This window comes from Pelodiscus sinensis, chromosome 5, assembly GCF_052426305.1.
Source record: "Pelodiscus sinensis isolate ZL-2025 chromosome 5, ASM5242630v1, whole genome shotgun sequence".
In the NCBI taxonomy this organism is placed as follows: Eukaryota; Metazoa; Chordata; order Testudines; family Trionychidae; genus Pelodiscus; species Pelodiscus sinensis.
The window spans coordinates 48,932,654-49,004,742 of record NC_143056.1 but is presented as its reverse complement, the minus strand read 5'-3'; the positions used below and the strand labels follow the sequence as shown (position 1 = coordinate 49,004,742).

The 72,089-nt window shown below is 45.7% G+C and overlaps 1 protein-coding gene across 4 annotated transcripts; it reads right to left on the bottom strand.

Annotated features, from left to right (window-relative positions):
• Window positions 1-22,658: 22,658 nt before the first annotated feature.
• On the bottom strand, window positions 22,659-64,990 carry EGLN3 (egl-9 family hypoxia inducible factor 3). 4 transcript variants are annotated; one of them, XM_006117668.4, is made up of 5 exons: window positions 64,275-64,982; window positions 31,477-31,596; window positions 26,686-26,822; window positions 25,345-25,418; window positions 22,659-24,918 (listed from the first exon to the last, which is right to left on the bottom strand). In XM_006117668.4, exons 1-5 carry the CDS (start codon window positions 64,890-64,892, stop codon window positions 24,881-24,883), a joined length of 987 nt encoding a protein of 328 aa, XP_006117730.3. In that variant the 5' UTR covers window positions 64,893-64,982; the 3' UTR covers window positions 22,659-24,880. The 4 variants fall into 4 exon arrangements, with proteins under 4 accessions (XP_006117730.3, XP_075783062.2, XP_075783061.2 ...); XM_075926947.2 differs by lacking the exon at window positions 64,275-64,982 and adding an exon at window positions 62,113-63,418; XM_075926946.2 differs by lacking the exon at window positions 25,345-25,418 and having other exon boundaries at window positions 64,275-64,990.
• Window positions 64,991-72,089: the final 7,099 nt, after the last annotated feature.

The following is a 72,089-nucleotide window of genomic DNA, read 5'->3' as shown; positions in this document are numbered from 1 at the left end:
ATCATGTATTTTGTTGTAAAATGGAATCAAATGTCCTTATGCATATGTGTCTGCAGATACACATGCAAATACCAGGATTATACACCTGAATGAGATCTTTGAAACGAGTATATGTCAGTGGCACAGGATGCCCAATCAGCATAGCACAGAGCAGCCCAGGCCCCCAGAGTGATCTGCCAGCCTCAGTCTCCCAAGTACCTCGGACTACAGGTGCATGCCGCTGCACCCGATGTAGTACACTTAAACCTCTTTAATTTGTCAACCCTCAGAAACCCTGGAAGGCCAGGGAAGGCTCTGTGGGGTGTGGGTATGAGGGGGACAAGGGTGGGGCACTTACTTGACACCTTACTCCTGGGGGCTACACATGGCCCCACATCCCACGCCACTCCCAGACTTTACAGGAGATAAATTGTCAAGCATAACACATAGTCTCTTAGCATAACGTAAGGTCTGTCTTCTAAAGACAATAGGGATGTGTTATGTACAAGGTCTCTGGTATGCTTTTAAGTGCCCCTTGTGCAGCAGGTACACCTCAGAGATCTTAGGGAAGCAGCTGGACTTGGTTTGGTGGCAAGCATGGTAAGAGATAGGCAGGAGGAGGGGGCCAGATATGGCAGCAAGGCAGAGTAGGGGCTCACACAGGACCATGTGTTTGGCACTCCCTCCCCTCCCATTTGCCAGGACAGTGCAACTTTCTTTTCCTGCAGGAGCATGCAGGCAGGAGGGGCAAGAGTTTCTAGGCTGGGTGGAAGGGCAGGGGCTCACATGGACACCAATGATCATCAGTGTGGGAGGAGGGCTGGGCATGGTGGCAAGGCAAGGGCTAAAGCCATGTTTCACTGGGGATGAGGTTTACTGCTGAGGCATAAGTTAATAGCTTCCCCTGCTTCATCCAGGTTGCCATGCATGATAACAGTCTTCTCCAAATCACACCGAGTGATAAGGAGCCGGATGCTGACTACAGCGTAAGGTCCAGGTTTCCGCAACATTCAATGATACCAGATCACCAGAAGTGCCCTCCCCACCATCAGGGCCCACTGCGAGACATCCAGAGAGAAGGGGATTGTTGCCTTGTTAAAACCAGAAGTACTGAAATTGACTTTAATGGTCCTTAAAGTCAAGGGAACAGGCCTGGTGGTGTGAACTCATTGTTTAGAAAATTGACCTAATAAGGTTAAGTTTGACCTAAACTCCTATTGTAGACCAGGCCTTAGGCAAGATTGGATTAACACTTATTGAAACTAGGCAGGAGCGTGGGGCCCAAATTCATAGGGGAGCAAAATGGTTTTTTAACCCTTTCAGGGAAAAATGTCACTCACTTTAGTGGCATTGTGACCTGCTGCACCAGGTTGCACATGTGACACCACTCACATTTACCCTGGCTGCCCCTCTGTCATAACAGCAGGTGACCAGACCACATTTGAGTGGCATTGCAACCTCAGCTCCTAGTAATGATGTCATTCACATGAGTGAATGAAGGTCTTTCGTATACAAAGCCACATCGGTAGAGTAGACAGTTGCTAGGAAAGCAACTGACGCTGACTTTTCCTTTCCTGGCAGAGCCATGGAGAGAAGGAGGCACTGGGTAAAGAAACTATTTTCTTCTCCAATAACAAATGAACAGGCTAGGATGGCATTTAATGCAGTGGCACGTTATAGGAGAAAACATTACTTTTGTCTTTTGCCCTCTCTCCTCTTCTTCCATCTATCCTCCTTCACATTAGAAGGTGGGGGCCCAGAAGTGGTTAATCAGGCCCTGGACTTAGGGAAAAGTGCCTAAGTCCCAAATCCTCAAAGCTATTTAGGGTCCTAATTTCAGTGGAAGTTAGTCCCAGATCCTCAAAGGTATCAAGGCTTCTAAGTGACTTACTTAGAAAGCTCAATTCTACTTAAAAAAGTGATTTAAGAACTTAGGAGCCTATGTCATTGAAGGCCAATGGAACTTATCCTGCATGAGTTAGGAGTCTATGTCTATACTGTGATTTAAAAAATCACCACCGCACCAAATCTCAGAGCCAGGGTCCATTGGCTTGGGCGCAGGTGTGCAGGGTTGCAGAGCTAAAAGTAGCTGAGTAGATGTTTGGGTGCTGGCTGAAGCTCAGGTTGAAACCATAAGTGGGGACAGGGTCTTACATCACAGTCTCCAGCCTGAGCCTACTAATCACCTCTGCAATGAGCTCCAGTCAGCTGACCTGGGCTACTCACAGCACTGTCACGGGGCTGTTGTTGCAGTGTGACATACTCATAAATACTTCTGAAAATTTCATCCTGACACAAATGCTTAAAGTTAAGTGCTTTGCTGAACCAGGGCCTGTGAAAAGATCAAACATATTCAGTCTGTGGCCCTAGAGTTCTGAAAAGGCCATCCTTCCAGGAACCGCTGAGACAGCAACTAATCGGAATCTCCTCTTTCCTATTACGTGGAAGCCAGGGGCTCTGTGCAGAAGGTCATGCAGCTGTATGACTTTGGCTAAGACATGCCATCCGTGTTGGGGAGGAAGTGGTGCACATTCTCTCCACATCCAAACACCAAGCATGGGTCTGTTACACTGTGAAGGGCTTTTTGCAATGGCCCTGGCAGAAAGGGGGACGATGCCCCAGACCCCTTCTGTACATGCCCATATGCACAAGGTCCCCTTCACATGCAGATCACTGGCTCACCACGTGAAGCCAAAAAGAGCAGTTTAAAGTGGCTATCAATTGAGACCAGAACAGATGCTGGTTTAGTCACTGCTCTAAAAAAAAGAAAAATGTGAAGAGAAAACATGTAACTATAAAAAGGAAGCCAAAGTATGCTAGCATGTTAGAGACTACTCTATGAATTAAGAGCTAGTGCCTAACCTATCTTTTACCACTTGGTGGCAACACTTTCATGTTTGATTTATTGAATCTACTCTTCATTGTTTTTCTTCTAATAGTAGAAAGGACAAGTGTAGACCCCAGACCAGACTTTTATACAAGTAATTATTGTAGAGCGAAAAAATAAAACTTTAAAATGCCCTTTTCTGACCACTAGGACTTTTCAATTCATCAAGCCCTCTACACGGCAAGCATATGCTGCCTGGAGTCTAGAATATTTTTAATCAGAATGTTCTTAGATGCTACAGAGGCATCATTAAAAGTTTTATTATGCTACGATCTCATCATGAATAATGATACCAAATAATTTCCTCTGTATCATTTATGTGACTGGAGCCTTAAAAGTGACTATACTGTATGCAACGTGGTCTGTATATAATCTGCTACTTTGGAAATTTTAGAGAATAGAGAGATAATTGAGTAGGACTTTCGTTTGTATTTTTCAGCTTTGCTTTTAAGATTTGGGGTGAATTTTAATGGTGCCCAAAAGACCAAATTGTTAGCCCTGAAGACTGAAATCTTTTATGTATCTTCAGAACAGCTGTACAAACTTCCTCATGTTGACCTCTGCATACAGCTTAATCCTGCTCTGCAGAGACCATTGCTAGGGTTAAGGAGGATTAGTCAGTGACCAGCCTCTTCATCTCTTGACCTCTCTGTCAAAACTGCCAAGTAATGCAAGCTGTGGTATAGGGATGGTCCTATTACAGGTAAACCCTTCTTTACTAGCCACGTCTATACTAGGAAACTATTTCAAAATTACTAAATTTGACATAAGAACTCCTGATTTAACAAATTCAAACAAGCATGTCCTCACTATGAGGAAGCATTGAAATTAGTCCAAGGCAAGCTGCATTAATGTGTATGTGCTATCTCACACTTAAAGCCCCAGGAAGCACGCAGGGGAACTGCAAGAGGTCTGCAGTTTGAATTAGAGGCACTGGAGCATCCACACTACCGGTATTTCAAAATTACTGTATAGGAGATGATAGCGTTACTCCTCATGGAAAGCAGGACTACAGCGTTTGAATTCCATGGCCCATTAGTTTGAAATAACAGGCTTGGTACTTGCACACACTGCTTAGAAATTTGAACTTGGGGGAATAAGGTCTTAGTGTAGACCAGGGCTAGGGAATGGACCGAGACCACTAAGCTCAGTTTGCTTGCGCTAGGCATACACGACTTTGTGGAATAATTCTGGCTTCTATGACAACCCCAGTATGTAGCTCCAGCCCGGGAAACTCTTGACCAAATACACCTCAGGCCACTAGTGTCTTCTGAGCCTCCACTCTCCATTTGTTAAACTTTTGAATAGTTTATTTTCATTGCACTTGTAGTCCAATTCATGACTTTGATGAATGAAAGACAAACTTGCACATTAGGATCTGTATTTATTCATACCTTATGTACAAAAAATAATTTTCTCTGAACTCTTTAATTTAAGAATAACTGAACTGTACTGACATCGAGAAATTGAACTATGCACCAACATTAGGTGGGCCAATCTTAAATAGTATTACAGTAGATAATAGCATCAGAATGTTAGCCCTAGTTCTTTAGTTCAAAAGGTCACTTTTCTCACCTTTACCCTTGTGACTTCATCAGGCTTCATTGTATACATTAGAGAGCTCCAAAGGTTGGCCAATGGCATTTTCAAGCAGTAAAAGATCAAGTGATGTCAGTCTCTTGTCAGCCATTGTTGATCAAAGATATGTTTTAATGAGCCTGAACTTTGAAAAACTATGCTTGCCACTTGCAGGTATGATCAGTGGCATGAGCAGTAGCCTCAAAGCTATGCACACATTAAGGAAAGTATCCTTCAGTTCTGCAACATAAATAACCTGAGAACCTGGAGTGGAGTGCTTCTCGTGCAAAATGTGGTGAATATTGTCTTGATCCCTGATGTCTGAACATTTCTCATTTGTCGGCATCCCATGAAGATCCATACAATTGTGCAAGAGTATTTCCCCATCCATTGGCAGCTTACTAAGGTCATACAACTTTCCCTTTTCCCTGTCTTTTTATGGTGCTTCCTTTGTCCAAACTTATCTTCAGTGGACACTCAAGCAGTGTCAATGAGCAAGCAAAAAAAACTCTTGAATTTTTCTTCAAAGTTTTCCATCATCTCATCTCTGCTCCTGTAGCTAACCAGTCTCTTCTGCCAATGTATATGGGTTTCCCTGAAGACAAACTCAACTCCCAAGTTTGCTGCCATTTCTTTGGCAGCGATGATGGCATCTGCAAATCTGGCCACAATGAAATCAAGGCAGCTTCTCATCAAAGTTGTAGCAGTGTTATGCTTCTAAAAAGCACATGTGGGGATCTTTTTCAGGAAGAAAAGACAATATGCTGCATTTATTGCAAATACAGTATAGAAATCAGTATGTGCATTCATTTTCACACACACATGCATCCTGCAGCTGCTGTCATATTACAAGGCTTATGGGTGCTCATGCCAGCCAAGTAGCCATTGGCACGAGGAAGAAGCTGGGTTCTATTAGTTGCAATCTGATGTTCTAAAGTTGTCTTCACAAGACTAATGCAAAGCTTTATGGGTACATACCCCACTTTTATAGTTGTAAGTCCCAACTGTAATCTGTGGGTTTTGCAGTGTCATCATGGAGTCGTCTAATTGTTAATTGGTGTTTGCCTTAAGGCCGCTTCTATTGTCATGTGCCATCAGTACTTAGATGAATAGCCTAGCAGTGTCTGTAGCTTGTACACAGGTGTATGACTTTGTTTTGGGGTTGTCAGTTCTGCCCCTCTTCAGCCATCCTGGATTTGACATAAGCCTGAGCTCATACCTCCTTCTTAACTGATCTGCTGCTGATCTCTGTCTCTTGTCTTCACACATTCCTCACTTACAGGAAGGACAGTTCATTTCAGAGAAAGCAATTTCTCTTACAAAAGAAAAGGCAGGATTTCTTACAGACTTACAGAGTTAAAAACAATTTATGCTATACACATTTTCTTACTAACCTATAAACAATTTTTACTATTTTATAATACTTAATATAAAATATATTTTAATACCTAGCAGGTGCTATCAAACAAAGGTTATAATTCAAAATCTATATAACTACATAAAACAAAGCTATAAAATAAAGCCTATATAACTATTACTATGTATCAGGCCTACAGCTGTCAATTCTGTTGCCTTACTTCATAATGCCTTGATTACTTGAGTGTTTACTTGAAACAGCTTATCATGCCCAAGCCACAGTTGAGAGCAGAAATTTGAAGTCAGTGATCTTTACGCCTCCTGTTGGATTCAGGCTTCTCCTTTACTTGACAGTGCCGGTTCCAGCAAGGCATGGTAAATGAAAACATCAGTCGCATGATATCTCATTGGAATCACTGACACTGCTGAGCCTTTGTCGACTGCTCCCTTATGCCTCGTGAAACGAGGTTTACAGGAGCGGTCGACAAAGTCTTCCCTTGACTCGCGTGCTGTGCCAATGATCAGCTGAGCCAGCACAGCGCGGCGGCCATTTTTATTTTACTGAAGCCAGGGATATTTAAATCCCCGCTTCATTGACTATGTCGGGTAGCCTATTTTTGATACCTCTTTCAGCAGAGGAATGTAATCTAGACGTACCCTCAGTGTCTTCATAGTTAGATCTATAAAATGGTCCATGAGGATCTTCCATCTGATAGTTGATTCTGAAAACGGACCATATGTCCTTTGCATTACTCCGAAGAGAGATACTGAACCTAAAAAAGATGCTGCTGCATCTGACAGAACCATGCTGCACAAATAAAGCTCTTGGATTCAATGCAAAGATCCTTACTTGGATGCCACTGTTTCTTCCCTTCATGTTCGTGCTGTTGTAGCTTTGGCCACAGCAGTCCTAAAGCTTTAGTTTAGTCTAATTCAGAACACTCATAAACGTTTCTCAGAGGGGTAGCCATGTTAGTCTGTAACTTTAAAAACAGTAATCTACAGAACCGTTCTGTTAAGCCTTTTCTAGTAGAGTAGCCCACAGACCAGAAACAGATAAAGTGTTCCTTTACTTAGATGCAGTCATACTCATAATCAACAAACCATACAGTAAATGATATCTTTTTACTGTGACTAATGGCAGGAGTGGAGGCGTAGGTGTAGTACTCTGCAGTAGCAATGTGAAGGACTAGAGCTGTGCTGCCACTTTGAATTGCCGGGGAGCCCGGCATCAGGCTCCTCGCAGCATTTCAAAGTGACAGCACCATGTGGAGCCAGAGGTCAGCTGATCCCGGGCTCCATGTGGTGCTTTCACCTTTGAAGTGTAGCTACAAAGGCTGCAGCTACCTAGGGCTGTTGCTACATTTCAAAGGTGGAGGTACCCTACCAACTAATCAAATAGTCGACGCAAAAAGGCATCGACTATTCGAATAGTCAGTTACCCGATACTTAACATCCTTACTCTGCAGTGCCAAGCTGCATCAATATCAAGCAGCTTCTTTGCCATGAGGTCATCGTGCCCCACCTCTTCCTACCCCCACTCTGCTCCATATTCCCTCCAACTCCATCCCTTCCGCCAATCCTCCATACCACCCTGCCTCTTCCTGCCTGTCTCTTTCTACCCACTTCCCTCACTTCTTCCTGCCTCCTGCTTCTCCCCCAGTGCTGCCTGCACACTGCGAAACAGATGATCCTGGTGGGTTGAAAGCACTGGAAGGGCCAGGAGCCCATCAACAGGGCTACTGGTGGGTGGGAGGCACTTTGGGCAGGAGGTGGTGACCCACAGAGCTGCCGTGGGTCAGCACCTATGCGATCAATATCAGCAGAGTTCCAGACAGAAAGCAGAATCGGAGATATTGATTTGTGGTGTACAATTTTTCTCACTGCTGTTTGTCATCATGCAAGGATAATTTTTCTTTATGGTTTCTCTCTTTTCTTTGTCATTACTCTTCTCTCCATGTGAGTCACATTCTTTTTTATCATCGCTCTCCTTTATGTCACTACAAAAACCAGATGAGTTTCTATCACTATCCTCACATTTCCATTCCTTATCTTCAGGTAAATCTGCTAATTCCTTAGTAATAGGACTTCCATCATTTATGCTTCATTCCTCAAGTTCTGCACTGGAATAATTGCTATTATCTAAAGCCCAGTCTATGCTGTTTTATTTCAGATATTCTCCCACCGAATTTGCCCCTTGATGCAAACTAGAATATAACCGATCTTTTCTCTTCCTACATTGAACTTCTGATGCTTCATGTGAGCATCTTTCATTTTCTATGGGGGGGGGGGGGGTGGACAGACAGTGTTAAGGAGAACAAGTCTATGTTTTGCAGGCTTAGAAAGTCATCAAACATGAATTGTTAAGAATTACAAAAAAAAATCGTATTTCTTTTATATTTTTCCATAGATAGGGGTTCAATAGACACTTCTGGCATCTCATTAAGCAGGTCCTTTATTAATTGCTACTTACACTCTTCAAGTCTTAAAACAAAAATACACTTTCACAATCATATATATCGTAGCCCAATGTCTGTGACTCTGTAACGCTGAAATGCTGGCTGTTCCCTCTGGGCGGCGCTGTTACCTAAGTCATGTCCTTCACCTCCTGCTGTGGCACTCTGCTGACTTCTGCACTGCTCAGCCGGGCTGCCGCGGGGGAGCAAGTGGCGCAAGTGGCCATTTGGGCCCCACACTCCCCATGCAGCACTCCTGTTGTTGGTGTTGTTGGGGCGCTGACGTGCGGTGTAACAGCAGCTACAGGACCCACCCCCTGGCCGCGAACGTCACCACCCCGCCCCCCTTCACCTCCCGCAGTAGTGCTCAGCTGACTTCTGAACCGCTCAGCTGGGCCGCCACATGTGAGCAAGCGGTGCAAGCAACCATTTGGGCTCCACGCTCCCCATGCATCACAGGGAGCACGGAGCCCAAACGGCCGTTTGGGCTCCGTGGTCCCCCTACTGAGATGCAGGAGGGAGAGGAGAAGAGAAAGAGAGAGTGAGAGGAAGGAGGTGGAGGAGATCTGAGAGAGGGCGGGGAGGCAGTAGGAGGAGGAGAGCGAGAGAGAGAGAGACACGGAGTGAAAGACCGGAGGCTCAGGAGAGAAGAGCGCCATGGAGGAGAGACCTGAAAATCCCGTCTTATGACGGGCTAATTGACTAGTAAAATAAGGTTCACAAAATCACAGCTGGACTCTAACTTCCTTCTTATATCCCTCTAGTTGCAAGGTGATGGCTGATAGCATTCTAGAAGGCTCAAGGAAAATGTAGTTTTCAGATAGCCCAGAAGGATCCATGAGATTCTACAATGGTTCAGAGCATTCTAGGAGGTCAGCACAAAATAAATCCATGTATGGAATACCTGAAGCATTTTACTTTAAACAGTCTGTTTCCCCTTTTGTAGTTAATAACAAATACAGCAGCCCAAGCCTGGAGCTCCCCTTCCTCCCTCCCCCCATGTGGTTGCTTGGCTTGCCTGCACCTAAGTCCAGCCCTAGCTCCAGCATTGTAAAGAGCCCCCTCATATCCAAGGTGATAGTACAGTAAAGGAACAGGAGCAGTGTGGAAAGGACATTAGTATTCGCCTTCTGCCAGTTGCATGCCCCTGCCCAGCCTGGCACTCCTGCCAGGGAGCAGATTGAAAGCAGGAGGTTACTCCACTCCACTGCAGAAACAGACAAAGCAGGCAGGCCCCCATGCCCTGAACCCTCGTCTCAGCAGGGGCACCAAGTAGGCAGATGATCAGGGCAACACCTTCCTCCCCATGCCCTGACCCTGCTCCCTAGTAAAAATGCTGCATGAGTAGCGTGAGTTGGGGTGTTAGGGCCCCTATTTTTCATGGCCCCCCATTGACTGGGCCTGAATCTGTTGGCCGAATGGCTAATCTACCACTTCTGGCACAGATAGCATCTGAGCAGTGCAAAAGTGGTGTAAAGCCACCTCTATCTTAATTCTACTGTGCCATGTCTTTGGTGCTTAACCTCACAGGAGACACGGCACAGAACCTCTCCCAGCAATTTCCTGAAAGCAACAAGTCTCATCAGGTGTGAAAGAATTGTTAGTCCTTCAGAGCCTACAACAAAAGTCACCTGGATGTCTAGGTGGATCCAACTGTATCCACCGTGGTGAGCAATGAAAGTGTGAGTGTATTGATAAAGGGGGCCTACCATGGAGAAAACAATAAACAGAGAAGCACACAGCTTTCAGAATGCTAACTCACCTATGGGAGGAAGTGCCATTTGCAAGGGAAATATAGAAACTCCTCCCTTGCAGAATAGCCAGAACTGAAGTAAAACTTTCTTGCCAGGATTTGCTGATGAAGAGGATATAAGTAAGCTGAGACCTCGATAATCATCATGTGAGATCTGTGCACAGTCTCAGCACCTAAGCAAAGGAAATGTTTAGCAAAGGGAAAACAGTTTGATTATGGTCTTACCATCTTTCCAAGCAGAACAAGAAAAGTTACGTGGAGGAGCCAATGTTACATAAAAGACAGTTTGATAGGATGTGGTCACTTTTGGTGTAAAAGTGGTGAATTCTGCTATTTCTAAAGGCAGCCTTAAGTGAACTAAGTAACTTGGGGGATGGCTACATAGCAGCCAGGTGTGATTCCCAGCCTCTGTAGAAGGCTTGTGATGGTTCTGCTCGGGCTTGTATGCTAAAAATAGCAGTGTGGGCATTGCAGCATTTAGGCTGTGTCTACATTGCAGGCTTCTTGTACAAGAATGGCTGTTCCTGTGCAAAAACTTGCCGAGTGTCTACACTTCATACGTGTTCTTGCGTAAGTAAATTTACAGTACAGTGTCGGAAAACAGGGCTTCTTGAGTGAGAGCTCTGTCGCTCTGTATCAGGAAGAAGCCTCACACAAGTGTTCTTGTGCAAGAGGCCAGTGTGGACAGGCAGCCAAGAGTTTCTGTGCACGAACTGGCCTCCCAGGAAAAAACACAGGTGGCCACTTGTATGCTCCATACCCGCATTCACAGCTCATTACTTCCTGGTTCCCGGAGCCACCCCCCCTTAAAGACATATGCAGACTGCAGCAGCTCAGCCAGCAGCTCCACCATGCAGTTCTGCCCTGCTGCACCCAGGAGCCCCAGGATGTCTGCTCCACAGGCACCCCGTGAGCCTGCACCCTCTTCCCAGCAGCCACCCCAGGGCTCCCAGCAGGCCCAGAGGGGCACCAAGCGATGTGTCCCATGCTGGTCCAGGGCTGAGGTGGAGGCGCTTCTGGACCTGTGGGCCGAGGAGAAAGCCCTCCATGACCCCCATGCCCATCGCTGCAACGTGGACATTTTCAGCTGTATGGCCCAGGCCCTCGCAGACCAAGGACATCCAGCACGGACCCTTGAACAGGTCCGGGCCAAGGTCAAGGAGCTGCGCTTGGGCTATGTCCGGGCCACTGAGGGCGAGGGGCAGGAGCCAACACCTGCCCCCACTATGACCGCCTCCACACCATCCTTGGTGAGATGGCAGTCCCAGAACCCTTGCCAGCAGTGGACACTGGCCTGCCCCCCCCCCTCCCCGTGACCAGGCCACCTGACCACCAGGTCCGGGTCCTAGGATGAGGGTGACAACCGCAGCAGCACTGTCACCCTGCACCTGGAGCCAGTGCTCAGCAGCCAGGATGTTTCCTGGGCCTCATCCAAGGCCAGTGATGGATCCTCTGGTGAATGTTGTGCTTCTCACTCGCAAGGGCAGAGGAGGTGGGTACCTGGGGGGAGGGGGAGGGGTGAACATCACTCAGGCAGTTCGAGCTGCATGCCGAGTAGCAGTACACAGCACGGGCAACCTCATGCAGCCTGACTGTGTGGCATGTGGATGCGGCAGGCAGCTCCAGGGCATGCCTGGGATCCTGCTGCTCACACACGTCCTGCCCGGAGTGGAGAGGGGATGCCGGCTGGACACAGCCAAGGCCCCAAGAGCTCAGGCCAGACCCCACACCTCCTGAAGGGTGCCACACACAGACAGCATGCATCCATGCCTGTCCGTGCAACACAGCATCTGCTCCTGGGAAAACTGCAGCAAGCCCGCCTTGTGAGCACGGCCCCCACAGAGCCCCTAGGCTGCTCCCAGAGCCTAGGCTGCCCCTGAGGGAAGCCCCTCACTGTGGCCACACACTTTGTTTATTGAGAGGTGAGAGGAGGGGGGGGGGAAGGGAAAGCTTGGGAATGGGAGGGAGATGTAGATGGGAGACAGAAGCGGCCCTACTGTGGGGCCTGGGAGAACATGTTCTTCAGGGCCTCCCGGCTGTGCACCCCATTGTGGTGTGCCTGGCGGATGGCGGCTGTATGGAGCTGCTCAAACGCCGGGCCCTTGGCTGCCATCCACGCCGGGAGGAAGGCCTCTCGCTTCCGCTCCACTATCTTGTGCAGCACGCAACATGCTGCCACAACCTCAGCAATGTTCTGCTGACCCATCTTGAGACGGGTGAGCAGACAACAGAAGCATGCCTTCAGCTATCCAAAGGTGCACTCAATCTGGTTGTGGGCCTGGTTCAGGTGCTGGCTTCCTGCCACAATGGCTTGGCCCGGGTGCCTGCAGAGGGGCCAGCAGGCAGGAACTATAGCGTTCTGCTTACCTTGGACAAAGTGGCCACCAGGGCACCTTTTTTTTTTTCCTGGAGGCCAATTCGTGTTTTTAAAAAAAAAAAAAAAACAAACAAAAAAAAAAAACCTCTTGACAGTCCACACACACCTTTTTGTGCAAGAACTCTTGCACACCAAGATCCAGCATTCGGCTGCTTAACAAAACAGGTTCTCCTCTTGGAGCTTTCGCCGACTTCTTTCTACAACAAAAAAGAGATTGCACCATCCATGTTTCAAATAACTGATCTAACTTCTGAGCTACAGAGTCATTCTAATGCTGTCTTTAGCCTGATTAAGCATGATTTATTCAATTGTTTAATAAATGTGGAACAATTTCAAGAGGCAAGATTGAGGGAATCCTAAATCAGACTATACCAGTCTAGGAAGTGTAAGCACTCTCATGCATGGTGCCAAATTCAAGTTCAATTCTCCTCAGGTGAACTCACCTGGAGGGGGCTTATCCTGTATAGGTCCTCAGAGGCCTGCCCTAGGGCGTCTATGGTAGGAAATGATTTTGAACTAAGTAAAATCAAAATAACTCCCAAAATAAGTGTTCTGAAATAGTGTGTAGGGGGGAGCATCAAAATTCGTCAGCCTTATTTCGAAATAGGGAGTCCACACTGATTGGAGTCTGCCTTAGACTTAGAGTCCCCAGAAGCCCTCTGGGGAGGGCACCAGGAAGGCAGCTCCTCTCTACGGTCGCATCTCACACACCACTCATCCACTGCCTCCACCCTCGTGGCACACCAGTGTGTGTGTGGATGCCACGGCACTGACACCATGGAGCTGGAGCAGCTGGAGAGCAGTGCCAGGCTCACAGGCCTTGTGCTGTGCCTCATGGTGCAGTTTGTACTGACTGCCCACATATTGCTCCAGCAGGATGAGGACCAGCCTTGACTAGAGGCCCTCATCACCCAGGGTTTAATGCTCCTGTTGCTGCAAATGGTGGAGGGAGATCAGTATGGACTGATGGGACCGCATTGTTCTGCAGTGATGGGATGACCAGCAGTAGCTCCAAATCTTCATGTGGAAGGCCACCTTCCTCGACCTCAGCGAGTGGCTCGCCCCTGCCCTCAAGTGACAGGACACCCGACTGAAAACCACCATCCCCATGCAGAAGTGCATTGCCATCGCCCTGTGGCAGCTCGCCATGCCAGCCAGTTATCACTCCATTGAGAACCAGTTCAGCATTGGAAAATACAGAGTCAGGGCCACGCTCTCGCAATTAACCAAGGCTATCAACCATATGCCTCTACAGAGGATTGCTATGCTGGGGAATGTGGACAAAATTGTTGATGGCTTTGCTGCCATGGGCTTCCCCAACTGCAGGGAGGGAGCCATAGATGGCACTCACATCCCCATCCTGGACCCCCAACCACCATGCTGTGGACGCCATAAAGAGAAAGGGATATTTTTCCATGGTGCTACAGGCCTTTGTGGATTACAAGGGATGCTTCACCAACATCAATGCTGGGTGCTCAGGGAAGGCTCACAATGCCCGCATCTTCCAGAACTCATGCCTGTTCCAAAAGATTCACAGCGGCACTTTTTTCTCGGACTGCCTCATCAGATTGGGGAGGTGGATTTACCCATCTACATCCTAGGTGACGCAGCTTACCCCTCGCTCCCCTGGCTTATGAATTCCTACACAGGCAGCCTGGAACCCACCAAGGAGCACTTCAACACCAGGCTGAGCTGGTGCCACATGGTAGTGGAGAGTGCTTTCAGTCACTTGAAGGGGGGGATTCCAGAGTCTCCTCACCCATCTGGACGTCAGCAAGCACAGCATCCCCTTCATGGTGGCAGCCTGCTGTGTGCTCCACAACCTTTGTGAGAGCAAGGGGGTAGACTTTCCTACCAGGATAAGGGGCAAAGGCTGAATGATTGGCCAGGGCATATGAACAGCTGGACACTAGTGCCAATCGGTGAGCACATCAAGGAGCTATGCTCATCAGGGAGGCCTTGAGGGAGAGTTTCAGCCAAGGCCAGCTGTGAGACTCTGACCTGGGCCGCTCCACAAGGGACCCCTGCATTCCTTACGTGTGCCTTGCCACCCTAAGATAGGGTGTCTGCCCCACACTGACTCTTTAAGGGTTAAATCCCAACCCTGGGAGAGGGCTGGAGCTGTGGCACCAGCAGCTGATGGCAGTATAAATAAAGGCTCCTGGAGTGGAGGGGACACACTGACTTGTTCCAGCTGTGGAACAGGAGGGATCCAACTGCCAGGAAGCTAGAAGCTTCCTGACTTAGAGCAGGGCTGGAGAAAGGCAGACAGAGCTGCAGCAGCTCCAGCTCCATGGTGTCAGTGTGCTCTGGCTGCCCTTGCAGATGCCACAGCACTGTGTCCATTTGGTGTCCCTTCGGAGGGTGGGGGCAGTGAAGAAGTGGCATGTGAGACACAGCCGTAGAGAGGAGCCTTTGAAAGCACACATCACAGCCTACCTGACCAAGCAGCCACAAGAAGTGGCTGCCCTCCTGGTGCCTTCCCTGGAGTGCTTCCCTGGAGTGTAAGGCTGAGGCAGGCTCCAATCAGTGTGGACTCCCTATTTATTTCAATTAAGTCTGACTAATTTCAATACTCCCCCATAATGGAGTGATAGGGGGCATAGGAGGTTGGGGGTCCCTGTGGAGGAGAATTCCAGCATTCAGGAGCACTGCAGTAGGGTGGTATCCAGAGGGAAAGGTGCCACAGTCTAGCAGGGATGTGGGTCTGTAGCCAGACATGAACCCCATCTTGGTTTCCGCTCTCCTCCCCCCCCCCCCCCCCGAGAGCTTGAGAAAGGCAGTTAGCCTTTGATGCCCTGGGAACGCAGGTGTGCTGCCTGTCCCTGACTCTACCATAAACAGAAACCAGACAGTAAATGGGCTAGCTGACGACCCGGGGCCTCCCATCGCCCTGATGGCTAGTACCAGTAATTGACACGCCTGCACTGTCCCAGGAGAGGAATCTTCGCCCATCACATACCAGAGGTGCCCATTGTCTGCATTTTCCCAGGAGTGGATTATGCTTTGCACCCTTCGTGGGAAACTTGGCATTCAAAGCTATTTTTCCTAATTGGCCACTTGAGACCAGGAAGAAGCCTACATGACCCAAAGGGTATAAAGAGGGGTTTAGTAGCCCACCCCATTTGAGCTCCAATCATCTACACCTGCTCGCAGGTATTGATTGTCTCCCAAGGTCTGTGGGACGCCCAACCTCGCCTTACTTCCTTCCGAGGGATTGAGAGAAAGACGCTGGCCACGCCAAGTCTGGAACGCAGGGGTGAGAATATATACCTGCTAGCTGTGTATTTTGCATGCATTTAATAAGAGCTCAGAGAACCAAAAGGGTTTCATGGTACCTGTAAGTGACTTATTAGTGTAATTTCTGTCCTGTCCTTTGTAGTGGCTGTGTTATCTGTAACACAGTAGTAGCATTTAACAGCTAAATTTACCCTGTAACAATAAAATAGTAACTGTTTCAGCTTTAACCTGACTCCTTCAGTTGCTGTAACAGAACCAGGCACAATTTAAAAGCACTTCAGCCGGTCATAAGGGACAGATATAGGGAGAGCTTGCGCGTTGGATCGTGTCGCTTCCAGGGGACAGATCCGTTGGGGCATCTCTCAGCCTCCCCAGGCTGCCCGCTGCAAAGGGATCGTGTATCCTAGCAGTAAAAATCTGAGGTGTAATAAGCTCTCCCTGTAAACTTGTTGGTGCGCCCATCAACTTTCTCCAGGTTGCCCACTACGAAGGGACCCCGGTCTCAGCAGTTGAAGTCTCGGGTGTATAACACACACACACCACTCACTGCCCTGACCGTCAGCTGACAGGGTCCAAACACAGAGTTGAAGAACCAATAACAGCTAACAGCAGGCATGACACCAGTCAAAAGGGGGAGCACCAGAGCTGAAAAGCTAATTCCCAGAGTGTACAGCAGGAAGTGTGTTACACTCCCACACACCGCTCTTCTGCTACCCTCCCTTTCCACCTTGCCCCCCCTCCCCTGCAGAGCAAATAAAAATGCCTTCCTTGTTGAAAAAACAAGACTGTTTATTTGGGGGGGATATAGAACAGGTGAGGGACTAGGGAAAGAACCTGGAATGCAGGAGGAGTGGAGAGGGGGGGCTCAGGGATGGGGCTGAGACTGGCACCTGCCTTGGGTAGCTCAGGAGGCTTTGACTGCTCCAGAGGTCCCGCTGCCTCATGTTCTGGAGCGCTGGCAGCCCCTGTGCAGGTGGGGAGGTGGCTGGTGGCCCATTCCATGCATGATGCCAGGCGCTCCATCACTGAGGTGAGGTAGGAGTGTGTGAGCTGGTCCAAGGTGGGCTTCCGCTGGTCCCGGTCAGTGGCCTGCTCCCTGTGCTCTTTCTCAAGCCCCCAGATGTGGGACTGCAGGCAGGCCATCTGCTCCCTCATTAGGTTCTCCTGGGTACATATCCCCCTGTGGCTCCCATGGTGTCAGGAAGAGGGCATGGATGGTAGGGGACGTGCCATGGTCGCAGCTGTCCCAGCTGAGAAAAGTTAAAAGGGCAGTCATCCCAGGAGACACTGTGTATGAAGCCTAGCCCCAATTTCTGAGCCGATACCTAAGATCTCGCTTCAATGTGCTTTGAGCAAGGCCATACATTGCCTAGACCACAGGTGCTTTCCAGTAGGGGCACAGACATCCCAGGGGCGTATCGCTACACCCATGGCCCGGGGACAAGCAGGCATGAGATGGTGCCGGGCCTGTGTCTTGCACACGCCACGTCTGGCATTGGTGGCATCACGCAGAAAGAGAAATTCTCTCTCTACCTGCTGGAGGAGGGTGTGAGTGTGTGTGTGTATTGGGGAGGAGTGCTACTGGGGTCCCCTTCAATGCCTCCCACTGGCAGGTCCCCATGCACAAGAGTAGTCTCCTCCACATTGCCACACTTAACCAGGAGTGCCTGCTGCCTGAGTGTAGCCATGCCCCTGTGCTGTGTGCAACACTGCTGCGAGGGTCCATGAGCCCAGACTTCTTAGTGGTGGCTTGTCATGGGAAGGTGGCCCACTACGGAGGCTGGAGTAAGGAAGGCCTCTCCAGGAAGCTTGTGAGGACAGAGGTTCCTGTGTGAGAGGGTCATGGGACTGAGTGCTCTGGACTGGTGCTCCATGTGCAAACATGTACACAGGCTATTGTGTGACCCCTAGGCTGAGCAGGCTGAGCAAGGAGCATGCAGCCCATCCCCTGCCCCCACGTATGCATAGAGAAAGTTATAGAACTCACCTGATGCGCCTTCCTCCTTGTTCGCCTGGGAGACATCCTGGGCTCGTCTACACTGGCCCCTTTTCCGGAAGGGGCATGTTAATTTCACCTATCGTAGTAGGGAAATCCGCGGGGGATTTAAATATCCCCCGCGGCATTTAAATAAAAATGTCCGCCGCTTTGAAGTAGGAATAAGAGCCTCCGGAAAAGGGTGCTTTTTCCGGAGGATCGGGGCCAGTGTAGACGCTCTTTTCCGGCTTTTTTAAAAGCCGGAAAAAAGCGGCGGACATTTTTATTTAAATGCCGCGGGGGATATTTAAATCCCCTGCGGATTTCCCTACTACGATAGGTGAAATTAACATGCCTCTTCCGGAAAAGGGGCCAGTGTAGATGTAGCCCCTGGGAGTGGGGGACTGGCTGCAGGGTAAGGAGCAGCTCCTGGCTTGTGGGCATGGTCACTGGCTGGTCGTCTCCTCAAGCCCACCCTTGTGGCAGCTGACGAAGGGCATGTTCTAGCCAGACGCCGACGCCGCGGGGCGAGATGACCATTCCACCTCCCAGGATGGGCTCGAGCTGTTCACAATAGCAGCATGTGTGTGGTGTGGCTCCAGAGAATCCGCTCTGATCCTTGGCCTTGTCGTAGGCCTGTTGGAGCTCTTTTGTCTTATGCAGACCTGGTCGTGTGGCCTTTGTCAGCCAGGCTTGCAGCGATCCACGTCTGCATTCCTCTTTCTGGTGCCGAGATCCTGGAGGTTGGTCTTCTCACCCCAGACCTCAATGATGTCCAGGATCTCCACACCAGGCCAGGCCAGAGCACTCCTGCATCCCTGGCCAGTGGCAACCGAGGGTGCTGCAGGAGTGCTGGCAGCCGTAGGAGGCTCTGAGGGAGCAGTGGGGTCTGCCATGGCTCCATCCTACTGTTTTAAATTCCACAGAAGAAAGGGATCCATGGAGCTGGCACGTGTGGCCAGAGCAGCCACAAGTGCAGCTGTGAGAGGCCTCTGGAAGCCAATTATTTGGAATTAGCAGCGCTGGAGCATCCACACTAATGCTATTTCGAAATAACAATTCGAAATAAGTGTTCCATCCTGAGGAAAGCAGAAGTACAGATTTTGAAATAACCAGCCCGTTATTTTGAAATAACAGGCTTGGTAGTGTGGATGCTCTGCTTCTTGTTTCAAAATAAGGGAGTGGTTATTAAAAAATAATTCTCTTTTATAGACCAGAGCATACTGGCTTGGACTCCGACTCGCTGCTTAGGCAGCCACACACATAGCTTTCCTGGTTCATGATTTGGCATGGCTTCAGGTGCACGAAAAGTGGCTGGGGCAACAGTGTTCACCTACAGGCAGGACACAGGAGACTATAATGAGGCTGCTTGGCCCATGCTCAGAAGAAAAACATAGGTGCTCAGTAATTTTAGGCACCTACGGCATTAAATAGCCATAGCTCCATCCTGCGTCCCTCATTGCATGCTCCTGGCTAGCAAGGATTTGTCTTCACAGGATAGCTTTTCTCTGGAATTTTTTGCCTTCCTGGGTAAATTAAGGTCTAGTTCCAGAGCTGAGCTAAAACTCTATGAGGGCATATGATGTTTGAGAAAGATACTAAGCTTTCAGGCAGAGGAAAATGAGGCCTTGAAGTGAAAAAAATAATACCTAGCTCCTGCAGGGCAATTTTCAGCCACAGAGCTTAGGGAGGAAGATAAATCAATCAATAAAAATCCCACTGTCCTTATTTAACATCTGGGAAAATTAAGGCACAGGTGACGCAATTTGCTCAGGGTTATGTGACAGGTAAGAGGCAGAAACCAGGGCTCTCCAGCCTCCCTTGACGGCCATGACACCTTGATGGCCTCTGGGTCAAATTCCACACCCTGCATTCCAAATGCCATGCTGGTGACCTAGGGGGAGGCTCAAGGCTCACAATATGAAAACTTGCCTCATACAAGAGGAGGGGTAACATGCCACACCCTCCTTATTGCCCCCTAGTTGTAGGGGACATGTCTGGGACAGAAGGATTGTCGTCAACACTATGACTTATGAACTAAGGATCAGGCCACTGGGAGCTGCAGGGCAGCTCCTTTAACTTAGAGCAGGGCTGTACTAGCCTCAGCACTGGATGAATGCAGGCAGTGTACAACAGGAGACAATGCCACAACCTTAACTGCAGGAGAGTTCTGTGTAAGCTCAAAAGCTTGTCTCTTTCATCAACAGAAATTGGACCAATAAAATATATTACCTCACCTATCTTGTCTCTGGTAGGATCAGCCTAGCTACAACTAAATTTTAGGCATTTAGATGGACATGGCACTTGAGCTCTGATTCTAAACCCCTTGTTCAAGTAAAGAGCATATAGTCACAGGAATAGGCCCACTGATTTAAAATGGATCCTCTTCCATGTGTACAGTAAGGAATCCTCAACAGTACAGAAGCAGACCTCTCACTTGGACTATATAGAACACTTCACGGGGGAGGGGTGAATTCTGTAGAATTCCTCTTTAAAAGGGCACTAAATCCTCCAGTACAGACTTGTTTTGCTTAAGGGAAAAAAAATCCCACAATAAAAATATGGGGGAGGGGAGAGTTTACAGCACTGCATAGTGAAAATGCCTCTCTTATTAAATATACAAAATGTTAGTGCTAATGTGGAAAAGTCTCCCATAGTTGTGGAAGAGAAAACTGTGGAACTCAATTAGAAAAAGTAGCAGAGCAAGGATGTGAACTTTGTTAAAAATAAAACTTAACATTCTCAGCTGATATCTGGCCTGACAGGAATGTGAAAACAAATAAGTGCTTCAAGAAGAGTGTAAGTTAGCTAGGTGACTAACCTCAAAAGAATAGGAAGTGGCCAAGGAAACAGGCCAAACTGTTGGAAACAGAATGGATTTCTTCTCTGAACACTTTCCAGAAATGTGCAGTACCCAAAAGGACTACTACAATTATCTATGGAAAAGTACTGATTATAATGTTTTAGGTCATGACGTTTCTCAACTCTATAATACATTTAGCTATGCAAAATCTCATACCTACGCAATAAGAAACGAGACTGAAGAGACTTGCTCAGCACAGAATTAAACATGACCCAGTGTTTATTGACTCCTGCAACATTTTATTTGCTTTATTCCACATTTTTTTAATTAACACAATATCCTGGATCATAAAATACCACCATATGAATCAGTATCTATTGATTCTGAAGTGCCAGCATTGTTGACCAGCATACAACCTGACAAGAGGAGGTTTACCCATAACTCACTCTCAAACAGACTTGCTGGTAGTACATCACAGTTGAAGTAAAAATAATTATTTGCCTGCAAATAGATACATTTCCTTTAGATGCAAGTGGTGTTTGAGCCAGCTATTTGCAAAAAAAAACAAACAAAAAAAAAAACAACCAACCAAAACAAAGCAACAAAATAAAAACAAAAAAACAAAGAAAACACATTCAGACATTTTATATTCAACAGGAATGGAATAAAAACGCTTTACAGAAATAAGGGGTTAAAAAGATCATGATCTCTTCAAACTCTACTTCTGCAGAAGTCATTTGCTCACAGGAGCAAGGGTAAAGATTGAAAGGCCCCCTTTGCTTAACAGTCCAACAAGTCAGGTACAGGTTTAAGAATACAAATAGCTCCTCTATATTACCACTATTTTGCTTTATAAACAAGTTATTTGTCCTCTCCCAGCTCTCTTACACAACCAGCAGGCCTTGTTAGGAATGATAGTTTAGTGGAGTATGCATATCTTCCAACAAGGTCTAATGTGAAATAAAGTCACAGTGGGAAAGGCCACTCATTTCTTTAAAGCCATTTTAAAATCCAGATTGTGGGTTTCATCTAAAAAGATGAGCTCTGGGAAATATTTGGGGGAAGTGCCATAGTCTCTGTTCTACAGGAAGGCAGATTAGATGAATGATCCTTTTTGGCCTTGGAATCTATGGAAGAAAAACCAAACCAAACTTTAACGTTACTTGTATTTGGTGTACAGCCGTTGTGCAGACATGAATGATGAAGGCGCACATTCACCTAAATGTGTAAACAGGCTGTTGGTGCCTTTGGAAGGACTGAAAATTAAACACACTGGAGAAATTTTAAAAAAGTCTGTTTTCACGGCCAGATGGCACATGCTGCCTAGCGGTATATATTTTAAACACTTTTCCATGAAACTGAAAAAAAGGAATTCCTTAAATCCACATCTAGAGAAGACATACATATTATCATCAGTACAGCTACTTTAAAAAAAACTTTATTCTTGTGTAGCACTTTGCAAGCACCCTCTCAAGAAAAAGTGGGAGAAACGTAGGAGATTTCAAGAATAAGGCTTCATTACATGGCTTATTAAAATTAAGATGTGAAAAGTCATAAAAGGTCCTTTCCACTGATCTCAGCTCTATGATGAGAAAAGAGGGGGAATATTTTTAATTATGTACATTGTTTTTAGGTTTAAATTTTACATATTCAGAGATGAAAGGTCAGTCTCAACCAGGTAAATCAATTCATCATTCTTCTACATAGGCCAAGAGACTATAGGCAAAAACAGAAAACATTCAGCAAACATACTTTTTTTTTTACAACAAGCACACTGCTGGTGCCACGTGCTGGCAACAGAGATAACAAAAGTACCTTTAATATCCAGACCCTTAAAATCCAGACCCTTAAAAACATTGTACACGTTACTTTGTTTTTGGCAGTTGATGTGATTCACACCAACATCACTATCTAATTGACTTACTGTACACTCAGGCTACATCTACATTGGCCCCTTTTCCGAAAGGGGCATGCTAATTTTGTACTTCGTAATAGGGAAATCCGCGGGGGATTTAAATATCCCCCGCAAGATTTAAATAAAGATGTCCGCCACTTTTTTCCGGCTTGTAGAAAAGCCCGAAAAGAGCGTCTAGACTGGCCCGATCCTCCGGAAAAAAGCCCTTTTCCGGAGGATCTCTTATTCCCACTTTGAAGAATATTATTACTTTGAAGTGGGAATAAGAGATCCTCCGGAAAAGGGCTTTTTTTCTGGAGGATCGGGCCAGTCTAGACGCTCTTTTCCGGCTTTTCTACAAACTGGAAAAAAGCGGCGGACATCTTTATTTAAATCCCGCGGGGGATATTTAAATCCCCCACGGATTTCCCTATTACGAAGTATAAAATTAGCATGCCCCTTTCGGAAAAGGGGCCAATGTAGACGTAGCCTCATTGTTTAGGGTTTCTGAAATCTGTCAGAAGCAATGCCTTTTTAGTACATTTGACCCTTCAGCTAATTAAAAAAACCTTTATATAAAACATTTAAAAATGTAGAAAGTCACCTATGCATAGAGACACTCAAACTATTAAAACATATCCCCCTGCAGCCATTGTTTCAGAGTGATCAACACTTATCCTTTTACATACATTCCACTTTCAAGGGATCACCTATTGCTTTCAGTTAAGACTATTGGCTCCTCTGGAATTAGAATTTCAAGCTGGTTATGTTTCCTCCAGGCCCATTCTGTGTAGTGGAAGAATTTTACTTTACAAAAGAAATGTATCAAATTACATGCCTTATTTGAGGGAACCTATTGTGATTTACAGGAATGACTTGCATTGAGATGAGGGAATGATGCTACACCAATCTCTCATTCAGCAGGATGCATGCCTGAAGACACACAAGTCAGGCCAAGTGGCATTAAACCACATGATCACACATTGCCATTTCTCATACCAGAAAAGCAGCTGCTTTTAGATCTTGTGTTGCTGTCTTGTCATGAGTGAGGTGGCTTGAATAATGTCAGAAGATCCTAATGTATACGCGGATAGCTCTCATATGTGCTCTCACTCGTTTTCTGGGTCAAGTACGGCGGAGTAAGGGCCAAAGAGGATAACATTAACTTGGAAGACAATAGTAGGTACTGACATACATTGACAAGCCTGGTAAAATTATATTAAAGTGGGAACGTTTATACCATGCGTGTACAATTGTTAAAACAGGAATGGCTCATTTACGTGTTCAATGTGACCATGACATTTTCCTCAGCATCAGTGAGATCTACGCAGGGCTACTAAGTGCGGGTTTGGAAGTTAAAGCTGACACATTGGAAGTTATTCATCTTAAATGAAGAAAATGTGTTTCTATTCATCTGAGCCTAATCCTCTTTTTGCATAACTAGCATCTCAAATGCAGTAGGAAAAATAATTGGAAATAACTGGGACAGCACCACTTTTTCATCCAAAGTACACATACATACAAATTAGCCAAATGTCCGAGTTTAGGATGGTCATCAAAGAGAGAGAGACATCAAGACTCTGAATTAGAGATACTTATTCATCATACATTTGTGAGGCAGCCAAACATATCTTTACCTTCTAAATTCACACTTCTATCCTAAACAGATTGCTTTATTGAGACTCGGTTACAAATTCTTGGACTTTAAAGGCTAAAGCATTTTGCATATCATCAACCTTCCCAAGTTACCAATCTTTTGGAGAAACCAGCTGCTTTAAAAAACAAACCTGAAAATGGGAAGTGAACACTGATTTTTTTTCTTTTTGATTGAAGATGAAAGTCACAGATTTGTGAACAGATGTGTAAATGCCTCCCCACCAACCCCTTCAGTCCAGGAGCTGTGAAAGGGCAAAGTAACTGAAGTGCTTGACTGTTGAAATGTGAACAAAATCCAGGCAGTTTGATGGCAACATGGAAGATTATCCTTTTAGAAAGTAGTAATTCAGGAGAATTAAGCCAAGGCTCTGTGCAGCAAAAGTGATTAGCAGCCCATCAATGTCCCCACATTAAGCATAACAGAAGATGACCCTCTACAAATACCTAGTTTAATTTCACATTTCCAATATCTCGCATCACCCATCTGCATCTGCAACAGATTTTAATTTGTAAATCTCCTTCCCATTGAGCTAAGACATTTACATAAAGTGCAAATAAGATTCATCCCCTCCTCCCCCCACTGGTGCCAATACTTGTTATCTTTATTACCACAATTACTAAAAGCCAGCTGGCTTAGCTACTTGCATTAGGCTTGGTGACATTCTTCTTTTACTAAAACCCTGGTTACTTTCTTCAGTTAAAGGCAAGTAGAAAACAAGGGATCCTTCTGCCAGATGCAGGAATGATGGGAGGCTACTATGAGTACCATCAATGTAATATGCAGGTGTTAGACAGACAATAAGTACATTCCTGTAAGAAGAACGCCCAATGGTCCGTTGGAAATGGACAAGTCATCTTTGGATCTCATTATTTGCAAAGAGTTCAGGAACAGTTGTTATAAAGTCACTGTGGCAGCAGATCACCATTCAGTCTTCATGCAGAGCTCCTTCTGTCTTCCCTGCATCTACAATGAGCAATTGAAAAACCTGTTAAGTCCTAGTAAGTAAGTGTTTTGAACATCTAATGTGATAGCAGTAATCAGGAGACTGGGGGGGGAGGGGGGGGAGTAATATCTGTATAACAACAGCCATACTGGGTACTGGGTCAGACCAATGGTCCACCTATCCTAAGATCCTGTCTCCTACAGTGTCCAGTATCAAAGGCTCATGGGGAATATATGGAACAGGACAAGAAGAATGATCTACCTTTGACTTTTCATTCTGGCAGTCAGAGATTTAGGCCTATCTACACTACAGAGTTAGGCCAACTGTGTGGTCCTGTGTGATTCTGTAGCAACTGTGACATCACAGCATGGTGCTTGCTGGATAGCTATCATGAAACAGAAGTGCTTTGAATTCTTTTCAGTGAAGATTTATGAAAAAAATCATACCAGTTAAATTCCTAAACTTTTTTTTGGCTTCTGCTCTTTCTTCAGCATCAAAATACCACACAGTCATGGCATATCTGTGAACAAAAGGCAGTAATTTATATCTTACTCCCAAGATGACAAAAAGACCTAAGAACATTGGATTTTTATTCTAATACAGAGAACTAGAATGCACAAGTTTTAGCTATTGTAACAATTGGAAGCCTATGAATGAATAACTAATTTGACTTGCATGTCTGCTTATCATCCATAAGAGAATCTCTGTAAAGACAGGTTGTGTGTGTAAAATCCAGGGGAGAATGTACACTGTACCTCATGGAGGCATAGCACAGATCTGGAAGAGGAAGGGCAGAAAATGCTTTTAAGATCCTCCCATTCTAGATGCTCCAGGTGCTGAAATAATTCCTGGTGTGACTTAACTTGGAGGTTTCTCTGACTTAAGGAAGTCTAGCCAGGTCTGGCTTGCCTAAGGCTGGAAGCATCACCCGCTATGCCTGTTAATGCTACATGAAAAAGGTCTGTTCCAAGGAACCTCACACTCCTACCCGCCATTGCTGATTTATACAGTGTCTGCCTGAAGAATTCTTTCCTCCACAGCTAAAGGGTTCACATCCCCAGTATGCTGTCATAGTAGCATACAAGAGCAAGAGCAAAGAGGGTTGAAGAAATGGAGGATTTCACCCTACATGGCTACGTCTAGAGTGCAGGCTTCTTTCAGAAGAAGCTTTTCCAGAAAAGCTCTCTCAAAAAAACTTCTGAAAGAGAGTGTCCACACTGCCAAAGCACATGGAAAAAGCAATCTGCTTTTTTGAAATATAGTGTCCATACACTGTGGACGCTAACTCACATTTAAGTTGATTACCATGGATGGATTGGCCACCAGACCACCTGTGCTTTTTCCTCTTCTTTTGAAAGAGCTCCCTCTTCCTCATCCACATGTGCCTTTTTCCAAAAGATCTCTTTTTGGAAAAAGGCTTCTTCCTCATAGAAAGAGGTTTATCAATGTTAGAAAACCCCCTCTGTTCTTTCAAATTTCTTTCAAAAGAATGCGATTGCAGTATGGACGTAAGTTAAATTTTTTCAGAAAAACTCAGCAGTGTAGACATAGCCTGTGTTATGCACATATGGCTTGATCCTGCTTTTCATTTCTGTAGGACAATTTCCATTGACTTCAGATACCCAATGTGAATGGAGTGTATTTATAATGTACCTATGCATGTGTGCATATATACAGATATAAACCCCCACATAAAAGTTACATAATTTTTCTACTATAAATGTGTTAGATTACATAGCTCAACTTTTTCCCCTTGGCCACAGGTCAGTACTGAACACCTTATTTACCTGGTTGCATAAGAAGGTTGCACTTCATGTGGGTTCCTTCGGTCTGACCAGAAAAAAAGTAACCTGTCAAAAATGGGCTCGATATCGGCTACATAGGACCTTCCTTCCGGGAATATTCGAAGAATTCCACCATGAAGCTGAAAGTAGAGTAAAGGGTTATTTTTCTCTCATACTTATACTCACATGCACATGACTGGATTCCTTCCTCCCCCTACAAAAACACACAACAAATGTGGGGTAAAAGTTTTGGGCAACACAACAGCAGCACATTATAGTGCTGGAAAGCTGTGTGTTGCATCACCTTAGTCACTTTAATTTTAGCAAACTGTTCAGATAGAGATTTTCAATCAATTTATAGGAAGTCAGCCAAGATGAATCGGCAACTGCTTTTTTGAGACTGGACTTCCCCTTTCACAGAGGCCCTGCCACAAACATATGGAAACCACTTGAGTTCGCAGTCTAATTTCTAAAGTTTCATAAGACTCACAAGAAGATTGATTGTTCATCCTTAGTGTTTTGAGATCAGACTTCCCTGTACGGCCTTCATGATGACTGTCAAATGGCATTTCAAAACCCTTGTACTGCAACCACAAATGAATTTGCTTTAGGGTCTGACAGTGGAACACTGCACCGGACACAAATATGCAGGTTTATATTTTGTATATAAAATTGTATATACAGGGGCCAGAAAGAGTAGAGTGGAGGATGTAGTGTGGTTTCTATCACTTCTATCATTCCAGTTTTGGACATCTCATGAGAGAAATCTGCACCAGTTTATGTGTATCAGTAGAAGTGCCTATGATACAGGTCTGCAATAGGTGGCCCATGCCATCCCTCCTCCTCCTCTACTATCCTCTTAGAGGACAAAGGGTATGTCTACACTACAAAGTTAATTCGAACTAATGGACGTTAGTTCAAATTAACTTTGATAGGCGCTACACTAGCGCTCCGCTAGTTCGAACTTAATTCGAACTAGCGGAGCGCTTAGTTCGAACTAGGTAAACCTCATTCTACGAGGACTAAGTCTAGTTCAAACTTACTAGTTCGAATTAAGGGGTGTGTAGCACCTTAATTCGAACTAGTGGGAGACTAGCCCTCCCCAGCTTTCCCTGGTGGCCACTCTGGCCAACACCAGGGAAACTCGTATGCCCCCCTCCCGGCCCCGGATCCCTTAAAGGGGCACAGGCTGGCTACGGTGCCCGTGCCAGGTGCAAGCCTGCCAGCACCCAGCTAGCAGACCCTGCACCTGGCACGGCTCGAGCCAGCCACCAGATGCCCCCCAGCCCTCCCCCTCTTCCCGGGACCAGGCTGGCGGCTCCCAGGAGCTTGCCCGGGACCGCAAGAGGCGGGCACCCGCCTGGGCTAGTGTGGACATCGTGGACGTTGTCCACGACCTCCGCACTAGGCACAGGAAAGCGGCCATCTAGGGCAGGAGAGCTGCCAGCCTGGCCACCCAGGAGCAGGTGTGCATGAAAATCAAGGTGGTCCACTGAGACCCCCGACCCTGAGCTTACAATGGCCGTACTGGGTCAGACCAAAGGTCCATCTAGCCCAGTAGCCTGTCTGCCGACAGCGGCCAACCCTAGGGACCCTGGAGGGGATGGACCGAAGACAGTGACCAAGCCATTTCTCTCGTGCCATCCCTCTCCAGCCTTCCACAAACTTTGGGCAGGGACACCACTCCTACCCCCTGGCTAATACCACTCCATGGACCCAACCTCCATCACTTTATCTCACTTCTCTTTAAACTCTGTTCTAGTTGTAGCCTTCACAGCCTCCTGCAGCAAGGAGTTCCACAGGTTGACTCTTTGCTTTGTGAAGAACAACTTTCTGTTACTAGTTTGAAGCCTGCTACCCATTCCTTTCCTTTGGTGTCCTCTAGTCCTTCTATTATGGGAACTAATGAAGAACTTTTCTGTATGCACCCTCTCCACCCCACTCATGCTTTTATAGACCTCTATCCTATCCCCCCTCAGTCTCCTCTTTTCTAAACGGAGAAGTCCCAGTCTCTTTAGCCTCTCTTCATATGGGACCTGTTCCAAACCTCTGATCATTTTAGTTGCCCTCCCCTCTCCCACCCTCTCTCTTCCCCTCTCCCACCTCCTTTTCCCAGTCTTCCCCAGTTTTGTTCAATCAAGAGAGATTCTATTTTTGAACACAATTGTCCTTTATTTTGTACATCAGGAAGGGGGGCTAGGGAGGGGTAAGTGGAAGGAGGTGAGGGAGGAATGGGGTACGAGCCCCCGATGGGGAGGACTGGGCTGGCTCTGTGGGCTTCTCGGGGTGGAAGCTCTCCTGCAGCCCACCAATTGCCCCCTCTCCCCAGATGGCAGCCTGCGGCAAGTGCAGCCAGCCTGATGGCCAAGTGCTGTGATGTGCCCAGTGTGGGTACTCTGGGCACTCCAAGCCAGGACTGCTTTGCAAGCGGGGCACCCCTGAGAACTGTCTGTCCGGAGTGTGGGGGTCGGGTCCCTTTAAACACAGCCCTCGGCTAGCCTGAGGCAGCAGCTCCACGCTCTAAGTCCTCATCTGATGCCCTGCCAGCACTGCTTCCGGCCATCCTTAACCCCGGTTCAGGGTCCACTTAATGTGGATATGCTAGTTCGAATTAGCAAAACGCTAATTCGAACTAGTTTTTTAGTCTGGATCCGTTAATTCGAAGTAAGCTAATTCGAACTAACTAACTAATTAGCTAAGTTAGTTCGAATTAGGGCTGTAGTGTAGACATACCCTAAGAGAAGTGCAACAGGCTGACTATATAGTCATATTTTTCCACTTTAATATGTGGGGGTATTATTCATAGGGTTGCCAGATGATTTCAGAGAAAATACCGAACAAAAAACAAACAAACCAACCAACCCCCCCCAAAAAACAAAAAAACAAACCACCATGGCCCCTTTAAAAACCACATGGTGAGGCTTTTTGGCCCTAACAGGAGGCCAGCGGCCACCCGCCATCTTGCCTCCCTGTGCCATGCCATGCCGTGCCAAACAGCTCCCCTGTGGAACCTGGTAAGCTCTAGGGTTGCCAAGCTGCCTCCATATTGAGCCAGACAGCCCAGAATTTCCGTCTCCTGGCAGAGGGGGGGAGGGAGGGAAAAATCAGAAAGTACCGGACATTTTAGGTGTCTGGTATTGTCTGAATTTTTTTTTTACCATACAGGAGGCGAAAATACCAGACTGTCTGGTTCAATACCAGACTGTCTGGTTCAATACCGGACACTCGACAACCCTAATTATTCATAACATGCTGTGGATTAAGGATTTTTCTATAATACTTATAAATAATATATTACATGCCACTCAAAAATCCTGTAATATAAATCACTTCTTGGAAGTTAGTGGAAGAAGCAAGTTGTAAATATGTAGCTGCTTTACATGACCAATGCATGTTAAGAAGAAGGTGATCTTAGCATTCTGTGACCAGTAAATAACCTGGGAATTGATGTGAAAGCATTCTAACAATGTAAGTCTGAAGAAACAGTTTCTGATTTTACACGCCTTATCTTCTTTATTATTTAAGGTCAGATAAATCCCCCGACTCTTGGTTGAAATAATTGCCTTGCAGTGTTACAGTGTGCGCTGTATCAGAAATGAGAGACAGCTCACCTTGATCAGAAAACAAAGTCTTGGGATGTGGCCAGAGAGGCAGGAAAACTATACTTGATTTCCCTTATGAAGTGATTCCCTGCATAAGGCAGAGCAGCATTGGGGCTCAATCCTCAACATCCATTCAATGTGTCCCCTTTATTGAAAATGGTAAGAAGTGCTCATGAAGAGCATTTATACCAGTTCTACTTTGGCCAGGGGTATTGAGGAGGAGAGATAATCCCTGAACCAGGGTATTCCCATAATGTCTTTATACCCATTTTATAGCAGTCTCTTATGTTTCCAGAGAAGCATAGAACAGCCTTTGTTTAACCAGGAATCAGTTACAATACTACCCAGGTCTTTAAATTAAGATGGAGAGAAATCAAACATTTCTGACAAGAAATTTTCTAGCAAAATCAGGAAAGATCACAGACTCCACATTTCTAATATCCCTAAGGTGAAAAAGACAGCATAAATTAATATCTTTCATGCCCTCTTCATGAATAATAAGCCACAAAAAAAAAGAACACAGATCCAATTTTTATAAATCCTTTGAACGTCAACTTAAAAAGGGACAGACCCCAAAATTAACCCGCCATTTTTGTTAAGACTGCTCCCAGGTTCCACTTAGTCATGAGTGGATGTGGTTTCTTTCTAAATGTGTCATTACTCTTTATTCTAAACAAAACTGAAATGCCAGCAGCCCAGCATGAGTTATTCTACAGCAGCAGTTCCCAACCTTTTCCAGATGGGGACCCATTTTGACAATTCAGGAAGACTTGGTGACCCAAGGCAATTCAAAAACAGGGGGGAGGACAGGGCACAGAGCCAACTGGGGAGACACTTGGCAATCTTTTTGAAATGTAATTGCGACCCATATATTTGGGTCCTGACACACAGGTTGGGAAACCCTGTTCTACAGCAACAAATTGGAAGAAGGGAAGCGGAGGAAGGGGACGTGGAAGAAAAAAAAAACCTATTAAGGAAACAGATATCAGTTTCAATCTTCTAAAGGGGTTGCTATAAACAGCAAGAAAAACCAAAATGTAACTGAAAAGTGCAGTCTTTATTTAACCAGCTGTTCAAAAGTTCACGAAAATGTGCAATACAAACAAACAACTGATAGCAACAAACTGTTTCTGGGCCAGCCTTCCCTTGTCTAGGAATATGGGGCTATTTGTGGCCCCTTTGGCTCACATACCTTTGAGTCCCAGTCCTTATTCAGGTAATAAATACAGGTGATGCACCGTCCATCGCCATTTGGATTGTCTACGTGACGCACATACCCAGTTCCGTTCCCAGGGTAGCAAGCTACCATTGCCTAAATCAAAAAGAAATATCCATCAGCTAGATTCTCCAAGACCCTCCCTTTGTCTCTAAACTTTTCTGAACAGGTGATTTGACTCTAAATTCCAAATGAATCAGTGTATCAATCCAAAGAGTCCAGTGGATACTATGAATAGAACCAGTCACATAAGTTCCTTTTCCCATATGATCCTGCCTCTGGACAATTCCACGTATGTAATGCGTTTCGTGTATAAGAGTAAATACACTGGAGAGGAAAATAATTTATTGTGAGTAATTTGCTGAAACAGAGGGACCAAATTACTATCATATAAAAGCTAAGTAACTTTCAACAACAGCTTGTTACTCTCTCTTGAGCAACAAGCTGTTGTTGAGCATCTCAATAAAGGTTTGCTGGGATTTCTAAGGCTACATGGTCACCGTTAGTCTGAAATTTGGTCACAGTGAAAGCAAACAGCAATCTTAATATGCTGAAGTTTTGTCCCACGCCCACATCCTCCACTCTTCGCTCCAAGTTTCCTGCACGCATACTTCATGTCCAAAAAACACCAAATGCAATTACAATTTCAGGTTCCCCAGAAGTAAAGTGTGCAGAGATATGCAAATCTTTTGAGCTATGCTTGAACCAGGCTATACGTGTTTGCTGTCACAGTCCCCAGTCTGTGGGCCACAAAAGCAACCAAAACTTTTCAGAATCACAGTTTTTTCTTTGATCATCCTCAAACATGCTGATGTGTCTAAGTCATGGTTCCTTTAATTTCGCATTTAATGGTGAGACAAATCAACAGAAACCCAAACATGAATCATTTTGAACCACAAGACAGAACTAAAGAGGACTAGGGGGAGTATGCATAGTGCACTTGGAAGGGGGAAAAAAAAAAAAAAAGATCTTTGCAGCACGTACACATTTAACATGACTTCATCCCAATAGGCACGGGACTGGATACTCAAGCCCCTCCTCTGCTGTCCTGGCTCCTGCCCTTCTCACTCCCTTCAGCCCTTTGCGGACCTGTCCCCACTCCTCTGCACCAGCCCTTCTCTTCCCCCTGTGTCTGTCCATTCCTCCTCTAGCCCCACTCTAATCATCTGTAGCTACCCCTCTCCATCCCCTCTCCTAACACCTCCCTCTACCCACCTGCCCTGCCTCTCTCCTCTGATGCCCGTCCTTTCCCTCCATGTGTCTGCCCTTCTGCTTCACCCCCACAATCCCCTAGCATCTGCACCTTCCCTTACCCCGGCACCTTCCTAGTGCCTCCTCCTCCTCTCACTGTCCCTGCCCTCCTTGCCTTCTTGCTCCCTGGTGCCCGCCCCTTCAACATCCTTTGCCCCAGTTCTGCTCACTAGGGTTGCCAGATACTTTCGCAAAAAATACAAAACATGGCGGGGAAAAAAATTGGTGAGGAAAAAAAAAAAAGTTGAGCAGAAAAACCACAAAACAAAAACAAAACTGCACCAAAAAACAAACGAACAGTCACTGCGCCTTTTAATCCCCACGCTCCTCCCAGACACAGCAGGGGAAGAATGTCCCAAGCAGTCTTCCATCCAAGAAAAAAAGAAAATACCAGACATTTTACACGTCCAGCGCAAGCCGCTCCCAGGACAGGACCGCATGCCCGGACTGGTGCAGAGGTCGCTCGCAGTGCTGTTTTTAGTACTGAAGTACCGGTCCCCATGGGTGGCCCTGGCTTGAGCTGGAGTCAAGCGGCAGCCGCACAAGGCCCATTCAGATGAAACTGCCCCGTCTGGAACGTACTTCGTGCAGCTGCCACTTGACTCCAGCTCAAGCCGGGGCCGCCCGCAGGGACCCAGAATGACTTATTAGGCCACAAGAGCTCACTTTTTTTCACTAAGGGAACATCCACACTGTGGGCTAAAGTCAAGTTAAGATATTTAACAAAAAATACCGAACACCCCCCACCCCAAAAACGGGAAAAAATTCTGTTGAGGAAAAAAGGGGGGGGGGAGAGACCAAAGTTATTAAGCAAAAGTTGCACCATTCCCTCCAGTTTCGGGACACACACTAACCCCCAATGCACCCACTCTTGCCCCTGAGCCAGGCCCCCAGTTCTCCCATCCCAATGCACTAACCTCTCCCCCAGAGCCAGGCCCCCCTAGTATCCCCACATTGCAATGCACTCACCCCTGCCTTAGAGCCAGACCCTCTAGATGCCCCATCCCAGAGCACTCACCCCTCCCCCTGAGCCAGGCATCCCCAGCGCTGGGAGCACCCTGCTCCAATCAAATCTCTCTCCCTCCTCCCCCCCTAAAGAGCCAGGCAAATTAATCTTACTTTTAAAGTGGCTGCTCCTCCCGCCCGGCCGCCTTGGCTCACAATTGTGTAGAGCAATGGTCTCCAACCTTTTTACACTCAAGATCACTTTTTAAATCTCAGAACAAGCGAACATCTACTGCCCCACCCCTCCCCCCAAGACCCCATTCCTTCCTTGAAGCCCTGCCCTCTCTATTCTCTTCCTCTCCATCACTTGCTATTCCCAACCCTCATACAGTCTACACTGCCACTCCCCCCCCCCCCCAATTCTTCTGTAGGAAGAGGTTTTTCCAACATTTAGCCTGCCTAGACTAATTTTCTGACAACTGGACCAATTGTCAGAAAAAAAAAACCCCTTCTTTTGGCAGCCCCCTTATTCCTGCAGACTAGCCCCATCCTCACTAGGTTGAGACAGGATGTGTGGGCTCTGGGGTGGGAATGAGGGATTTGGGTGTGGGAAGGGGTGAGAAGTGCAAACTCTGGGAGGAAATCTGGATGCAGGAGGAGGTGGAGAAAGGGATGCTGGCTCGGGGAGGGGTCTCCAGGCTAGGGAGTATTGGGGTCAGATGGAGGGTTGGGCTACTAAGCTAGCCACAGGCTTATGGATGTGAGGGTGCAGGAATTTGGGTTGGAGTATGTGAGGGGCTCAGGGCAGGGGGTTTCAGTGTAGGATAGGCTCAGATCTAGGGTCCGGGGGTGCAGGAGTGTTATAATGCTGTAGCCAGATGGGGGTTTGGCCCCAATTGGGGGTTTGTTGGCGAAGATTCATTTTTAAATAAAAGACTATATCAAACACGAAAAGCTTCTGCATTGTCTTTATTTATGAGAAGGGCAGGGAACCTTTTTGAGTCAGGGGTCACTGTCCCACAGAAAAGTCAGTTGGGGCCACACAAGGGAGATGCAAAAAAAAAAACCAAAAAACAAAAACAAACCAAAAAACCCCACAATACAACCTCCTTCAAAAAACCCCAAGCCTCACTAATGTGGCCCTAACTGTGCTGGTGAGAGCAGGGGACATGGTATTGGCGAAGGGTGTTAGTGGGTGCAGGGGCAGGGGACAGGGTGGCAGTGGGGGCAAGGGACAGGGTTCTGGGGTGGCAGGAAGCAGGGTTCTGCAGCAGGGGGCAGGGTGCCAGTGGGGGAGAGGGACAAGGTTCTATAGCAGGGGATAGGGTGCCAGTGGGAGCAGGGAGTCCCCTGCACCCACCTTCTCCCAAGACTCCTCCCCCCTCAGAGCAGGGAAGCCCCAGTGGGTGCCTCCTCTGGGGCCGACTCCCCCCTCCTGAAGAGAAGGGTGCACCTGGGCTGAACATCCGCTGCCCAGGCAGCCCTCCTCTCTGCTCCAGCACCAGCTGGAGTGAGGCACAGTTTCCCAGGGCTGAGCGTGGTGCAGCTGGGCTGGAGCAAAGAGCAGCGGCTGCCCAGCCAGCTGGCCATGGTGTTCAGCCCAGATGTACCACGCTTTATCTGGGCTGGAGCAGAGGAGAAGCTGCCTGATCAGCTGGAGCCCCCTCCTACTCCCCTTCGCTATGATGCTGCCATGATCCTCACTCCCCTGCCCCCACCAGATGCGGCAGGGGAAAATTGTCCCCGCCGGGCTTCCGTCCGAGAGAAACAGGAAATACCGGACATTTCACATGTCTGGTATTTCCTGTGCTTTTTTTAAACCGGACGGAGCCCACAAATACTGGACTGTCTGGGTGAATACCGGACACCTGGCAACCCTCTAAACAACTTCAGCTATGTTAACTGCATGGCTGAAATCAAAGTAGCTTAACTCTGAAAGTCGAGTTGTCTACACAGCAGGAAGTCAAAGGGAGAACACTCTCCTTCAACTTCCCTTAATCCTCATAAATGAGAGTTACAGAAGTCAAGAGTCAGAAGCCCGTTATTTCAAAATTATTTCAAAGTAACAGGTTTGCTGTATGGACAGGGCTCGACAAATAGTGTAATCTACTTGCCCATGGTGAGGGGATTTCAGTTCTGGGGATTTCAACTGTCAGCTGCTGTGTTGGTGCACCCTTAAGCTATGTCTACACTGCAGGCTTCTTTCTAAATAAGAGAATGCATGTCCATACACAGGGCTCGCCGAGCGGTAGCGAGCCCTGCTCTCCAGCCACGCGCTTCTGCGCTCTGCGCATGGACATGCATTCTCTTATTTAGAAAGAAGCCTGCAGTGTAGACATAGCTTAAGGGTGCACCAACACAGCAGCTGAGAGTTGAAATCCCCAGAACTGACAGACATATGTGCGCTAGCTTTGTTCAAACTAGTGCCCCAGAATAGCAGTGTCCCCATAACGGCATGAACATACCAGGATCTCAGAGTTGTACTTGAGCAGATAACCAGAGCTACTGCATGTGCTGCCACGGCCACACACTCGGTTTAGTGTGCTGACATTCAAAGCTAGCAGGGGTAGGGAACTTTTAATGGGTTGTGGGGCCACTGCCCCACACAGACCAATCAGTCTGGCGCCACACGCTAGCGAGAAGCAAAACAAAACTCAAAAAACCAACACTAACCACAAACACTCACATTGATGTGGCCCCAGACTGAGAAGGAGCATCATGGGGGAGCCCTGAGCCTTGGGGGCCGGATCCAGACAAGCTGGGGGCTATCTTCCTAAGCTGATAACTACACTTTCCAGGTGATGTGTAGACACAACATAAGGCCCAAAATCTTAAAGGTGCTTAGGGGTTGATTTGGGCCCCATGGTACCCTGCCAACTAGTAGAATCCTCAGCCCACAGCTAGCCACCCAGACTCCTTGTACCAGGGCTACTCAACTTTGGAAGCCCCGGGGGCCATAATGGTAGTCTCAGCATGTGGCGAGGGCTGCAACTTAAGTGAGGTTTCATATATATGCAAATAGCTACTTTCATACTGGCAGGCATGAATATGAAGATTAAGGCAAACTACACAACACACAGGCCCCATTTAAGTCAGTTCTGCTGATATTAATAAAATGCAATATTTACCCAATTTCCACCCATATGGCAGCACTTTTAATGAGCAATGAAAGTCCAGGAATTTAACTACAAAACACACATCAGCAGAAGACCATTATATTGACAATTTTTTTTTTGTTTTGTTTTGGCTCCCATCCACAGGCGGCAGGTTGGCCCGCGTAAACCCAAACCACATTGCAGGCCGCATGTTGAGTAGCCCTGTCCTATATGGTGCATGGGGAGATTCAATTGCCTAAGGCAGGGATCTTCAAAATCCAGCAGGCTGAGCAAGGAGCTGCCTAAGCTAACCAGAAATGAAATGTCAGAGAAGGACTTGAAAAAAAGAGGGGCTTAGGCCCTTAACTGGCTGACCTGGTGTATCAGGCTGAAGGGCTAGAGATGGGTGCCTATTCAGGATCCTCAGTCCCAAACCCTCTCCAGAAGTTACACACCTAAGCAAGGTCAGCCCATGCCCTAAGCAGCCAGAACCTTGTTGAATTCAGCAAGTGGAGGTGTAAATCTACAGCACACCAGCACGCCATGCACTTGGGGCCAGTCACAAAAGGTGACATTACAGGGCCCCAAAGGGGTTCAGAAAGGCCTCACTCAGTTGCCTCAACACTCTTGGCACCTAAGTGTCTACAGTAAAAAACTCCCTCTGTGCATGTGTGTTCTGCTGCTTTACTCTACACAGGGGCAGATGACAGTTTTGCGGGGCCCCGGGCAGCATAATTCCGCAGGCCCCCCCCCTTTGCCCCTTTGAAGCGTGGGGCCCGGGGCGGCCGCCCCGTTTGCCCTGCCCTATGTCTGCCCCGACTCTATATACATCTGGCTTACGCCATAGAGCGATGCAGAACTTCTTTTTTCGGGAGGGAGGGGGGCAATAGGAGGAGAGCAGACAATCATCTTTTCACTTTGAGCCCCACAGGTAAGCTATTAGGTAGGTGTCTTCACTGCTCACCAAGTGGACTGAGCCTTCTAGGTGAGCCAACACAAAAAACAGGCACTTTCAGCTCAGTCCTTAGGGTACTCATCTGGGATGGGGAAGGCCTTGATTGAAGCCCCTCCCACACCTGACTATCTGTGGGTGCTCTGCTAATCAGCTGGATGGCATCTGAATCTCTCCTGGGTGGTCACCCAAGTGCTCAGCCTACAGGGAAGGTTGCCTTTCAAGCAAGTGCCCTTGCAACAATGCTATAAGGCTAGCCTGGCATGAGGTTTTCCCCTGCTGAAGCTCTTCCACTATGAATAACTATAGGTAGTATCTCCCTTAACCCGGACTCCTGGACTCACTGGTCTGGCAACAGCCATGGTCCACTAGGATCACATAAGTTCCTGGACCACAGAGCTCAGGTATAGGGAAGTCTAGCTGTGGTGCCAGAGCCCAGCGGGGGTCACTCACCTGGGAGCCCCATCTGAGGCTATGTCTAGACTGCAGGCTTCTTTTGGGAGAAGCTTTTCTGGAAGAGATCATCCAAAAATACTTCTTCTGAAAGACAGCGTCTACACAGCAAAAGTGCATTGAAAAAGCGATCTGCTTTTTCAAAAGATAGCGTCCACACTGAATGTACACTATCTTGCATGTAAGCTGTGATTACTATGGGCGGAGTGTCCACCAGGGCACTTGTGCTTTTTCCTCTTCTTCCGAAAGAACTCCCTCTTCCCTGTCCACACACGCCTTTTTCTGAAAGACCTCTTTTGGGAAAAGGCTTCTTCTTCGTAGAAAGAGGTTTACCAATGTTGGAAAAACCCCTCTGTTCTTTCGATTTTCTTTTGAAAGAATGCAATTTACGGTGTGGACGTAATTCAAGATTTTTCGGAAAAATGGTAATTTTTCCAAAAAACCTCTGGAATGCAGACAGCCTGAGGCAGGAGGCATGGTTCAGCAGGGAGTTCTGGCCCCAGCAGCCGGGCAGTAGTGTGGGACCGGCCCCGAGCCCTGGCCCCCAAGCCGCAGCCCCAGCAATAGCAGGGCTAGCAGCAGCTAGAGCGCTCTGGCCTGGGAAGCTATGGCCAGCCAGGCAGCAGTGGGGCCGGGCTGGAACCCTAGCTAGGGGACAGTGGTTCAGCACAGAGCTAGGAGCTTCATCTGGGGCAGGAGGTAGTGCATCAGGGAGTTCTTACCCCAGCAGCCAGGCAGTAGCAGGGGATCAGCCCCAAGTCTGAGCCCCCCCACCCCAGCTTCCAAGCCCTGGTCCCCGGCTCCAGCCCCAGCAATAGCAGGGCATGCAGCAGCTAGAGAGCTCTGGCCCAGGGAACTACGGCTGGCCAGGGAGCAGCAGGACTGGGCTGGAGCCCTAGATTGAGAGGGGGGGGTGAGGGCAGTGGTTCAGCACAGGCCATGAGAGAAGGGATTTCCCCTGGTCTGGCAAATCCGCTTGTTCAGATTAGTCAGCTCTCCAGGGTGCCAAACCAGGGAGGTCCAACCTGCAATAATAAATTGGAACAAGGGGACTAGAGACTGGGTCTCCCACCTCCCCAGGGTACATAATTATTCTCATGGGGCTGGTGGGGGGAGAGGGAGGGAGAGGAGAGTTGGACTGTGGCAGCAGCTGTGTGATAGTTTTCAAAGTGTCAGTGGTGCCTAAGTATCTTTGAAGATTTGGATCTAATGCCTTAACACTGAGGCCAGATCTCCCCAAGCCTCCTCAAATACTCTATTTTAATAAGAAACATGTGCTTTTACTCAGCAGAAGTCTCAAGGTATTAATTATTATTATTTTGTATTGGCTGCATATGCAACCTATAGTGTCCCTGGGGATGAATGAGTAGAACAATTACCACAGAATGCAAAAACACTGACAGTGTTGATATGGAAGGTTAAATAGGAGCTTTCCAGCAGCAGCAGACTTGGGGGCAGAAGAGCAGAAGTGAAATATCCCTTTTCCTGGCACTGGTAATGTCTGAATGAAGCCTTAAACAATGAAGGGAAATCATTGTGGTCCTCCTAGAGCCTGTTGAAATGATATCAAGTTTTATCAGAGCACTGGCTGGAGCAGCTCCAGCCTAAATCAAGCTGGCCTCAGTAGGGCTTCCAGCTGTTAGTACTGCTTTTGGACTCATTCAAAAGCAAACAAGAAACAGGAGAGGAGATGAGTGACCCAGACCTAATTTAGGTAATTGGCAAACATTGGTATTTGCCAGGTTAGCACTTGTGCTTGCTCCAAGAAATGGAGACTGGATCGAGGATCAACAAAATCACTATCTGCCTGGATAGTAGAGAAGCTAGTGCAAGAATAAAAATTACTCCCAATGGATTTGTATTGCTGTATCAAGGAGAACGCTTTCCTTTGGAGGCATGTCTGTTCCCAAAAAGCCAATTCTGATTTCATATAAATAAATCACTGAGGCAGTGGAAGTATGAATGTGCTTTGTTGTGCTATTTTATAGTAGTGAAATCAGCTGCAACGGCTACCAAGAGGCTTAACTTTCCACTGCAAATACTCAAGAGTAAAATTCAGCAGCTGTCCTCCTTTTAATGAGAGTGAATCAGCAGGTGAATCTGCTTTCATTAGGCTGCCAATTTGTTGATGCCAGAGACATATCATGGTCTAATACTCCACATTAAAAACCTCACACATCAGTGTAAATAAACTATTTAGCTGGTTAAAGGCTGACAATCTCAAATTAAAGCCCTAAAATTCGGGAGTGTTATTTACTACCTGTTTGCAATCAGATCATAGAGGCGGCCCGTGAGATTGGTTTTCCTTCCATTTCAAGTTTTCTATTTAGCAAACCTAGGGAATTTGGAAAACATGAAGGAATCAAGAATACTACCATTTCTGTATTGTCATTTTCTGAGATGTTCATTTATACCCACTTGGGAAACCTAACCACCACTAAATGAGAAGTAATTACTACCCATAGCAAGGAGCCAGGGACCATCAGTGAATTACATGTTGTACAAAAAGGTTTACAAAAGGAAATAATGATCATTCAGTATGTAACATGTGTTTGACTTTTACCAGGAGAAGAATTCTGCAAATGATAGAAGACTGCAAGGAAATGCAAATGAAGACTCAAAGCTTACAAAAAGCTAGTGATGTATAAAGGGGGTATTTTTCCTCCTCACTTCAGTTTTCTTTCTCCTTGATACTTTTCCAATAGGCAAAAGCCCTGATTCATTTTTCTTATTACAGGCTTGCAGCCACCTCACCATACATTGTGGTGGTGTCAGATTTCACATATTAAATAGAACCTGGCTGAGTCACTACTTGCAGATTTCTTTGAGGAATACCTTGGTAGTGATGGTAGGTCAGAAGCAATGTTCCCTCTATTTTTTGCAACCCGTGTGAGGAATACATTTTGTTATCTGCACCAAGGCATACACAGATGTGCACCATCAGTGGAAAGACATGCTGCTGGCTGTAGGTGCTCTATTAATCAATTGGGTGGCATCTGAATCTCTCCTACGTGGCTGCCCAATTGCACAGCTTACAGGGAACACTGGTGAGAAAGTGGCATTTTCTCTCTACATTAGCACTGAACCAGTGCCCTAACATAATGGTAGTAGGGACTATAAAGGTGACCTTTTAGGACATGCATGGGGAACCTCAGGCCCCGGGGGTTGGATGTGGCCCCTGGCTTTCCTGGATCTGGTCCCAGAGGCTCAGGGCTCTCTCCCCTTCCCCCCCCCCCAGATTGGGGAGTCCATGCTGATGCTCCAGCCTTCCCACCGCCCCACCATGGGGCTGGAGCACACAAACTCTACTAGCCCAGGGCCCCCTAGGGGAATGTGGGGAGTGTCCTTCTGCTTCTCATTCATGGGCCACGTCAGGGAGGGTTTGTTTTTGCTTCTTACTTGTGTGCTGCCCCCCAACTAACTTTTCTGTGGGTCAGTGACCCCGACCTAAAAAACGTTCCACACACTGGTTTACATAAGAATGAATAGTCTGATATCTAATGCTCAAAGCTGAGTGATTTTCAATCAAGGCTTATTTGATACACAAGCAAGATGGGACATTTCTTAAGTACTTTCTTTTTGCACTCAAATGTGCACAAATGTTTTCCACTGTGTAATTTATAATGGTCAGGTATACAATATACATGGCTATCATTAGTCAGTCTGAAGTTTATGAAAGCTAAGTCTAAACTCTCCATCACCATAGATAAGTATAGGTTCATCTGATCATATTGGTCTAATGCAATGGTGCCTTACAGGAGAATAAATGTGGGGAACAGGAGAGAGAAGAATACTGTTAAAAACCTGAACAGATTGTCTCATGTCCATTCCAAAGGTAACCGCCCTACTCTCCCAAAAATCTCAATTCACTTCAGTGGCGGTGCTGAATAACACAGCAAGTTCTCACCTCAGTGTGGTCTTCTCCTATGAGGGTATCTACTGGCTCAAAGGGAGACATGTGACTACTTGAAAACTAAGCATCTGCTGCATTGTTCCCAGCTTCCTGCTGGCAGTTCTCAAAAGGGAAATAACCTTTAGGAAACAGAAAAAAAGCAGGGGTGGAGAACTATCTTGGAATTAGGCACATAGCTCCATGGATTTACATTTCAGAAAATCTGCACTCTGACCTAAACTAATGGTGTCGAGCAAGAATTCCAATGTGTCTTTGGTAGAAAGGAAAAAGGGATTTTGTCTTCTTTCATTAACATAAGGAGGACTACATTCTCCAGATTACCCTAGCTAGGTGGTAATGCCCAGGCCCAGAAGTAAAATCCCTTGGGGTCCAGTTGACAAACTTTTACTTAAGGCAGTGGCCACCAACAGGTCGATTGCGGCGCCCCTAGGAGTCGATTGTGGCAGTCAGCTGGCTGGGAAGCTGCCTCTTTTGATCCAGCCCAGCTGAAGCATAGCACAACCACCATGGGCTGAATGCTGTGGCCAGCCAGGCTGGAGCAAAGATAGCCAGCCGCCTGGCCAACTGGCCGCAGCTTCAACCCACCGAGCTGGGCTACAGCATGCCAGAGCGGGGGGAGGGGAAGAGAGGCGTATGCCCCCAGCTCTTACCTCCTGCTCCTGGAGGGGGTGGGGCTGAGCCTGCTGCACAGAGCCAGGGCTGGGTGGCCGGCACATATGGCATACTTAGGGTTGCCAGGTGTCCGGTTTTGAACCGGACAGTCTGGTATTTTCTAATTAGATACGTTTTATTATTATTAGGAGTATCAGTACGTAAGTGCGGACGACCTACGTGGTAGACACACTCACGCTGCGTCAGTGTGTCTTCCAGCCAGGCAGTATGCAACTATGCGAGGGGGGATGGAATACCCAGGGCCAGACTTGCTAGTGCTTCGCCGGGGCCCTGCGCTGGACAGGCAGCACCCCGGGATCTGTGTGCGCCTGGGTTAGCCCCACTCCCTGCCAGCCGATTCTCTCCCCCCACTCTTTCCCCCCTGGCCAGCCCCGCTCCTCCCGACCTCCTCCCAACCAGCCCTGCTTCCCACTAGCCAGTCCCCCACCCCCGATCTCCCCCGACCAGCCCTGCTTCCCAGCCGCCAGTTCTCTTCCCCCCCCCCCCCCCCCCCGTGCCAGCCCTGCTTCTTGCTGGCCAGTTTCCCCTGCCACACACACACCTACCTCCTCCTGGCTGGTCCCCCTCCCCCCCCCCATTTGAGATCAAGTGTGTCTGGTATTTTTTTGAAGCCCCCTGGTGACCCTAAGTGTGCCAGGGACTCTGTTATGCTGTGCTGTTCCCCCCCTCCCCCCGGGCTGTGTGCAGGGTTGGGGAGCCCCTTCCCCAACACTCCGCTGTGCCCAACTGAGCTGGAGCCAGCCGTAGGCTCTGCCTGCCCCAGCCCCAGAGCTCCTGCCTGTAGGCAAAGGGCTGGGCCAGGCAGGGAAGAGACTCTGCTCCCTTCCGTCCTCGCCCCAGCGCTACTCCCAGGAGACTGCAAGTCCCAGGGCTGCTGCCCTGCTGGTGAGTGTGCTGGGGGCATACAGATGTGGAGGTATGAGGGGGGGTTAAGGAGGATGAAGGGCAAGATGGGAGAGAGCAGAGGTTGCTCTGAGGGGCATGGGGCGATGAAGGGTATCAGGGTGGAGGGGGATCATGAGGCTAAAGGGAGCAAGGCCGGAACAGAGGGAAGATGTGAGGGGGATACAATTTTACTTTGCAGAACCTGCACTTTCCTTTACTCCCTACTTCTTTGCCTCCCTCCCCAACTAGCTATTTGGCTGCATTCTCACCTTCTCACCTTTTCTGCATTAGCCCTCCAACCCCCTTCCATCCCAAAATCCCTCTCATACCCCCACCCCACCCCCTCTCCTGCTGCCAAACTCCCTTCCAGACTCTGCCCTCCTCACCCCCTGCTGCCCCCCACATCCTGCATCCCTATCCCACTCGCTGGCAGTCCTGTTCCACACATTGAGACCCTCATTTTTGTTCCCACCCCAGAGCCTAAGAGGGTCAACAAAATCCACTAACTCTGGAACCCCAGAAAAGTAAATCTGTTCTACAGGATGACCTGAACCTCCGTCCTCCCTGTCCGTTCCCCTCACCCCGTGGGGGCTAGAGTGACAGAAGAGTGACGTGTTTCAATTGTGGGGGGCCACATCAGTAGGGCGGGAGTTTGGGGGGGGTGGGAGGAGTTGTTTTGCTTCTCACTTGTATGGTGCCCAACTAATTTTTCTGTAGGTCAGTGACTCTTGACCCAAAAATGTTTCCCCACCCCTGCAATAAAGAAAGAAAACATTGAAACCTTTTGTGTCAGATATAATATTTTACTTAATTTAAAATGAAGTTTGATAAACTAGCATGAGAAAGTTAAAACACTTAATTTGTTTAATAATTTAAATTAAACTGTTCTTCCCAGCTGCAGCATTAGCAAAATGGCTCGGGTGTAATTATGTAATTAATGGCGAGTTTCCATTAGCAATGTGTATAGTCTGTGGAAAGGTTTGGAGAGGGCGGGGCCTCAAGAAAGGGGTGGGGTCTCAGGGAAGGGATGGGGTAGATTCTTGCTTTTTTTGTCAACTCTGCATTTTCAGGAGAAAGCAAAGTGATCTGGGGTGTAAAAGGGTTGGAGACCACTGACTTAAGGCCTACATGAGTGAGGGTGCTAGATGAACAAGATCAGGAGAGGAAGTAGCAGGAACCAGAGTTGACATAGGCAATCTAAAGAACTACAGGCTCCTAGCCCAGATTGAAGTAATCATGGTTGCTTCTGCTTGATCCTGGCTTATTTTATCAGCTACCCTGGTAATCTGAGTAAGGAGGAAAGGCATATGCTAGAGACCATCCAGAGGAGTGACTGTGAATCTGTTCTCCAAGACTGAGATTGCCAGCATCAGGAGCAAATTTTGACCATTTTCCTACTAGGCAGGAACACATCTCAGTTAAATGATGCAAAATACATTGATTTAAACTCCCTTTCCTCTGTGTCCGCGACACATCACCTTAGCTAGTTGGCTTGGCAGTTGCTTTTCCCTTGGCTACACATGGAGCAGATCTGGATGTTCTAGGAACAGAAAAATATTCTTACTTTGCTTGACCCCACTTTGCTGGGCCTTGATGCTTCAGCTGTACCACTAGGTTCAGCTTCCACATGCACAGAGCTGCATTTGAGAGAAATGTTCAGGAGCAAGAAGAGTGTTGGGTTCTTTAAATGCTCTCAGTTCCAGGAAACTGCTGGTATACTTAAAAAAATCCTATTTACTCTAAACTATGTAGTATCCCATCTGTGTGCCCCAATGCTGCCTATTATTCTGCTTGCCACATACTAAACTCTTTCCTTAATTAGAAGAAAAGGTCTCCAAAGAAGCATCAGCCAATAATCCAGAAACGATTCCTGGTAGTTCTGGTGGTGGATGAAGAAATAGGGTAGGGATGAAGCTTTGCCCAAGATGACATCTACACGTAAGTAGAATTATGCCGAGTACCTGCAGTGAGTGGTGTGCTCATGGTTTCTCTAGAAGTCCTCGGTGAATTTTCAAGTCATGTGCAATCTTTTTTCGTGTAGCTACATCATAGACTGATGTTGCTTTAAAAAAAAAAAAAAAAAAAAAAAGCTCCTTGGAGAGCTTGCAATGAGGCATAGGGAGCTTTCAATAACGGTCCAAAAAAACCCACCCTCACCAAAAAAAGACCTACATAGTGTGAAGAACTGCTTCTTCATATGATTGAGCTTTGGGCAGCAGATTGTTCAGATATGGATAGTCTGGAGGCTCAAGGTAGCTATCAGGATGACAGCTTTGGAAAAACTGAGGATAACGAACAGAGGCCAAGATAAGTCTTTTGATATTGGTGGTGGTCATCTCCAACTGCAAAGGATTAGTACCATTTGTCAACTCTGCATTTTCAGGAAAAAGCAAAGTTTTGAAAGTTAAGGAAATAAAACCAAAGGTGTATGGAAAACTATGGCATCGTAGGATCGTAACTCTGCTTGCAATGAACACGTGTCTCTTCTAATTATAAAAAAGGTAACCTTCATTTATATAAGAAGTGTGTTGTCATGCTCTTTAACCCATATGTTTGTATTTCCTGTGATTAAAATTTCTCTGATTCCCTCTGCTCATTGTGTTTTACAATACTGAAGTTATTTTTTTAATTATACTCCAATTTAAACTTCTCTTTATGCTGAAATTTTATTCAGCTGGTGTTCCTCTGATGTGCCCACAGGCAGTAAAGTTTGCGAACGGATTCACTTACTGCATGTTGAGAGCAGCTATGCTATCCCCATAAAGACTGGAATTTATGAGGCTATAGCCAATTAATTACTTTGTCACGAGAGTCAGATTTAGTCTCCAATTAGCAGATGTAAACGTGCTTGATGCATCAACGTATCAATAAATGCGGTTTCAGTTTAAGAAGCCCGCCCCTTTCTGGCTGCTGGCCAGCTACATGATGGCTTAATGACAGTGCTACGTGCAGAGCGTGAGGGTATCGGCAATCTAACACAAACTTTACTCCAGAGTACACTTCACAGAGAAACTGCTGAAAAAAGGAAACACACTTACAGTACATACAGTCAATGCACTTCTCATTTCTGAATCTTACTGAAAGCCCTCCTTCCTTCCCACACTTTCATTTCCTATATATTTTAATTAATGTTAGATGCCAAAAAAAGACTATGGTCTAAATAGATTTTTTAGAACTTTTTCATTTGCACTTTAAACCTCCTTCCCTCCCCGCTCCCCAGGCCCATGATCTCAAAAACAGAGGGGGGAAAAAACCCACACCCTTCACATACTAATTTCATTTTTTATTGTCCAGACACAAAGCCTATTCCAACTATTCCAACCAGAAGCATCAAACATCCAATAGTTTATATACTCTAATGAGCCACAAGAGAGACAGTGACCAAGAGCTTAGCCTTGTAGAAAAACAAGTTCATAATGCAAGCTCATTAAGGAAATCTGTGAAGAGTCTCCCTTAAGTTCAATTATCAATGGGGAATAAAGGCATGGTAACCAGAAAATAAATCTCCTTTAAGGTTTGAATCAAGTGGTTTTATATATTGTGGGGGATAATTTCATAGTTCCTTTCATATTTGATCCTTGTATGCCCAGTCACCACTTGGATCTTTACCATTCTGTTTTTAATCACCCAGAGAAATATTGACAGAGAATTTGATATACAGGCAGTCCCCGGGTTACGTACAAGATAGGGACTGTAGGTTTGTTCTTAAGTTGAATCTGTATGTAAGTCGGAACTGGCATCCAGATTCAGCTGCCTTGGGCGTCCTGTAGTCAGCCGCTGGTCAGTTTCAGCAGCGGCTGACTTGGGGACGCCTGGGGCAGAGCAGCTCGGGTGCTGCTGGGTTGGTCCAGTAGCGCGGCCGCTCCACGGCGCTACTGGACCAACCCAGCAGCACCCCAGCTGCTCTGCCCCAGGCGTCCTTATTCAGCCGCTGCTGAAACTGATCAACGGGCCAACCGGCAGCGCCCCACCTGCTCTACCACAGGCCCCGGGCTTTGCTCCGTGTCTCCCTGGTCTGCTGGCTCCCCCAGCAGACCAGGGAGATGAGGAACAGCTTTTCTTGCCCCGGAGGAGGCGGGCGGCGGGACCAGGCGTCCCGCCACTCCAGTCCTCCGGGGCGAGAAAATCCCCGTTCGTAACTGCGGATCCGACATAAGTCGGATCCGCGTAACTCGGGGACTGCCTGTACTGAGTAATGCCTCCCCAGAAACAGTTAACATAATTGCATATATTTTCAGTTCTGTGTGAACATTAACATAGGACTTCATCCTAGACTTAATGAAAGCAAAACTTAAAACGGGAATTTGCCTGTGTTACAGCTGCAAGATCGAGCGCTATATCCCTTTTTGACTTGTGGACGCTGTGGGAGATAGTAATGTAGCCTGCTGCACTTCCAATGTGACATATTTGTATGCATAAATAAGCCAGTTTTCCCACTACCTCAATTCAATGCTGCTGAGGGGAACCTGGGCTAAGCCAACTTACGGCAGCTGCCCCTGCATCTCATTCTGGATCAGTATCCCTCACAGTGCTGAACTTATAGCTACTGACTTTTCTGCCCAGACACCCCTCCTTCTTGCCCCCAGCATGCCTCCTATGACAGGGCTTCTGAAGAAAAGCAGCATAGGGCCAACTCTTTGGCCACAATTATAACCTCTATGTATGGAGCTAGAGAGTAGTTGGTGGAATTTAAAAATTATACAATAAAATTTGGAGGAAACCCCAAAAATATCTGTGTTTGCTCCCAAAATTCTCAAGGCCAGTGTGGCTTCTGAAGCAATGCAAATACTACTGAGCAGCATGAACACAGAGATGAATGACAGACAAGTGTTTACCACACCCGTACCAATAAATTAAAAGCTAGTTGATTAGACTAGTTATCTCAGCCATAAATTTGGAATAAAGCTAATTTTACATTTTTAAAAGTCGACTAGCTAGCAGTACATTCATGCCTGCACTGTGTTGTGTGTTAACTGATATTTATGGGTAAAACCCATTGAAGGGGCCAGTGATAAATTATCCTCAGAAATAATTTACATTGTACTCTAAATAATGGACACATTTTAGTCTGTCCGCTCCAAGACCTTTTCTGTATATACTACTGGAGTTAAAGCAGTACAGCCCTTCCTCACATAAACACAGTTATACTGGCATAAACTTACTTGTACCAGTACAGCTTGTCTCCATATAGTATGGGGAACAAGCTATTGCATTATAAGGCACTATACAGTAGAACCTCTGAGTTACAAATGCCTCAGGAACGGAGATTGTTCTTAACTCTGAAATGCTTGTAACTCTGAACAAAACATTACTGTTGATCTCACAAATGAGCACTGATTGAATACAGCTTTGAAACTTTGCTATGCAGAAGAAAAATTCTGTTTTGCCTTTATTTTTTCAGTCATTTACATTTAAGTGCTGTATTTGCTTTTTGGAGGGGAGGAAGGAAGGAAAGGGTCTCTACTGCTGCCTGATTGCATACTTCCAGTTCCAAATATGGTATGTGGTTGACTGGTCGCTTTGTAACTCTGAGGTTCTACTGTATTGGCATAACTGCAGCCACTCTAGGGTTAGACTGGTAAAGCTATGTTAATTGAAAAAAACCAAAACCATAAAACAAACTGACACCCTGCCGTCATGAGAAATCCAGTGCAAATAAACAAACCTTCAACATGCAGCACTATACATATACTTTGTACGTTTGCATTTTGTATATGGAGATCAATATGACCACCAAAGACTGTTAACCCATTACCATTTTATCAGGGCCCAGAGAAGTTAAATGGCTGCCCAAAATCACAGTGAAAGCCAGTTTCAGAGTCCACAATTTAACATTTGAGTGCCTGATTCCCATAGGACAGGAATGACAGCTAATCCATGAATTCTGGCTGCATTATCTAAACTAGAAAACAAAAGATTTGGTAATTTACTAGGTGGGACAACAGCAGCATATGTACAAATTCTGCAGGCCACTCACGCTAGTTAAACTGTTTATCCAGAAGGTAGAGCAATTGAGCAGACTTACACGATGGCTCCATTTACAGCTTGCTGTAACTGGCTTGCGGGAGCTTTCCAAATTTTAGTGGGGCTCTGTACAGGTTCAGAAATCTACACCTGCAGGATCAGGGCTTCAAGACTACCTATTAGGGATGTAAATCCCATTTAATTGCTCAGTTGATTAAGAGAGGGTGGGGGGAGGCACTCCTGCCTGACCAGGCTGGAACCCCCACCCTCCTCCACAGACAAAGGTTGCTCCGGTCAGCCAGTTGGAGCAGTTTCTATCTGCGGTAGAGAGGCTGGGTTGGGCCCGTTGAAGACAGGGACTGCTCCAGCGGGTCAGTTAGAGGAGCTCCGGCCTGTAACTTAGGGCTGTGTGGGTTGGGGCTGGTGAGCTGGGCCTACTGTGGACTGTCCTGCCGAAGGATATGTCTAACATTTTGGGGACTGTGGCAGGAAGCCTCCTACCCCAGATCAAGAGATTCAAACTAGTGGGGCTCAGCTAGTATTCTAAAGAGAGCTGTAGATAGTAGACAGCCCACCACCCCTCCTACGCTTCAGAGCCAAACTCCATCTCAAGATGGAACTACAAAGCAAAGCAATCAGGGATAATCTGAGCCCTGCTACCCCAAGTCAGTCAACTTGGCCTGAGGGGCTTGATCCCCAGGCTCCAAAATGCTGCATTAACATACCCTTAAAAGCTAAACACTTTGGGGCAAGCACCTTCTCAACCTGCCATTTTGTACAGTAATTACTCGTTTAACACATATCCACGTAACACATTTTTTCAATAGCACGATTTTTTTTAGGGACCGTTTTTGAACAACACGACTGTCCAATCCTTAGCACACACAGTTAGGACCTGATCCTGGCAGTGAGACTGTCATGTGACTAGTAATAATCACATTTATATAAGGAAAGCAATGAAACAAATAACCATGGGCCTGAAAATGCACAAAGTAAAATGAGAGAAAGAACAGAACAAGTGTTTCTCCAATTCAGCTGTTCTCAAACTGTGTATTCTGACCTTCAGGGGATCATAAAGTGGGTACATTGGAATTGTGAGCTGTCAGCTCCATGGGGCTGACATCTCTGAATCCCCGTTACATTACACACGCCATTTTCAATTTCTAGAGCATATCTCACTCAGAGTTCACATTCTCTGAAAGGGATCTCCAATACAGAAAGCTGGAAAACCACTTCTCTAATCACTTAGTCATCCTAATAGTAAGTGTTACATCAGTTAATTTTTTTTTTAAAGCGTGACCTAAGTTGACTGCTTAAATCAGGAGCCTAAATATGAATTTAGCCATTTAACATTATGCAGTCTTGACACTGTGGCATGTTGATCACTGTCAAATGCTTAATGTTCCTATACCCAGCCAGTAGGACAGGCATGGCTAATCCTCTTCTTCCTCCTCCTGTGAAAACACAGCCTGCGAAATATTTAACCACTCAGTGACCTTTCCTGTTGGCCTAGTTCAGCTGCAGTGTACATGCTTCACAGGCATGGCATAGACAGAGGAAGCTGGATGAAAAGTTAATCCATTAAGGAAAAGGATATATTGGTGAATACTGGAAAGAACAGAATTGTCAATATAGCCACAGGGAGCCTGTTCTATTTATATCTACCAACTGTCAGAAAGTGAATTACATGCCTTGGCGCTAGGACAGACTATAGCACTCCAACCTCACCCACTGCTCCCCACCCTTCTTTCAAATCCCTTCTCAAAACATACTTCTATCAAGACGCCTGTAAGAAATTAGACACCACCAGCCAGGTTGAGCAGCCATTGATTTTTGTTTTCATAATCTCAATCAAAATATGCAAGTGTGTATAGGTTAAAACTCTCTAGTCTGGCACCCTCAGGACCTGATAGTGCCAAACCAGAGAATTTGCCCAGCTACAGGAGGATCAATATTGTGTAGAAGCAATACCAACACTTCCACTGCTAACTGGACTCATAAGAGACATTTAGGGGTACGTTAGAGCTAAATAAAAGCACAGAACACTGAGAGCCAGGATTAGTGGGACCATGGGAAACTTGGCCACACCCATGATAAGTGGACATTCAGCTAACTAAAATCATGCCCGAGGTTGCCAGACAAGAGAATGCCGGACTAGAGAGGTATCTTCCCCCATCTGCCGGTGCCTGTTTGTATCCACTAACCAAGTGGTAGATACAAACAGACTGGACAGGAAAAAGAGGGAAAGATTTTCCTCATAACTTATTTAAGGCCCCCAACCCAGCAAATCATCCCTATTCAGCAAGGTATTTAATTAAGCACATGCTTCGGTCCCATTGATTTAAAAACAAACAACAACAACAAGAATCTGTTGAATTAGGGTGGAATCTTTCAAAAATATTTTATTCATTTGTTTTAGAAAGATTCAAATCCAAACAAAACCAATCCAGTCCAATAAGTAAGCAATCCTTATTGACTCCAGCCGAGAGGAATGAAAACATACACAAAATACACAAAAGGGCTAGTGCATGACCCTCAAATCAGCATATACTATACTGGTTACAAATGTAATTCTGAGTATTAATTTTGCTACTAAGAGGCATGCATTACCTATTTCTTTGTAAGATTTAATTTAACTCCTATTTCAAGCATGTGGAGCAAATCTTTATTTTCAGGACTATGGCAAGCCCTTTGCTTATATTATCCCAATATTCCTGTAGGTTAGTCAAATAAAAATCAAGGTCAGGGTACCTAGCCACACATAGGTGGCATCTCTATTCATGACACCTAGCCGTTACCTATTTCTGGTGCCCAATAACATCAGTTTCAGGTTTTGGATTTGAACCATTCTGACAAGATTATTAAATTGACAATTAGTTTGTAATAACTGCTTTGCTTGGCATCATTAAACTTCTTTAATAATCTTGTCAGAATACAGTTAGATAGAAAACGATTACAAAGAACAACCTCTCACACACGGGGGGGGGGGAGTTGGAGGGAAAGGTGGTTGGGAAATAGAGCTTTGCATGAGGGAACAGCGAGAGATGGTTTGGTAACAGAATGCCATGGCTGTGAATCATTTGGATAGAAGGATGTAGTCTGCATTGTATGGGCTGTCTTCATCTGTTCCCTTTCTTCATTGTTTCTCTAGCTGACAGAAAGGATGAGCTACTTCTGGCCAACTCCCTTTCACGTGTATTTAAAATCACGTTACATAGCAAGGTTATGTGTAAACCAAAACCATTTCCAAGGTATCATAAAACAAATATCATGTAGTAACAGAGCAATTATTCACCCTCAAACCTGCTAAGGCATGCCCATACATGGGAGCCATCCACCATCTCCCGTGCACAGGTGCTGAAAGCAGTTTCGAAACTTTTCTAAAGACCAGGCTCCTCTTTTAATCTCTTTCACACACTTGAGCATAGAAGGATTATGATCCTGCTAAATAGGAGCCAGGTCTGTGACACTCACTCTTGTTGGAACATACACACCTCTTTCCAGGAATTTAAAGCTGGTAACTGTTATTGCAGAGTTCCCTTACTGAATTGCTTATTCTCACAGCCTGTCTACTGTAATAGGAGAGTCACGGCAGAGCAGGAAGCATTCAACTGGTAATTTGCCACTGCCTATTATGGAGTGGAAAAGGGAAAAATCAAGTCAAAAGCATGGACAACATATCTTCAAAAAATTGTGTCTATTGTTCAGAAGACCCCTATTAAAATGTATAATAAAAATCTGTGCCTACCAATTATGTCCTTTTCTGCTTTGCAAACACTGACTTAACAGAACTGCCACATATCCATGTTTGGATTGTGTGGCCATGTTCCCCTTCTCCCTCATCCTGCCCCCATTTTGGGAATTTATTTCACAGCAGTGAGGAGTGACTAGGACTAGAATTTTTGTGTGCGCTCAGGCACTATGAAGACTCTCCAAAGAGATCCTCGCTTGATGGGCAAAAACTGTTCTTCATTTGTATTAACTCAGGCAAGTTAGCTTACCATGGGTGAGATATGATGATACAGGCTAGCACAGAGGTGGGCAAAAGGGCCTTCACGGGCTGGATTCGGCCCACCAAGTGGGTTGATCCAGCCCATGGAGGCCCTGCTGCTCTCCCGTCCCCAGGCCAATTAAGGGATATTCCTCTGCCCTGCCAGGAGCACGCGGCACTTTGAAGCACCGCACGCTCTTAGCAGGCTGAGAGGAGACTTTGTGCGCTTCCCCATCCCCAAGCCCTGATTGGCTTTGTGGCAAGGGGAGCACACCAAGTTTCCTCCGCCCTGCCCTGCAAGGAGCATGCACGCTTAGAAGCGCCATGCGCTCCTGATAGGGCAGGAGGAGGCTTTGTGCACCTCCCCTCCTCCCGCCCCCAGACACTGACTGACCTGGAGGTGGGGAAGCCCGGAAGCATCTGGCCCCGCTCCTTCCATTTGAGGTCACGCCTCTTACAGTGCAGCACAGGCAAAAAATGCCCTTTTTGAAGGGGCCCTGGTAAAAAATTATTGCTCACCCCAGGCTAGCATGTTTGCTTCAGCTGGACATCTTGTGTTCTTCAGGGAAATGTAGACTATCGTGCAACCAGCTAGCACAGCCTTTATGTTATAACTGCACCTAACAGAGCTTTTCAATTGTGTTTTCTAGCTCAGCTAAGCTAAAACAACTGAAAAAAGTGTCAGCTTTTGCCCATCAGGACTTTCCCATAGCTCTGCTAGAGCCCTGACCTGCAATACTCCAGTTCTGGTTGTTTATCTGGGCATGTCTACACTACAAAACCTACACTCACAGAGTCATGTTTGCATAGCTATGCCAGCATAGGCCCCCAGCATACATGCAGCCTACCTTTACAGGGGGTTTTCCTGTCAGTGTTTGAACACAAACTTCCTGAATGGCATTAAATATGTTGACAGACATAACTGTGCCTACTCCAGGAGGGTTGGCAGCATGTGCAGCTCTGTGGTGTAGCTTTCACACCTCCCACCCCCAGCTGACATAGCTACACTAACATTAAGTATAGAACTAGCCAGAGATTGGTAATCATGCTATTTAGATCAGGATAAGGGCTTAAACCTGTAGGAGAAACTGACTGCAAGATCAGGGCCTCAACCTTGCCAGAATTTATAATGAAATCTCCATCATTAAGTTCACTTATTCATGATGTAAAATTTGAACCTTTAGGACTAGTTGCAATTAATTCATGCAGAAATCCTCTGCATCAGCAAACCACCATGTATACGAACTTTGAAGGTGGCTGAGAGAGGAAATGACATGTAGTAGAGTTGATTCCACAAAGTAATAAAGACCCAAGTAAATTGTTTACTTCTTCACACAAGCAAACAGGTTTACTTTGAAGTATACGTGCTTTGCTACCTCAATCTATGTAATGAACATCCAGGCATTTTCAGTTCATTGCAGCTGAATGCTAAGATATAGATATTGAGTTATTAAATATTGAAAAATACTGCCTACAAATAGGGTTGCCAGGTGTCCGATACAGTCCCGGACAGTCCGGTATTTGCGCGTTCTGTCTTGTAAAAAAAAAAATCAGAAAATATTGGGTATGTGCAATGTGCTTCCCACCCACCCTTACTCCCAGCCAGCCCCGCCCCCTTCCAGCCGGTCCCCTCCTATCCCCCAATATCCCACAGCCAGCCCTGTTCCACCCAACCCCCGTTCCCCCCCACGACCAGCCCTGCTTCCCCCATTGCCCCCCCCCCCATCTCTCCTGGCCAGCCCCATTGCCGCTGCTCCTCCCCCCCATTAGCTGTTTCCAGGCGCCCTCCTCTTCCCAGCCAGTACCGCTCCCTTCCTGACCACAAACACACACCCCCAACTGAAGCTTTTTTTTGCTCAACAACTTTAGTGTCCCCCCCCCCTTCAACAAATTTTTTTCCCTGTGTTTTTTTCTGGCGGGGTGGGGGAGTTCGGTATTTTTCTTTCAGCCATCTGGCCACCCTACATACAAATATTAACAGTTAAGGGGAAATTATCTCATCCCATAGAGAAATGCACAGCTGTGGAGTCAGGAAAGTCCACAAGGTGAATCTCACAGAGCTTCCAGAAAATTGTAGGAAGTATCTGGGGATGCAAAAGGAATGAGATGTGCTGTCATGCGCTGTAAATCCACAGGAAGGAGTACTCTCACTTCTGTAATAGTTTAGGCCCACAGCTCCACCGATCTGGTACACAAGAGCTATGCTGCCAGTTAGGAAGCATTATGTACCTTCACAAAAAGCAACTCTTTGATGAAGTTTCAGGTACAGTCACTTACTGCTTGTTTATGGTGGAGATTTGTGCCATGGTGTAGTTGCATACCAGTCTAGCAACACTAGTAGAGGCCTCCACTGAACCAGTACATAGGGTGGCTTGTACTGAGGCAACTTACCCCAGTTTGAAACATGGCAATGGTAAACAAACAAACAAAAAATCAGAAGGTAGCCTACTAGTTTATGACTGGACTTTAGAAGTTTCACCAACTGCTATCAATGACAAGGGAGTAATACAGCTTTTCACAAACTTGAATTTCAGGCCACAGACAATGAGATAAAACAAACTAATCCTTAAATTGTAATTCCTCCAGCCCTAATCCTACAAACTCCAATGCGTATGCAGTCTCACCGAGTTCCCCTCAGGTTAGACAACTCTGTTCTTTACAATACTCAAGTATTTACCAATACTTCCCATTCCTGAATGGATTAGCTAGTCATCTATCTTCCTGTCTGGGCTAAGACAGTAAAATGTAAGGATGGTCTCTGACAAAGGCCACAGGAAAGATCACTGTGTGGTGGAACGTTTTACAAGCTTCCTTTCCCCAGAAAAAGATGAACTAGCCATAGCAACCTCACTGACCCAAAGTCTGACCCAATGCCACCTGATGACAACAAGAGTCTTTCTGTTGACTTCAGGGGTCTTGGAATCAGGCCTCACGTACATTACATTTGGAATCAGATAGTGGTGATGTGTGCACCAGACTTTCAGTCTTAGGCTTTTAAACCACAAGATCAATTATTTAGATGCCTAAATACAGATTTCAAAGGGCATTCAAAGTTTCTCAAATACATAATTGTTTGTAGGGTCAAGGCCCTCTCTCTGCAACATCAGAGTCCTGCTGGGTAGAACAGGAATCTGAGATACTGTTGCTATACTCATTTCAATAAAAAAAAATAGTTTAAAGTCACTGACCAGAATGAGAACAAAAATAAGAGTAAATATAACAAAGTATATATTGTTTTAATGCTTGATTGTCAAGAAAAATATCCTCATTCGTGTGTATAATTAACCTAGCTAACTAATCTTGCTTGACAAACATAGATATAAACATCAGTTCTGACAGTGATCCAAGGCAACTGCTCTAGGATCTCTGCCAAAGCTGAATTCCTCAGTCTAATATCATAAAATGACTTGTCTGTGGTATTTACGGTTCCAATGGCTCTGGACTTTGTTGAACATTGGGCATTTTGGCACTCATCCAGAAGAGCAGATTTGAACCTGACCATTATGCCAGAACATGTGCATTTGATTAGAAGAAAAAAAAATTATGCCTGGTTTTTCTGGATGGCAGTATTCATCAGGCATTTCATTGTACGCTAATTGCAAGGCACGCTGCTATGCCGGTATCAAAAATCTTTTGTAACATATTGTATTTCTAGATCCTGTGTTCCTCTGCATCTTGATCATCAGCCTATATGCTGCTCTTTAGATCTGTACCCAGGACCAGGAGTTTCACTTTGCATTTTAATGTTAAAACAAGAAAATTGCTGGGGAGGAGGGTTATTTAATGTAGATGACAAATGTAATTTTTCATCCACCAGAATTACAAGACTATTGACAAAAAGCTTCAGTTTTGGTTGTTCTGCAATGGAATTTTCTCAAAACATTTCTCTTGCAGAAGGTTTTACTTCTCCCATTTCCCATTCCAGTTCTAAATGGATAGTTTTCAGAAATGAATTTTTATCTAGAGGACAAAGATTCCAGTTCCTACCTGAACAGCACTTCATCACAAGATAGCTTTCCCCAGGGCTTGAACTGTGGAGTACATGGCAGGACAGTGCTTCCCACCACTTCTTCCAACCAGCAGTCTTAGGTTCTAGATTCTCAGCTTTAGCTAAAACTAAGGCCATATCTGCACTACAGGGAGTTCAGTGGGATAGCGATGGGGCCAAAGCTACACTGACCAAATGCACCAAAACTTAGATGCAAACTACAGCAACTGAAGGAGTTTTTTCATTGCTGTAGAAATTCCTCCTCCCTGAGTAACAATAGCTAGGTCAAGGGAAGCATCTTCCATTGACATTGCTGCATCAACCACCATGTTTCACAGCTATGTTGTAAGTATAGATCAAGTCCTACACAAGTATGTCTACACTATGCAGACTATACAATAGCTATACCAGCATAGATCTCTAGTGTAGACACCACGGACACTGACTGAAAGTTGTTTCCAAGTGTAAGCCAAGATGACTTCCACTGACATAGCTAACTTCATTCATAGATGGGGTGTTCCTGCATTGATGGAAGTTATATCAGTATGGCTATGTCTTAGGCATGTGAAAAATCTGCATCCCAAGAGATGTAGCTATTCCTACCTAATCCCAGGCGTAGACTATACTAGGTCAACTGCCTCTTAGGGAAACGGCACACCTATGCAGATGGGAGAACCTACACTGAAGCACTACAGTATCTGTGCCATTGTAGCAGTTTAAATGTAGACACACCTATAACCTATACAATTCCTTTCCAGGGATACTTAAGACAAATTTAATTGACTAGGCTACAACTTTACCAATGTAAAGTTTAAGGAGTAGATCTCTAAATAATTATCAGTCTTGTGATACCTGTATTTATTTCCACAATCAGAATACTTATCAGAAGCTCAAGGTTTACATTTAGGTTAGAAAAAATTGTGCTGGATTGTTAAATCTGTGCTCTGACCCTCCCTTCTTGCCCTCTCTTCTCCAACCCCGTGATCTACCCTAGTTCCACAAAAGGCCTGTTTTCCTAACAAAAGACCAGTTTTCCTAAAAGAGTAATTATAACAATGTGTCAAACTGAAAAATGCTTAAACTCTTGATAAAATACCTCAAGCCTAGGCTATTGAAAGTTTTGAGCATCAAAAACTCAAAGCATGCTTTAAAAAGGATACAATGTGGTATATAGTCAAAACATAGCTAGATTTAAAATAATTATAATTGTTGTCTGAGTTCACCAGATCTCACAAGACTAGCCAGATGGGACTGATCTTGGATAGGAATACTCCAAGAAACAGTGCAGGAAGCTGTGATAGCTATTATGGTGATTCAAAAGGGGGAAAAAATCTTTCCCTCTGAGGCAACAATGGTGTATAGCGCAAGAGGGCACTGTCTTGCTGAACCTGCCATCTTTCAGTGGAGATGTAGAACTACTATTTGTGATCCTCAAAAATTCCATGGGACTTTTTTTGATAATAGGGATGTTAGCCCATCTGTTCTTGTTGATTTCCTATTGAAATGCTCCCTGTACTTTACAGCAGAAAGCACATTATTTCCTCATGGTCCTGAACTACTGGGTATGTCTTAGGGGTGTGAAAAATCTGTTTTGAAGTGTAACACCTTCTACCTCAAAATGTTCACAGCTGAAGAGACCTATGTATACAAATAGATGCCAGAATATTTGTAAAGTGGGTTGAGTTCTCTGGAGGATACTATATGAAAGTCAGCTATTACTTGTTATACATAAGTAGCAACAACATGTATGATTTACAAACACTGAGGGCTGTGGGAACACCACAGCTTGGTTATTTAAATTTTTTTACTACCCACAGTAAAGTCCTAGAAGAATTTGCCCTGACCATACAAGTGTGAATTTCTGTTTGCAACTGGGTAAAAATTATATAGTCATCCCCCTTCATGTCTGGCTCTAGCTGTAGCACAAAATCCCCTCTTTCTTCCCCTAGCGGCCAAAGAATGAAGTGCCTCACTTATAGTATTACTCAGGCAAGCAGCATCCACTCAGGGAGAATACCTAAATCACGATGGGGAACATATGGCCCGGGGCCAGATGCGGCCCCCGTCTTGCCTGGATCCAGCCGAGGCTCCCCACAGCCACCCTCCACAGGGTTGGAGCACAAAAAGATGTGCTATGCCCAGGCTCTGGCATATGAGGGGAATATGGGGAGTGTCTCTCCTCCTCAGCAGGGGGCCACGTCAGTAAGGGTTTTTTTGTTTGTCTTTGCTTCTTGCTTGTGTGTGGCTGCCAACTGATTTTTCTGTTGGTCAGCAGCCCCCAATCCAAAAAAGACTTCCCATCTCTGTCCTAAATTGTCAGCACAGAGACAGATCACTCATCCCCATCTCACACAGAAAGCATTCCTTCTCCTCCACGCCTCTTCATTTAAATTGAGTCCTCTTCAAATCCAACCTCTTCCACTTGATGGGACAATTTTTTAAAATTGAGCAAAAACGATGTATGTTTCAATTTTTATTTTTTTTTTAAGATTTCAAGGTTGTTTAAGAAAAAAGAGGAAGTAACCTCACTATATTATTCCCACTCCTTCCCTGCTGAGAAATTTCAACACCTCTACCCACACATACACTCTGCCATTTAAGATAATGTGGAGAGAAATGTCTTGGAATTTTTTACTTTTTTTTTATATATAAACACAATATACCCACACGTTGTTAGGCATTAGTTGCATTCAGTCCTCCAGTCATCTCCTTGTCCCACTCCACCTCCTTTCCCCAATGCCTCAAGAGAAATCCACTGGGATAACTTTGAATATCTACTTGTCCTAAGCTTCAGGGGGTAGCCAAGTTAGTCTATAAAGTGCTACCAGACCAGTTTTTGTTTAAGTTTATTCGGTACGTGTACAGACTAACAAAACATGTCGATGGTATCATGAGCTTTCATGGGCACAGCCCACTTCTTCAGATGACCCAAGTTTCTAAGTTTTCAGACTTTCATCTCTGATGTTTTAAGAATTTTACAACTTCATGCCATCAGTCCTCCAACATACCTACCACTGAGATGCTAAATGTACAAAAAATGAGAAGTTGAATATCTTAGATAATTTGCAGGCAATAGACAAGGAAGTTTTCAACAATCAATACAAATGAACAAAGTTAATTCTATACAGGTGAAACAGTGAAGAGAAACCAAGTTAGCCCATTCTGTGTGAACAGCATATATGCTATTCAAATTCTACCGGTGCCTGGAATTGGAAGTGGCAACATGTGCCTTTCTTTTCACAGAAAGATACCAACACTTAAGCATAGGCTCTTTCTTTTCATGCTTCACACCATTTCTAATGGCGACACTTAATGGTTCCATCGGTCATCATATCCCTCTATAACCAGTTGATACCTGACTACTGAACTGAAACTAGTTGGAGTGAAACACTTCAGCCACCTGATAGTGTAATAACCCGCCAAATAAACATATCTGAAATGAGTACGTGCACAAGTAAATGTAGATCACCCCTCGCCGCCTTCTGATAGCTTTCCCTATTTACTTCAAAACGTCTTTGAAAGTTGGGGGGAAGGAGAGCCCTTATTAGAGATCGCTACTCTGCTGTGATCAGTTTGTCAGTGCATTATGCCAGCTGTGCTTAGGACTATAAGAAAGGCATTGGTGGGCAGAGGTTGTAAGCAAATAAAGCATCAAATCTCAGAAAACATTCAAGCTAGGACTCAAGCTTTGGGCTCCCCTCACTAGAAAATTAGATTAAAAACTAATTGCCATGCGAATTTGCTTATTTACTCAGCTGTGGCCTCTGCTAGTATCTATGGGCATAAATTAGGGGTTAAATTTATCACATTTTAGACATAATGAGCCACCAGGCACCTGCCTAGCAATCAACATTATTACTGCAGTGACCAAGCAGACTCCCTATGGAGAAGAGAGTAACTTGAAGAGACAGTCAATTCATATCACGTACTTCACAAAGTTTCTTGTTTAACATACATATTCATTCCTCCCCTTGACAACTAAACATGAAAATGCTTCTATAGCTTTATCGGTGCTGTATTAAGTCTCTGGTGTACATGATAGATCCTTATCAAGCATGACAGGAACTGTTTATAAACAACTTACTGTACTTTCAGATCTGGCAGCTAACACATGCACTGTGCTCCAAAAGGACAAATATCCAGCGTTAACTCCCTTTTGCTGTACTCGTCTGAAGTGGGTCTCGCCCACGGAAGCTCACGATATTTTTGTTAATCTCTAAAGTGGCATAGGAGTACTCTTTGTTTTTTAAAGTTACAGGGTACCCCTCGGAGCCTTTTTGCATGCAGTAATCTGCACTTGAAACTGGTGGATAGTAAGAAAATTACTATTGGAGGTTCCGGGAGCAATATTCTCTACAGGTCAGGAATTTAGAAGTGCAAAGTACTATTGTTAGATTATAACTCAGTGTTAACATTAGAACATACAAACATTAAATATTTAGGACCAAGCACAACGCCAGTGTCTATTACAAATTCAAGCAGCGATTTTGATCGCTCTCTTACCTTGGACCTTTCCTTGACATAGTATTTGCCCAGTCTACTTCCACAATACATCACCAACCTGTCTATCAACGACAAGAGAAAGTTGATGGCCTCACATCCTTCCTCGGTGCCTCCGATCCACTTTATCTGGTCTCCTCGCAAATGTCTTTTGGAAATGCCATTGCTCTGGCCGGCTAGCTGACCATCCTGCAGCTCCCCGTTGTAGTGCATCTGTTTCACGCGCTCCAGCACACAGTCTCCTACAACCTCGCCTAGAAAATGGTCCAAGTAGCAAAAGCCGATGTCATGCAAGCAGGGCACAATGTAGTCGAGGGCTATTTTCTCTAGATCTAATCTCATTATAGGTCCAAGAGGCATCTTGATCGGGTCTCTTTCTCTTTCAGCGTTAAGCCAAATGTGCACCAAACCGGTGCTGAGCAGAGCAGGAGATGAGCAATCGCTCGAATACTTTGAGTCAACCCGCATGTACTTTTTAATTGACGAAGCAAGGAACGCAAGGTTAGCAGCGAGAGCCGTGTGGGAACGTTTGCTGCTGCAATGTCTCCTCAATCTAGGTTTCCAGTTCCACCCAGCGTTTGGATTACTAGACTAGATAATTAAATGCACGGTGAGTGCACTTACTGCCCCACACTGACTCCCCCACTCCGCAGCCGCACCTTTGCTGCCAGATAAGAAATGCTGAAACCAGAGGGCTACTGATTCTGAAGCTCTTTTTTATCTGCTGTATGTGATCAAAGTGTGTGAACTCCCCCTTAGTGGCTGTAATCACTCCCCCTTTTTTAGAGCTGATGAGTCCTGCAAAGTACAAACCCCTTTCGATTTATTTACCAAGGCAGCAGCTGGCCCCTTTCTGATTAATACGTCTGCTACGTGCAGAATGTGTTCTTACTCAGCAGCGATCAGCACGTAGGTGGAGCCCAGTCCCAGGGCAGGGACACGCTCTCCCCTTCCCCACTGCAAGCCCGGTCGGCGCATACCTAGCCAATCAGGAGCCGAGTGGGTGTGGTCTCCCTCAGCACGGCCAGCCCCACACACTGAACTACACTGAGCTCAGCCCTTCAAAGGTTCCACAATTGGAATCGAATGGAGGGGCGTAGGGGATTTCCACGAACCTGAAGGCAGTGTCTCTTGTGGTTTGGAAGGCCCCGCCCACAGCCCTTCGGGGGCGTGGTCTCCGCCATTGAGGAATTCTCCCTCAACATGTACACAGCTACTACGGTCACATACTACAAGGCAATGTAAACAAACGGTGCTGAAAGATTAAGTGCTAATCGAACTGCTCGTGACAATTATCTTAACTCAATAATGCAGGCCGGAGAAAGAGTCATTTTTTCCAGGTGGGGACGCCCCTGACCTCATACGTCTTTGCACACAAACCACCCGGAGGGGATTTAAAGTTATTTGAAAACAATTTTGCCCTATGTTTCATTCATTTGGTGACAGGCGCCCTCCTTCCCGAATCAGTTTAAAAAGTATCTCCTTCGATAAACACTCTTCTATGGTTCAATGAGGCGCTTAAACTAAAGATCCCATTCATTTCTCGCTTTAAAGTGACTGTCCGTCATTTAAACTGTCCCCTGAAATAATAGCAATGCCAGTTCCAACAACTGCGCGGGGGGGGGGGGGTTGTTAGAAAAATTGAATGGATTTTTTAAAAAGTTTGTATAAGAACCTAGTCTTTTGCCCTTTCCCCAGTTATTTACGGGAAAGAGTTCGTTGGTTTATTTTGCATTGTGGCATGAAGTGCACGAGATGCTGTCAGTTTCTGAATTCATCACATGCTGTGTTAACTTCCAATCTGACACACTGAGCTTTAATCTTCACTTTTAAAAAAACAGCAATCTTTTAGCTATCATAACCACTTCATTATCAGATTTTCACATCCCCCTCCGATTATCAAAGATGATACCATATATGTTACATGTAAAGTTTTTAATCTCTGTTCGTTTATAAAAATGTATTCTAATTAAAAGCAATTAGATTAGGTGGCGGAACATTTAACGACTGACTCGTTTAACGAAGTCCACTCACAACACGCCGAGTGCCTAGGACTTGCTAAAATTCTTACTGTAAGATTTTGTGTGCATTTAACGCAGACTAGAAACCCGGGGTAGGGGGGATTATTACCTTTAAAAAAGGCCATTGTCTCTACAATTACTAACCTTATGTCTTCCTCTAATTTTGTAATTCCCAAGTTTCCCATCTGCGTGCATGATGAGTTTATCCATTCGGGACAGCAGGTAGCCTATATGTTCACATCCTTGTTCATTGCCCTCCACCCACAATATCTTGTCCCCGCGAACAGCCTTAGTACTGCCTGATTTTTGACTGGCCAGTGCTCCATCCTGGAATTTGTCACTCAGGTGCAGAGCCTGGACTTCTTGCAAGACTTTGTCTCCAAGTTTGTGTCCCAGGAAATTGTCTACTATGCACAAGCCATAGGAGTTCATGCAAGGCACTATGTACTGTAACACTAGTCTCTGGCCACTTCGGTGATCCTTAGGAGGCGCTCTTTTAAGAGGGGGTAGATTCAGAGGGCGCGCTCTGCAGGCACTAGACTCCCCTGCTTTCGCTGGGCAAGTGCCTCCTTCTGCGCATCTGGACGGATCGGCTCGCTGCGCCTCACTCCTGCCCTGGGCACGCTCGCTGCTCTCGGGGCTGTCTGCAGCGATCAAAAGGCTTTTCATGCTGGCTACCGGTTCGCCAGCGCCGGTGCCCATGGGCGGCTCGGCTCCCCGGCTCGTGGCCATTTGCAGAGCGGTCCCCCTGTCCCCACGCATTGCTCACATGCTGCCGCTAGTCCGGGAGCCGTGCGAGGGGATGGGAAGGGCCATGTTCCACCCACAGGATGCTACAGAGGACAAGCCGCCGGGCGGGAGCGTGCACACGTACAGGCGGGAGCGCGCAGGCTCATCCGCCTCCGCCTCCACTTCCCTGTCGTGCCGCCGCCTCAGTCCCTGGGGGCCCGTGGCTGGGAACATGCCAGTTCCAGCGAAGCGCACGAAGGCTGGACGTGCAGAACGCAGCGGGAGGCCTCGCTGCAAGGTGTCAAGGGCACAGGCTGGGGACGGTGCTTGTTTGGCTCCCTACCCCCAGATTAGACCATCAAAAACACGGGGGGTGGGGGAGAGAACAATACAGAGACCTCCGCTTTAAGGAGGAGGTTCTGCACAAGCCTGGATTCCCTCACAGCCGCTTGCTGTAGCCCAGCAAAATGTTGGCCATAAAGCCCCATATTTTACCCTCTTATAAAGGTCTGGGTTCTCCTGCACCAACAAACTATAGTTTGGCACAGTGGCACCCAACTACCACAAAACCCCCAAACCAACACCTGGCTCTAGAAGAATGCTGCCAGATTGTGGTACCAACTGCCCAAATTGCACTGCCTGAATACATAACTGTAGCTGCCTCTGGTTCCATCAAAAATATCCAGCTGCCTTGCTGACAGAATATGTCAGGTCCAAAACCCCAGATTCAAATCCTAGGTTCACTGAGATCCGGGTAGTTTTTGCCCTCTAATCCCTGAATTTTACAAGGCACTGGTTTCTCTTGCACTGAAAAAAATCTGATGCAGGACTGCAAGAACTTGGATCATGCCAGTTTGAAACCTACATAATGCAAGCAGCTCCTATACACTAAAAATTCTAGACCTTGGTGCAAAAAAACAAAAAGATATTCGACATCTGGATTCTACCAAATCCAACTAGTTTTAAACAGCTATGCAGAGAAATCACCTACTAAAATTGCACTGCAAAAATCCAGACTCCAAAGCACTGCATTCTATCTTATTTATTTTACAGGTAGCATTTGCAACAACAAATGCTATAGTTTGGGTTTCAAACACATTTCTATTACAGCTAAGCTATAGGATCAAATGGTCCCTGAGACTAGTACATGTCTGCAAGGAAGGTGTACATTTTCACCTGCTGTTTCAGGCTCTGTACAAGGAATAATCTCTGCACCTCATGGGATGCAAATTGCTCCAAAGGGGAGTGGAGAGAAGCTGGGAACATGACCCTATTACTCATCTGTACCAACACACCCAGTTGAGGAATAAGTTGTACCAATCCTATGAAACATGTAACACATGTTTCCCCCCCCCCTCCCCCCCCCCCCCCCCCCCCCCCCCCGCAGAATGGGGAGCACCCAAAGAGCTTTTGCTTCCTAAAGTACTAAACAACTCCTGGAGCTGCATCACACAACCTACTACCATGGCAAAATGCCACAGTATAGCCCATAATAATGTTACAAATGTAACAAAATAAAGATGTGTGAAGCTAGGCTTATCTATAAACATCATCTCAACAGCTGGATGTTCAAAAAGCCTTATTCATAATTGTTGTGTTTCCCATATTCCTATACAGTAAAGTGTGTGTTGGTAGGATGGTGTTAATGGCTCTTGTTTTGAGATGACTTGCATAATTAATTAGCAAAGTAAAGCCTTTATACTACATTCTACATACCACTGTTGTAGTTTTTAAAAAGCCACATATTTTACAGTTATGCTATCTTAAAATTGAGGTTTAAACATTTTGGTATATTATTTTTCCTCTTCTCCTCCTATAAAAACAAGCTATTTTAATCCCATGAATCCAACTGCCTTACATAAGAACGGCCATACTGGGTCAGACCAAAGGTCCATCTAGCCCAGTATCCTGTCTGCCAACAGTGGCCAGCACCAGGTGCCCCAGAGAGGGTGGACCGAAGACAATGATCAAGCGATTTGTCTCCTGCCATCCCTCTCCAGCCTCTGACAAACAGAGGCCAAGGACACCATTTTAGAAAACATGCCTTAGAAAACATGCATTAATATATATATATATTAATGTGATTTTAAGGTTTAATACTTCTTGATCTTATTGAGCTAAAAAGATGACACCCTAAATCTTAAATTCTGACTGTATGAGGGAAAGTTTCTACATCTGTGGTGTCCAACACAATAGCCACTAGCCACATGTGGCTATTTGGCCAGTTGAATGGCTAGTTGGCTTGAACAATGTGGCTATTTGGCCAGTTGAGCGTGGCTAGTTTGACATCATGGTTCTAAACATTTCCCTCCATTGTTAATACCATTTCATCAAGTACTAGCAACAGTAGGATGCCCAGTATATACAATATATTGACTTTCACCACTGTTGTTAACAACATGCCATAACACTGCTAAATACAAATCTAATTGACACACAGTGGCCTTGTCCAAACTAGATTTTGGAAGGTGTGTTAGTTAACAAGTTAAGAGCCTAGTATTGGCTGTAATTCTTCTAGTTTAATAGTGTTAAAGGTACCTTGCTATGGCTACAGTAGGCAGTTAGTTAACCCATGTTAACACCTTCCAAATCCTACTCTAGACAGCTAATGTTAAAGGCTTTGTCAGGCTATCTGCTCCAGTATCGCTGATATTGGCAATGGAGATGTACCAGTGTCAGCAGCAGTGGGAAATTTTCTAAAAATGGACTCTGGTTCTTGTTGAAAACATGGCCGTAGAGATGTGAGATTCCTAGCACTCTAATGGGATTAAGCAACCGTATCTTCTTCCAATAGTCCACAAACTACTGAACCTTGAATATGCTGTGTGTCCAGGGCCAAATGTCATCTGTCATGCACCTCATGGAGAGGAATGGATTTTTTGTGGCACGTTGACTGTTCAAAGCCTCTCAGAGATTTGGATTGTTATAAGTAGGCCACCTGAAAATAGATCTGAAGATAGAATGCAAGGATGGCAAAGGTGCTTGAGAAATGCAAACATTATATGACTTGACAATGTATGAGAGCTTTGCAGCTTATCATAGGGATATCACCTGTCAAAGATATTAGGAACCAGAAAGTGAAAATTATTAAAAGAAAACATGAAACAGACAAATTATTTTCATTGTCTAAGATGAAAGATGCAAAAAAGTAAATGTTATCATATATCATGAAAAACAAATTGTATTGTAACAATTCTTACATTTTAATGCAAAGTGTTATTATTAAAATAGTTGTTCACAATGTAATTTTTAAATCCATAATGTCCTTTTAGGTATGTGGATAAACAGGCATTCAATATATGTATTTCCTTGGTTTTAATTGGTCTTTCTTGACTTATAATGCCAATATAAGAACACCTTCCCAATGCAAGGAGAGGTTGAACCTCTCTAGTCCAAAACTCTCTGATCCAAAAACAGCTGTGGTCTGGAATGATTTGAATTAGCTGGATGTCCACTTTTCATGGGTGTGACCAAGTTTCCTGTGGTTCCAGAAAGTATGTTTCCGGCCACCAGTCCTAGTGCTCAGTATTCTGTGCTGTTATTTATCTCTAATTTACACCCTAAATGTCTTCTGATAGCCCAGTAAGCAGTGGAAATGGTGTTAATGCTGCTGGACAATACTGACCTCCCGTGGTCCAGAAAAGTCTCTGTTTCAGAACTGGTCAGGTTCCAAGTGTGCTGGACTAGAGAGGTTCAACCTGTACTTACATTTGAAAGGCATTATATACAAATTCACAATAAATCACTTTTTGATTGTGTGAAGAAGTGCAATTTTTTTAAATTAGGTATCATCCCTTTTCTGCTTCACCACTAGCTCATATCTCAGGCTATGTCTACCCTACAGGTTTCTTGCGCAAAAACTTCTTGCACAAGAGCATGTCCACACTGCAAAAGCACATCAAAAAAGAGATGCGCTTTTGCGCAAGAGAGCGTCCAGATTGCATGGACACTCTCTCAAAAGGAAACTCTGATTGCTATTTACAGAATGGCTACCAGGGCACCTGTGCTTTTTTCGATTGCCTCTTTTTGTGCAAAAAAAACCCTGTTCCCTGCCCACACACACCATTTTGCAATGCTCTTGCTCAAAAAGGAGTTATTCCTCATAGAAGGAGGAATACCTACACTGGAAAAACCCCTCTGTTCTTTTGTTTTACTTGCACAAAACTCTTCTTGAGGTGTGTATGCTCCATGAGTTTTTGTGGAAATACGGCCATTTTTGTGCAAAAACTCTGTAGTGTAGACCTAGCCTCAGGGTTTCTAGAATTAAATGTTAAATCCCAGTGATATAAGTACATATCTGCACAGATCACTGCTCTGTACTGAACTACAGATTCAGCTTTTTGTGATACATACTTGCATATAAACTAGCCACGGTTTCTATTTCTTCATTGGTGACCTGTCAGGAGTAGGTGGGAGAAGCTATCAGGATAGTAACAGAGCATAGTGAAAGTAGTATTCTATTGTATTTTGTTTGTACTTTAACATAGCCTGCAGAGGATTTTTTTAACAATTGGATATATGTCCCTATTTTTTACCTTTTTCAGAGATATAAAGACATTCTGAAAGCTTCATGGCAAATTAGCCTGCTTTTTAGCTTAGAAATAACAGTAGTGTCACGTCTCCTCTCTCTTTTCTATTCCAATGTAATCTCATGGGGCTCTGATAGTTGTATATCAGCAAACTTTGAAAAGTTTACAGAGTCAAATAGCAAACTCACAAGTTATCTAAAAGGTGACCTTCATTGATGGAGTGAGGGTGTGGAATCTCTAGTAAAGACTTCTGTCAGGGTGTGCTCAGTTCTCACTGTGGCACCTCCTTTTGGTAATTCTGGGGAATAGCTCCACCCAGTTCAGCACCCCCTTCCTGGTCATCCAACATTTCTACCACTCCCAAAATCACAGTACAGGCTTCATGACCAACCCTCCAGCCAGGTCACACAGTAACTTCACCTGCCAGAGGGAAGTCTTTCAAAGTCCTTCTGAACAGCAGCATCAGTCTTCAAACCTTACTAAGCCCCTCCCTCAGTTTTACTATTTACTGCCCATAGCAATACAAATACAACCCCAGCCTCTACTCTGGGTTCTAGTCCAGGGTCTTACAGAAAGCAACTGAAGTGTATGGCTATATACCTACACTTAGTATTCTCTGGATTGCTTCCTGTATGCTTCCCCAAGCTTTTAATTTTCTAGCTTTCCAGCCAGACACATTTCTCTTAGGCCTGCTAGGTAAACTCTTTCTCAAGAGGTTCTTTTTCCCCACTTCCCTCAGGGAGGCAGATGGCAGACTTTCTCCACATAGCCTTATGTTATTTTCAGCTTCCTGGCTTTATGGCACTACTGCTTGTTCCCACAGAGGTGAGTTTTCTTTCAGTTAGTGGCCTCCACACAGCCTACATCTCCCCTGTTCACAACTTAATTGGGACTTTCTGCCATAATTTTACTCTCTCCAGGCCATTTGGAGTTCCTCACAGTTTTCTTTCTTCAAAATACTAGTTAGACATTGAAGTTATATAAGTGTTCTCACTCACACACTAGGTCAAGGGAAGAATTCTTAAGGGAGTGGCTTTTTCACAACCCAGTGCAGGGATGATATGTGTGGGGGCGGAATGCAGCACCACACCCCTGACCAACAAAAGTTTTACTGACAAAGATGCAAGTGTATACATAGCCTTACTTTTCAGTCTCTTCCTTCTTGTCATATCAGTTTATGAAATCTCCAGTCACCATGGTCCTTTCTGCCATATTTTTTTTGGCTGGGGAGTGGGAGGGGGCTAGAATTAATTGATTATTAATTAACTCAGATAGCTAACACCTTTGTAAAGGCTAGTGTGGACACTCCCAGATTGTAAACCTTTATTCTTTACCTTGGCTGAGTCCCTAGGCTGTGTCTTCCTAGAAAAAAGATCTATTTTAACCAATGTTAAATGAACCCATGTTAATTAACCTTTGTTAAAATCCTAGCAAAGGCAGATAGTTCTAGTATTAGCCTGTTGAGCTTGGGAACCACTGGTATATAACTGGGTAACAAATGTGTTACCTCCTTGAAAAAATTCCATTGACTTTAGGTTTAGGTACTGCCTCTCAGAGTGATCAATTAACTACAATTGATGGAGAATTCCTTCCATTGATGAAGGAAGCATCTACAATACAGCACTGCTGTAGCACAACTGAAGTGTCATAGCCCTGTTGCTGTAGTATAGGTTGCATCTCTAAAATCCAGGACTCTCTGATTCAGCAACATCCATGGTCCAGAAAGACCACAGATATTGCTGGATCAGACAGTCCCAGTTGGCCAGATCCAGGGGCCGGGCTGGTGGTGGGGAGCCCAGCCTCCACTATAGCAGAGCCAGCATAGTGAGAAGCACAGTCCCCACTGGGGCTGGTGGTGGGGAGCACAGCCGCGCCCTGCAGCACAGCCGCGCTGGCAGTGGGGCCAGTACAGTAGGGAATGCAGTCCCACCCAGCCAGAGGCAGCAGGGCCGGCAGGGGCTGTTAGAACAGTACCAGCCAAGCTGGCATAGCAGGGAATATAGCCCTGCCTGGGCCAGAAGCAGCTGGGCTAGCACCCGGGAGCACAGCTCAGACTGGAGCCCAGGAGTGCAGATTTGGCCAGGGTAAGAGTGCAGCCCCAGCCAGATTCAGCAGGCCAGGGAGTGTAGCTCTGGCCCCAGGCAGGAAGCACAGCCCCAGGAGGTGGGGAGTATGGCCAATAGCTGGAAGGAGAGCCTTGACCTCCCTGGTCCAGAAAACTCTATTGTTCAGTTTGCTCGGGTCCAAGGGTACCAGACCAGGGAGGTCCTACCTGTATAGACATACTCAAACCCTCGCAGGATAGACAAAACCTGGATTTCTAATGTGAAAAAACAATCGGAAAAAATCCTGATTAACCAAAACCAAAACGACCAACCAAACAAAAAAAACCTACCAAACATCTTTCAGGCCAGAATTCTTTATATGTCATAATGATGCAAAAAGGGAATAAGGTCAATTATTATTTTTAAGGTCATAGAATTTTGTGGGTTTGCTTTCTGAACATTATAAAAATTAAACAAATGCATTTTTTTTTAAATTACTAGGATTAGATGTTTATACCTATGGGTGCCTTAGCTGAATATGCAATTACTACAATTGCTTTCCTATAGCAAAAACAATTGATAAGTTGCCATATCTAAGCATAGCAACTGCATAAACAGTTAGGCTGCATCTAGACTGGCATGATTTTGCGCATAAT

What these genes read in the sequence shown, in the direction of transcription:
- EGLN3 (XM_006117668.4), bottom strand. Translation starts at nt 64,892, where the DNA reads ATGCGTGGGGACAGGGGGACCGCTCTGCAAATGGCCACGAGCCGGGGA. An exon ending in AAATTAGAGGAAGACATAAG is followed by an intron (nt 31,597 to 64,274) that starts GTTAGTAATTGT and finishes TTTTTGATTTAG; the next exon opens with GCAATGGTAGCTTGCTACCC. An exon ending in ATAAGGACTGGGACTCAAAG is followed by an intron (nt 26,823 to 31,476) that starts GTATGTGAGCCA and finishes CTCTACTTTCAG; the next exon opens with CTTCATGGTGGAATTCTTCG.